The sequence below is a fragment of the Monodon monoceros genome, unplaced genomic scaffold, assembly GCF_005190385.1.
Source record: "Monodon monoceros isolate NGI ecotype Baffin Bay Population unplaced genomic scaffold, NGI_Narwhal_1 Super_Scaffold_19, whole genome shotgun sequence".
In the NCBI taxonomy this organism is placed as follows: domain Eukaryota; kingdom Metazoa; phylum Chordata; class Mammalia; order Artiodactyla; family Monodontidae; genus Monodon; species Monodon monoceros.
In genome coordinates, this window is record NW_021703775.1 from 20,454,820 (window position 1) to 20,526,908 (window position 72,089).

At 37.5% G+C, this 72,089-nt stretch overlaps 1 long non-coding RNA gene across 1 annotated transcript; it reads left to right on the forward strand.

The window, feature by feature from the left end:
- The first annotated feature begins 4,674 nt into the window (after positions 1-4,674).
- Positions 4,675-55,427, forward strand: LOC114900357. Its single transcript, XR_003794831.1, has 3 exons — positions 4,675-4,836; positions 46,171-46,338; positions 55,341-55,427. It is a non-coding gene; the product is annotated as an uncharacterized LOC114900357 (long non-coding RNA).
- The last annotated feature ends 16,662 nt before the right edge of the window (positions 55,428-72,089 follow it).

Genomic DNA, 72,089 nt, shown 5'->3' on the forward strand with positions numbered 1-72,089 from the left:
TAAAAATAGTTTCTTACTTGATTGTTTTCTCTCAATTTGTTTGGAATTTATACAGTGTATTTGGGTACTTGGTATTTATCCTTGAAATTTTACCATATATGTTTAACTTTAAAAAAGTATAAAGTTAAATAGTGATTCTCAACTGGAGGTAATTCCCCTTCACACACCCCTCCCCACCCCCCTGAGGATATTCTGCAATGTCTGGAAACATTTTCTGTGCTAAAATGGGGTGGGATATTTGCTACTTGCATTTATGGCTAGAGGACCGAGATGGTGGTAAAAATTAACACAAAGGACAGCCCTTTACAGCAAAGAATTATCCACTTTGACCCCCGTCATTTTTATCACTCTGGCCCTTGTTTATTCTTACTAGGTTTGACACTTTCTTTACCTTTTGTGAAACCAGGAATGCCACAAATACTGTATCTTTTCTAGGCTTTAGTTGTACTGTAGTGGAAGGGTTATTTGAACCCCTAGCACCAGGGTGGAAGTCTCCTTGTATCTCTGTCAGAAAACCATGCAAAAGAATGCTTAATAATTGACAGTCCATTGCTTCCATCAGACCAGAAGTTCACATGACAGTTTAAGGAAAGGGTGAGTACAGTGTGTTGTCATTTTGCAAACTGAACTTTTGCAATGAAGCCTGTATTGGCTAATGGTCAGAGCCATGATACTCTGGAGGGCTTCAAGGTAATAGATGCTGGTGTTTCATGATAGAAGTCAGGTTGGTGAAATGGACTTATTTTAGTAGGTTGCCTACATGGCTTGCCTGCCTTTGCAGTCAAATTTGAGTTCAGATTCTTTGAGGTAAAATTGCCTTCAATTCTTCTAGACACTGATGGATCAACTTTATAAAATACCAGTGTCTAATAGCAAGAACAGATGCTTGATCCTTCCCTATTAGGGGCTCCTCTTGCTGAGGGATGGGGTAGTCAGCGCTGTCACTAGGCTCTGTGCAGAGCTGTCAGGTGTACTAGCTCATCTTTGACTTCCTTTGTTTTGGGAAGCCATTGCTGTCAGAGTTGGAATAAGTAATTTGAAGACTTTAGTTATAGCCAGTGGAAATGGAATCAATACATGCCAAGATTAACTTCAGTGATTAATCCCAGAATCAATGAACCAAATGATTATCATTTCTGTCAGCTGAAGATTCTGGGATGCAGAATTGTGCTTAAAGAGGTGGGTTAACGTTCACCAGCTGGCTTCTGCAGCAGGCATATCTGAAGCCACTTTTTTTCACTTCACTTGCCTCGCAGTTGCTCCAGTGATGCCTTCATGCTGCAGCCAGTTCCTGTGTCACACGGTGAGGTGCTCAGAAGCCAGATGTGACAATGATGAGATGCAAAGTCGACTTAGTCTGGGCTGCTAAATCTCCAAGGATAATGCCAAGCTAGTGAAACTTATAACTTTTAAATCAGAGTGATTATTCTGACTCTGTGTTATGTGTGGGTGAGTGTCATTTGCTGCATTCCAAAAGAGAGCAGAGGAAACTGCAGGAAGGGCTGGAATATGAGACCTGTGTGTGTCGTCTACACAGGGGATTGGAGCCATTTCAGTAGTGGCGCTTCCTCCTGGAGACCTTGGGCATAATGCACCCACTCCTACTAGTGGGATTGAAGAATTACCGTGTGCCAGGTGTAGTGCTCAAGGTTCTATGCATCTTATTTAAAGATAGCAACAACTCTCCGTGGCAGGTGCTGTTAATTGCCTCACTTTACAGATAAAAAAAAACGTATGTAACTTTGCCAAGGACACACCTAATTTGAACGGAGGTCTATCTGATTTTCGGTTCTCAGGGCTCACTTGGTCAGCTGAGATCATCCAGGTTTGGGTAAGGCGAGATGGTTGTTGTTATGGGTTGAATTGTATCCCCCTCCAAATAGATATGTTAAAGCCCTAACCCCCAGTACCTCAGAATGTAAACTTCTTTGGAAATAGGGTCATTGCAGAGGTAATTAGCTAATTAAGATGAGGTCATACTGGAGTAGGGTGGACCACAAATCCAATACGAATGGTGTCCTTACAAGAAGATGGCCTCGTGAAGACAGACACAAGGAGAACGCTGTGTGAAGGTAGAAGATTGGAGTGATATATCATATAAGCCAAGGAAAGCCAAAAATTGCCCACAAACCACTAAGTTTCAGAGAGATCATGGCTCTGTCAACACCTGGATTTTAGACTTTGTGCCTTCAGAGCTATGAGACAATACGTTTCTGTGGTTTTAAGCTCCCCAGTTTGTGGTACTTTGTGAGAGTCAACCTAGGAAACTCTTGGGTTAAGTGCTTAGGTATGTGTGTACATGTGTGTGTATTATTGGTATATCTATTAAAGCAAGGCACACATAGCCCCTGAAGACTACTCCGCATAGAGCACAACATCAAGAGTGATGAGAAATTGAGATCTCTGAAGCTCGGGCTCTGTGCCTGGCCAGCATAAGGCTCATGATTTACTTCTCCTTTACTATTTGCCAGGCACTTCCCGGGTGAGGAGTTCACATCACAAACTGAGCTCCACCTCTGGAGTCAGATCTGATGCAGTGTGAGGCCCTCCCATATCTGTGCTTTGTGACCTTAGGGAAATGACTTAACCTGTCCTCTGACTCAGTCCCTTATCTGTAATATGGTCCTATTATGTGTAAAGAGGTCATTGTGACTGTTGGTTAAACTAACAGGTTTTTAGCTCAGTGCTTTGCACACAGAGGTCTCGTAGATGGGATGTGTTATTATTACGTTATCTTTGTGCCTTGAATAATTGTACAAGGTGGGTACTGTTATCCCCACTTTATAAAAGGGTTAAGTGACTTCCCCAGGACTGTGGAGCCAGTAGTTGGCAGAAAGGAGTACCTACCAGTGTGCAGGTCTTCAAAATCTGGGGCTATGTCCCTTCCATTTCACAGCCTCCCCTCCCAAAACTAGAGAGCATGCAGCCTAGTCTGACAAATAAGAGGAGACAGGTACAAGGCAGTGGATAGGAAATGAGTCCAGTGGGTGGTTTGACCTCCTCGGAGAGTGTTCTCATCTTCTTGGAACACACAGAGGAGGCGCTGCCATGGAGAAAGTGGGGTCTCACGCCACTGGCCTCCTCTTCATCCTTGGCAGGAGTATCTATCTCTCTGCCTTTTTTATGTTTCAATAACTTTGGAGAATACTGTGTCTTGAAAGAGAGGGCTACACCAAGCGTTCCTTGGTGTAAAAGAGGTAGAGGGCACACCAAAGGGAGGGTGAGTTAGAGGTGGCTGTGTTCATTTCTTGCCCCATTAGGCTTATGAAATGGGGAGATCTGAGACTGAACATCAATATTTTTAAAAGCCTTGCTGGCTGGAAATGCCAAGAAGTTCTTTTTTTTCCTTCTTGTTACTCTAGGGATGAAGCAAACAACAGAGCCAAACATAACACTTTAAAGGACCTTTTGGTTATGAAAATGCAAAGCCAAAATCTAGCTTCAAAATGGAGAAATTCAAGACAATGTGGAACTAAATAGTTTGCCTATATAAAAATCTAAATATTTCTATCGTGGACCAAATGTCAAGGTGAAAAGGGAAGATGGCCACTTCACTACTATTATGCATTAGGGTAGACACACATACTGAATAACTTGGGGGATGGGGGAGATAGAACCAATTAGCTGTCCCAGACTCAAAGAACACTGTCTGTGATGGAGAAACACAAAAGCCATTTCAAATAAAATGCTCCTGAACCCAGCCACAAACCACTTTCCTGATAAAATTACACAGCTTGTTCCATTTATATCTGCATAAACTTTTAACCTCCGCACCATTCCAATAGTAGAAGATTAATCACAGAGCCTAATAGTGTAAATTAATGAGGGCAAATCTGAATGACTGATAGTACTAATGCCAGAAGTATTTAAAAAGAATGTAGTTTAATTGTATCTTGTTGAATTTGTAAATATAAAAGAGAAAGTTCTTTCAACAATATCACATGGCATAAAGTATTGACAATACTCCTCCATGTTAAATAATGGTTAGTACACATAAATAAATTGAAATTGTTGAAGGAATTCTCACATATCCTTGGCTACTAATTTTTGTCACAGGTGTGTGACGAATATCCACAGAGGAATTATTTTGAACTTTTTCTCCATAAAGCTCTCAAGATTTGATCATACATTCATAGGATTAATAGGTTAGAGACTATTTGTATTTTCGGATTTGTCTGAAGAGGCTGTCTGGAAAGTCTCCTTTGCTTTGGCCTTGGAAAGCGTTCCTTGGTGTAAAAGAGGCAGAGAGCCAGTAGGTGGCAGTGTGTCCCCACCTGTGAGGGGAGCCTTCCTCTTCAAGAAAAACCCCGATGCAGGCTACAAACAAGTAACAGGAAAATGTTTCTTTGCTCTGTGAAGGGTGGAAATGCATCAACCATGTTCTTTTCTCCACACAGCTGCAGAGGACTGGCGAAGCACCTACAACCAGAGTCCTTTGTTTTGGGGCGGGGTGGGAAGGCTGGTGTCCTTGCAGTCTTACGGGGCCAATTTGGGGAAGCCCTGCCTGAGACTACTAGTCTGACGCCTGAGTCAGAGCCATTCCAGTCTGAAGTGTGTACTCTCCAGAGAAGCAGTATCTTCCAAGCTCTCTACGGGTAATGAAAAGTTTGATTGGGGAACACAAGGCTTCCCACAGTGCCGCCCATCTTTCTTCTTTCTTTAGATAAGACATCCCCTGGGTTTTGCTCAGCAATGTGAAGTCGTGAATCACTGAGCTGGAAAGGAACCGTAGAGTTCACGGCCAGTGCCCTTGTTTCACAGAGAAAGCAACTGAAACAAACCACCATTATTCACCCTGGACCACACCGCGGGTTATGCGGTCTTCCTCCCACTCAGGTACTCTTTTTCCCTTACATTTACAATGCCTTGGCAATAGGTGAAAAGGCAAAAGCAAATGACATCATGTTTTTTTGACTGTACTTGTTTCTTTTGTACACATGTAGTCCTTTGACCCCCAGAACAAACTGCTAGCTGATGTTACCCTCAATTTATAAATTCATCACCCGAAGCTCAGAGGGATTAAATGACTTGCCCAAGGTCACGAAGCTAGTAAGTGGTGGTTGATTTGTTTCTCCTACCTACAAAGAGAAGCAAGGATTTGTTTTTAGAAGCTGTTAAATGCTAAGCAGGGAGGAAAGCATGAGAAAGATTAGTAGAGGATCCATGGCCAAATTGACTCATCCTTTGTCTTTGCAAATACCACTCTGCTTTTCATGGAGTGCTTTCCCCAGTCCTCTTTTTATACTCGAGTCCTCCCACTCTCTGAACACTCCAACTCAAAGTGCTTAATCTTCTGAACAAATGTATTATTTATGGTTGGTTTCCCTCACCAAGCACATATCATTTATTGCTTTTAAGAGCTAGTTATCTCTTCATGAATAAAAAGTATTTTCTTCCAGCTTGACGATAGGTGTTTACTAAATGTTTTGACGGACTAATGAATTAAATCTTTAAGTAGTTATTGGACTTTACAAAAATAGGACACATCCCTTAAGGGAACATTAATACTACTCTCTTAGATTCTTTTTTTTTTTTTTTTTTTTTTAGTTCTGTGAGTTTGGAATTTCTTAAAACAGGGATCACTGCCGCCAGGTCTCTGGAAGCATTGAACTAGCAACTAGTGTACTGGTCTGGGTAGCCTTGACTACTGAGGGCATACAGCCCCTTAGAAATGAAGCAACGAGCAGTTTTCCAAGGCTCTAGTTGCTGTAATTTAAGCAATGTATTTTGTGCATAAGGTGAATTCTGGGATATCAAAGCCAGAGTAATTTAGATTGTGGAGGGAGCCATATGTGGTCTGAGATTAGAGAGTTCAGTCACTTGTGGTGTGCCTTACAGATAACTCCTCCCGAAAAGGAATTCCATGTTGAATAGCAGTCATCATCCTGCCCCGTTGGAGCATTGTTTTGAGGAAGTGTGTTTGCTAGGTAAACAAAGAAAAATAGGCTATTTGGGCTCAATTTATTATGCTGAGTGACACGGAAAGGTTTTTTAGTTCCCAACCTGGGTTGATAGTAGAACCAAGGTGACCTTGCTTTTGGTGAGATCACACTTGTATGCTATAACCACATTTCTGGATATCCTGTTATAAATCTGCATCACTAATGGTAATCTTTCTCTTTCTCTCTCAAAATTCTGAGACTGAGTCACATAGCTAGATATTTTATTTCCTGAAACAACAAAATCAGGAAAGGTAGAATGGAGAAGAACAGATAAAAATAAATTTGATTCTTGCCTCTGTCATACATAAGTTTTTTGCGATCATGTATCATCTCAGACCTATTTTATCTGCCTGTGAGCAAAGTGAGAACAGTAACATTTGCTTCAGAGGGGATTGAATGAGATAATGTTCGTAAAGCGTCTAGAACAATACATACCATTTAACAGCTGCTTAATATAAAACAATGCCAGTTTTATCAACCAGCGGGGCAAGGGACACTTGAAAATGCTTTTGCCATTGAGAACAGAGAAGGACAAAGACTTGTTAACTAATACAAGCTACTTGCTCACTTGATTGCTCATTCACTTACTCAATCACAGAAAATAGTATACTGGACCTGAGCTAGATACAGCTAGTGAATAGTGATATGGTGATTTTTTTCTATTCTAAAATAAACTTTACCAAGATATAATTTCATACAATAAAATAAACCTATCTGGAAATAATAAAGATTAGAGCCAAGATAAATAAAGAATAGAAAAATAATAGTGAAAATCAAAGAAATCAAGAGTTGGTTCTTTGAAAAGATCAACAAATTTGACAAGTATTTAGCTAGAATGACTAGAAAATAGAGGGAAGACTCAAGCAACTAAAATTAAAAAATGAAAGAAAGACAGTACTACCAATTTTATAGAAATAAAAGTCATTACACGAGAGTACTATGAACACCAACAAATTAGATAAGCTAGATGAAATGGACAAATTTTGAGAAAAATACAACCGACTCAGACTGAATATGAAGACACAAACAATCTGATTACAACTATGAGTAGTAAGTAGATGAAATCAGTAATCAGAAACCTCCCAACAAAGAAAAGCCCAGGGCCAAATGGCTTCACTGGTGAATTCTACCAAATATTTAAAGAAGAATTAACATCAGTCCTTCTCAAACTTTTCCCAAGAATTGAAGATGAGGGAACACTTTCTAACTTATTCTATTAGGCTATTAGTACTATGATACCAAAGCTAGACTAAGACGCTACAAGTAAAGGAAACTACACACCACTATGTCTCATGAATACTGATGCAGAAATATCCAACAAAATACTAGCAAGCTGAGTTCAATAGCATATTAAGAGGATTACACATCATGGCCAAGCTGGATCTATTCTGAAATGCAAAGATGGATCAACATACAAAAATCAGTGTAATATATTACACTAACAAAAAAAGAGGGGGGAACTATATGACTATTTCAAATGATTTAAAAAAGGCATTTGGTAAAATTCACTACCCTTTCATGAAAAAAACTCTCAATAAACTAGGAATAGAATAAAAGTATCTCAACATAATAAAATAAAACCACATAAAAAAAACCTAATAGCTAACATCATACTCAACAGTAAAAGACTGAAAGCTTTTCTTCTAATATTAGAAACAGCACAATAATGCCAGCTTTTGATACCTCCATTCAATATGGTAATAAAAGTCCTAGCTGGAGCAATCAGAAAAGAAAACTGGAAAAGAAGAAGTAAAATTATCTCTGTTCACAGATGACATGATCTTGCATGTATAAAGCCTAAATATTTCACATAAAAACTGTTAGAAATAATAAAGAAATAAATGAATTCAGCAATGTTACATGATGCAAAATCAACACAAAAAAAAACCAGTTGTTACTATACATTAACAATGAACAATCCAAAGTAAGAAAACAATTAAGGAAATTAAGAAAACAATTCTACTTATAATAGCACCAAAAAGAATAAATTTTTGAAAAGAAAAAAATACTCAGGGATAAACCTAACTAAAAAGGAAAAAAGACTTGTACACTAAAAACTAAAAGCCTTGCTGAAAGCAACTAAAGAAGACACCAATAAATGAAAAGAGATTCTGTGTTCATTGATTGGAAAAATTAATAAAACAATCTCTAGTAGAGAATTTTAGCCAAGGTAGTCATTAACAGCTTATGTAACCTCTGTCTTGCTTTGGCCCCCAGGCTTCACTTTTCTTTCCTTCAATTGCGTGGCCTCCACTCTTTACAAAGTTTACTTGGGTAGTGGTCATTCCTATATGCACCTTATGAAAACACTTATCCTTAGTATCATTCTTCTGTTCTCCATTATCTCTGTTATCTTCAACTTACTCCTCTGCCATTTATGTGAGCATCTGAGACTACCTATTTGGTCTCATTTAAAGAAAAAATGTTTAGGATGAGTATTTTTTCTGTCCAATGCTGAATAAAGAGTACCAGAAACCCCATATGATCATGTGGGTGAGACATAGGAAGTTCAGTGAGCCAAGAGATAAAAGAGCAAATAGTGAACTGATGTAGTAAAAGATATAGTCGTTTTGGCAGCAAGAGAATTGCTGTGGATGGTAGGGGGAGAGGGCCATTCAGCAGCCATGTGATATGATGGCCATGGAGAAAGAATAACACTAGCAAGTGCAGAAGGAATACTTGAGAACCCAAGAAGCAAGCACACTCATAGGCCAGATGGATCAGAGTAGTAATTTCTGTAAGTTATGGTGGAACACCAGATCATTTGATCAAGAATTCATAGTGCCCTCTCTTGCCACCTCTTTCCAACCTTTGTACTGGAAGTATTAGCTAATTTAATAATAAAAGAAGAGAAAATAAATGGTATACTGATTGGGAAGCAAGAAATGAAACTCTTTGCTCTCAGATGACATGATGGTCATCTTTAGAAAATTCAAAAGAACCAACCAAAAAACTCTTGGAACTAATGAGCAATTATAGTAAAGTATAAGATACAAGGTAAATATACAAAAAAAAAATCATTTTCCAAATAACAGCAATGAACAAATGGAATTTGAAATTGAACACATGATACCATTTACATTAGCATCCCCAAAATGAAATATTTAAGCATAAACCTAACAAGATATAAATACTATTTGAGGAAAATTATAAAACTCTGATGAATGAACTCAAATAAGAACTAAATTAATGGAGAGCTATTCCATATTCATGGGAAGGAATACTCAATATTGTTGAGATATCAGTTTTTCAAAACTTGATATGTAAATTAATTGTAATCCCAAGCAAAATCCCAGCAATTCATTTTATGGCTATTGACAAATTGATTACGAAGTTTAGATGGAGAGACAAAAGACCCAGAATAGCACACACAGTATTGAAGGAGAAGAACAAAGTTGGAGGACTGACCCATCCAACTTTAAGACTCACTATAAAGCTACAGTATTCAAGAAAGTGTGGTATTAGTCAAAGAATAGACAAAGAGATCAATGGAATAGAATAGAGAACCCAGAAATAGACCCATATATATGTCACCTGATTTTTGACAAAGGAACAAAGGCAATGCAATGAAGCAAAGACAGTCTTTTCAAAATATCATGCTCAAACAATTCAACAGCCACATGCCAAAAAAAAAAAAAAATAATCTAAACACAGACTTTACATCCTTCATAAACATTCAAAGATTAACTCAAAATGGATCACAGACCTAAATGTAAAACACAAAACTATAAAACTCCTAGAAGATAACACTGAAGAAAATTTACATAACCTTGGGTTTGTGATGACTTTTTAGATATGACACCAAAGACATGATCCATGAGAGAAATAATTGATAAGCTGGGCTTCATTAACTTACAACCATCTACTCTCTGTGAATAACAATGTCATGAGAATGAAAAGACAAGCCACAGTCTGGGAGAAATATTTGCAAAAAACACATCTGATATAGAACTGTTATCCAAAATATACAAGCAACACTTAAAATTCAACAATAAAAAGCAGAAAAACCCAATTAAAAAAATGAGCCAAAGACCTTAACATACACCTCACCAAAGGAGATATACATATGTGGCAAATAAGCATGTGAAGAGATGCTTGACATTATATGACATCAGGGAAATAAAAATTAAAACAACAATAAGATATCACTATACATCTATTAGAGTGGCCAAAATCCATAATACTGACTACTCTAAATGATGGTAAGGAAGGGGGCAACAGGAACTCTCATTCATTGCTGGTAAGAATGAGAAATAGAGCAACCGCTTTGGAGGACAATTTGATGATTACTTATAAAATGAAACAAAACCTTACCATATGATCCAGCAATTGTGCTCCTTGTTATTTACCCAAAGGACTAGAAAACTTAAGTCCACACAAAAGTCTATACATGGGTGTTTATAGAAACCTTATTTATAATTGTCAAAATTTGGAAGCAACTAATATATTCTTTAGTAGGTGAATGGATGAGTTCGCCATGGTACATCTAGACAATGGAAAATTATTCTACAGTGAAAAGAAATGATCTATCTAGTCCTAAAAAGACATGGAAGAAGCTTAAATGCATATTACTAAGTGAAAGAAGCCAATCAGAAAAGACCACACACCTCTATATGATATTCTGAAAAAGGCAAAACTATGCAAACAGTAAAAGATAAGTGGTTGCTAGAGGTTATCAGAGAGGAGATGAACTGTCAGAGGACAGAGGATTTTTCGAACAGTGAAAATACTCTGTTATGAGATCTTAACGATGGATACATGTCATGCATTTGTCCTAACTCATAGAATGCACAATCCCAAAAGTAAACTGTAATGTAAACTGTGGACTTCGGGTGTTTCTGATGTGCCAATGTAGGTTTGTTGATTGTAACAAATATACTTATCTGGTGGAGGATGTTGATAATGTGGCTGTGCATGTGTGGGGGCAGAGAGTATATGGGAGACCTCTATACTTTCCCTTCAAGTTTGCTGTAAATGTAAAAATGCTCTAAAAATAAACTCTTAATTTAATAAAAAGAACTTAGTGTTTGGTGAAAGGGACTAATTCAGAATTGGAAGGGATGTGATGAACGTGTCTGCATGGCAGTGTTGAAGTCATAGACCATGCAGAGAAATGGTGAACTGGTATAGATGATAAGGGATGGAGCATTCTCCAGTGCCTTGTTCTACATCCAGTACTAAGGATATAGGACTGTGGGTCTCAACTTAACCCAGGTCAGAACAAGGGGATGCATCAAGACAGGGAGTTTGGTACTATTTACAATCCAAATAGAGTACCAATAACATATTGCAAGAAAAGACTAATGAAAAGGATGGCAGCAGACCCTCTCTTAAAAACCACATACTCCTTGGCAGGTTAGTTTTCTATCTATACTACTGCTACTGCATGCTATTTTATCCAGATATAACCTCTACATATTCCGTCAGGAGGCATTTCTCACTCCAGATAAAAATACTAACCTTCTTAGTCTTAAAATTATCTTTCTTTCAGGGTTATTTTTGACTCTAAGCAAACAAAAGTATCTAACCAGTGGTTTTGAGAGCTTGTGCAGCCTTGGAAGGCTTTGTAGCTGTGTGTGAATTCACTGTTGAAATAAATTCCAAATGACTATCTCTGATTACCTCGACTACATCACTAGTCCTGGTGTCATTTTGGGACTCAGTGACAACATTTCTCTTTGCAAAAGAGGATCCCTGGCAGTCGGGCTAGTAATAAGTTCAAGGTCTGAAGTAGAGTTCACTCTCTGAAGTTGAAAACTGAAGAAAGAAATTCTGTGACTTGGCCAACGATCCAGGGTACATCAGTGTTTGATCTGTACAAGAACCAAATCCTTCAGACTCCCAAAGTCTTTACTTATATGGATCTGCTTCTGCAAGAGGTGGCTTGTAAGCCAAATTCATGATTTAACATATAATTTTCTTTGAGAAAGATTTAAATATGTTTGGCCAGGTGCGTGGATAAAAAACTCAGTAGTCAGTTTATTAAGATAAGCCGGGGATATTTCAGAGGCATAGCAAACCTTTCAAGGTCAAGAGTGATTTTGGTTTTGAATATAAAAGTCATTTTGGCTATCTTGCCATTGAATTAATTGTGAATCCCAAGCTTACATTTTGTGGCTGTTATTCAACAGACGTATTCCTGTTGCAGAGTCCAGCTCTTGGGCGAGCACAGCTGCAGGAGAGCCTGGATGATGCAGTGCTCTCTGATAAGGACCTTGACCCAGCTCTCCCCACAATGGCTGTGGCTCACCTTCTCCTTGCCACGGTGTCAGTTTTCATTACCTTGACATTTCTCACACTTTGATGTGTGATATGAAATGGTAGCCTTTGGCAATAGATTGGGAAATGAGGCTTCACAGGGACATTGAGCACTTGACAAAGGAAAAGTGTGGAGAATGGATGTGACAAGGTTATTCAGTTTGCTTTCTTAAAGGTGTTTCAGCTCAGCTGTACATAATGATGCTACCAGTTTCTATTTCAGCTTGTTTATTATAGAGGTAGCTATGTATCCCTTTGTGAATTTGTCATAGATGCTTTTGTCATCATGTCTAGCATGGGGAAGTACTGCCTGGTGGGGAAAGCAAAATAACCAGTCACCTAGGAAAGCTTCATGAATAACATTCATTTCCATTTCAATTGCTGAGACTTCAGAATCATAATGGTGACCTTTTATTTCCATATTGCTATTGCTGCCTCTCTTTTCACAGGTTTTATTTTGTTATTGTTCAGCGAGAGTCTTTATACCATGACTGAATTTAAAAACTCCTTTAGTCTTTCTTTTGTTTATAGTAAAATAACAACAGCAATAAAATAACCAGACCACACTGCCTTTTTTTTTTTAAGATACTGTAATAAGAACATGGGCCTGGAACACAGAGGGTTGAGCCAGAAATTCAACACAAACTTCCAAAAGGGCATATAAACCTAGGCATGACCTGGGATAAGATTGCTATCTAATGGGACCCAGTCTGCTGGCTGGGTTTTAGTGGTAAGCTGTTTTAGGCAGGTGGGCAATGTCAGCACAATTCCAAATAATGGATCTGTTTGGTATCAGGGTTCTGTTCTGCCAGTGACTGGAGGAACAGTGTGGGTATGTGGGTGTTTGCCTGAAGTCTGGCTTCTGTCCCTGTGTTAGTGTTCTATCACTGCATAACAAATTACCACAAATTTAGGGACTTTAAATGTAAATTTATTAAATCTTAGTTTCTATGGGTCAGGAGTTTTGGGCACAAGTTAGCTGGGTGTTTTGCCCAGCATTTCATCAGGCTGAAATCAAGCTGTCGTCCAGAGCTCTCATCGCATTTGAGGTTTTTAGCTATTTCAAACTCACATGTTTGTTGGCAAAATTCAGTTCCTTCTATTGTAGGACTGAGACATTCAGTTCCTAGAGGCCATGCCTCTTCAAAGGCAGTTCACAATATGGCAGTTTTGCTTCTTCCTCCAGGCCAGCAGGCATCAGCATCTCTGATGCTTTGTTCTCTTTTAAAGGCCTCACCTAACTTGGTCAGGCCATTCAGAATAACCTCCTTGATTAACTCAAATCCAACTAAGGCCTTAATTACATCTTCAAAGTCTCTCCATCTTTGCCATGTTGTATTGGTCAGAAGCAAATTACAGGTTCTAACAAGCAACCAAGATTATAACACCATGGGACAAAGATCTGGGGCCATTGTCGCCCTCCTAATTGCCAAGTCCAGCAGCCTTTTCTGAGTTCTCACACTCTCTGTGGCACAAAGCACTGCTAACCACTCTTTTGATCCTTCTTAGGGTTTTCTGATATTGCTCTCTCTCAGTTTTCCTACCAGAGAGCCAAAGTAGGATCAAAGGAAGCATACAACATTTGTAGTCAAACAGAACCACGTCTCAGTCCTAGCTCTGGCTCTTATCAAGACTAATTCATAAGTACCTTGTGTCTGCTGCTTGCGTGGTGTGGATGGAAACTGGAAAATGCAAAGGAGCTCTTCTTCCATTACTTCCCCTTTTCAGTCTCCCTTCAGTAGCTTCCATTAGCAGACCCTAAGCAGAAGCCAGTAGTTTCTAGCAAGATAATTTGAGAAATACAGATTGCAGGCTCCAGCCTCAGCGTCCCAGAGCAACATAGAAGCTGGTCTCAAAGCTGAGAGTCAATAGGTAAATAATGGGCAAGTAGGTAAATAGGTAAATAACATACTCAATGTAAATACCCATTGTGAACCACAGTAACATGGTTGAGCAAATATACCTGAGTCCTTTGTTAACTCTAATCCAGGATAATAAACATTCCCTTGGGGTACAACTCAGCTTCATGTCACAAACATTGAATGTTCTTTTGCCTGAAGTATCTTTCTCTACTCCGAAGACCTGTTTGGCTAGTTAACAGTGGCTTTCCACTTTACATCTGCATTAGTTCTTCACACAGACTAGGGTTTCCTGAATTCCCCCTTAGAGAGTTTCATCCCGTGGACTTTTTCAGAATTATTTCAATCCTTTACTGAACTCTGTTTCTGAAAGTTCTACCTTTCAGGACTCCACAGTGCTTTTGCCTTCTCTCCCACCTGAATCACAGCAGGCGTAATGGTAGGGATTTTGGTAGAAGCAGAATCAGTTCTGACACCTCTGCCATAGGAGAGACTGCTCATGACTCTGCTCCCTCCCCGCAGAGCCAAACAATAGTCTGACCCGCTTCAACCCTTCAGCTGGCAAGCCTGAAAAAGACCAGCCCCCTAAGGGTTAATCCACTCAGACATGAATCTGCTCCTTTTCATTGTGCCTTTTATTACTTTGGGTTATTGTAAAGGTGCAGAGATTAATTAGCAGATTTAAAATCTTGGAAGCTTCATTACATAATTTTAGTCATCAGGAAACATTGGGAAAACTTAAAAACTGAAGGCACTAAATCATTTTAATTGGAAATTTAACTGGGTGTCTTTATAGAATATTTTGTTGCTTGTCTTCTGAACAGACAGCTGCCTTAATGTGTCCTCAGACACTGGAGCTCATAGCTGGGATGCTCCTTGGGAGATCTTGTTTTTGTCTTGGTTTGAGAAAGTGGGATTTGCCTGTAGCAACTGGCATCATTAACTACAAGCAGGCCCTGCTTTAAGAAATCCCATCACATGAAAGCCAGAATGTTGTGTTACAACAAGAATCTACTTTTTAACGACAAAAAAAGAGATTCTAAACTAGTTCATGTCTTTCTGTTTCCACAGACTAACTTAATTGGTAAGGACTTGTTTTTCTCTCAGTTATTCCAGGGACATGCTCACTGGGCTCTGATAAATCCTGCCACACCTGGGTAATGCCATCCTCTCGGGACTATGGCTTATGAGAAGAACAAAAGATCCAGTTGGAGATTGAATTTTCTCACAGCTGCGTGGGCACACTGCCCTCTGGTCAGTACCAGGCTGACCTTCTCCCCCCCAACTCATCTTGCTCTGCACTTTATCAAAGGTACAGTAGGGAAAGGATAGCCTCTGAGGTTCCACTACTTGCTCAGAAAGAGACAATGCAGGTCTCTTTACAAGAAAGAAGTGAAAGCAGAAAGAGAAGTAAAGTATTTTATAAACAAAATTTAAAAAGTAAATAGCTATCCAAAAAGTAGCACAGACTCAATGATTGTTGTGTTTCCTTTGATGTTTATACTTTCCCGAAAGTGCATTGGACTGAGGTAACCAAATCCTCCTGAATCCCTTGAGGAGTGACAGACAGGCCTCTGAGGGTTGGGTTGGCCACTTAGAGGTATCCTGAGACATCCCCTCCCTCCCCTAATTACCATCACCCCAGACTCATGATGTTTCATGTAAGTTCCTAACAGTTAGAGGGGAGGGGCTGTCCAAGTCTCCACAGTGTCCTGTACCTATTGTTCTGAGTTGCTCTGTCTGCATATGTTTTTTTCCTGCTGTCTGTCCCCAAGATTTCTTGTGTAGACTCTGTGGAGAGGCCATGGGATCAGGGCACACACAACCAGAATGAAAGCCCAAGTGCTATCTTTAGCTTGTGTCTCTGTAGCTCCCTCCCCATTTCTCAGCAGTTCTGGGCTTGGTTTTCTTTCCATTTCAATCTCTGAGTCTGTGTGCGGGTGTATGTGCTTTTGAGCTTCTGTTTGTCTCTATTAATACATGGTTTAATCATATGGAATGATTCACTTTACTTTTTTTTTAATAATAGACACTCAGAGTCAAATATAGACCTTGGAGTTGCACTTCATTGTTTTATTTTATGTATGAACTGTTTTATTCCTAAGAAAATCATTTGAAATATATTCTTTGAGGAAAAGTCATATTAGTTTTTAAAAAAAGAACTATGGTTGTAATAACACAGATAGTAATTTCCAAGTGAGGAGCACTCCCTCTGTGTACAAGTTTTTCTATCATGTCCCTTACATTAATTATTTTCAATGCCAAAAATATTTCTTATTCCTTTTGAAAGTTTGAAAGCCACATAAAGGTATTTAAGACACCAATGTTCTGAGAAAACCACTAACCACTAATTATGAGTTCCTATATTTTTAGCCATTCTTCCTCAGTTCCTTCCTTGATATCACTCCCAACCCTTTTCTCCTTGGGATTGTGCTTGGATCCAGAAGTGAGTTTGAGTTTGTATGTAATTTAGGTGTTTGTCATTAATCTGCACCAGCATCCACTGAAATCTTCTTATTCCCATGTTGTCTTCAGATGTGTTTTCAGTGACACACAGGCCATTGCTGTCTTCCCTTGAATCCCAATCCTAAAGCAGCTTCCATTTTGCCACAATCTGTGTCACCTACAGACATGGGAAGTAACTAGCTGTCCACCATGATATTTTGGGGGCAGATGGAGGTGTTCACTCTGAGGCTTTCTCAGGCTTGTCTGCTGGTCACCCAATGTAAACATTTCTTCCAATCCAATCCCTTAGAACAGCATCTATGTCTTATTTTAACTATCACTCTTCAACATCTTTGCCTTCAAATAAGACTTATCTCTTCTTAAACATTACCTTTTTTATTTAGAGGAGTCCATGTCTTCTCATATCTCCTTAGGATGAAAGGATTTTCTCCTAATTTTACTTAATTATAAAAAATTCAAACATATGGAAAATTGAAAGTGTACAGCAAATGCACATACAACTAACACATAGATTCCACAATTGTTAGTATTTTGCTATACATGTTTTATCTCACGTCTATCAATCTATTTATTCATCTACCCATCTATCAATTTGTCTTTCTCTGAATGCATTTAACATGGGTTGCAGACATCACTACCCTTGTGGTAGCCAGCCTCTGAGATGATCCTCACATCTTGATATTTTCACCCTTGTGTAGTCCTGCCTACACTGTATCAGGGTAGTCTGTGTGACTGGTTGAATTGAATATACCAGAAGTAATGGTGTGTGACTTCTAAGGCTAGATCACAAAAGGCACCAAGTCTTCCTCTTTGCAATCTTTCTTGGACTGTTCACTCTAGGGTAAGCCAGCTATCATGTTATGAGCAGCCCTATAGAGAGACCTGCATGATGAGGATCTGAGGCCTCCTGCCAACAGCCATGTGAGTGAGCTCATAATAGAATTCTCCAATATCTGTCTAGCTTTCAGGTGACTACAGCTTCTTCTACTATTTTGATTGCAGCTTCCTAAGAGATCTGGAGCCAGAACAACCTGACTAAGTAACTCTCAAATTATTCACCTATAAAAATTGTAATATAATAAGTATTTGTTCTGTCTATGTTTTCCTCAAAGAGTTTGATATTTTCTGGACTTGCATTTAGGTCTTTAATCGATTTTGAGCTTATTTTTGTGTATGGTGTTAGGGAGTGTTCTAATCTCATACTTTTACATGTACCTGTCCAGTTTTCCCAGCACCACTTATTGAAGAGGCTGTCCTTTCTCCACTGTACATTCCTGCCTCCCTTATCAAACATAAGGTGACCATATGTGCATGGGTTTATCTTTGGGCTTTCTATCCTGTTCCATTGATCCATATTTCTGCTTTTGTGCCAGTACCATACTGTCTTGATTACTGTAGCTTTGTAGTATAGTCTGAAGTCACAGAGCCCGATTTCTCCAGCTCCGTTTTTTGTTCTCAAGATTGCTTTGGCTATTCGGGGTCTTTTATGTTTCCATACAAATTGTGATTTTTTTTTTTCTAGTTCTGTAAAAAATGCCAGTGGTAGTTTGACAGGGCTTGCATTGAATCTGTAGATTGCTTTGGGGACTAGAGTCATTTTCACAGTATTGATTCTTCCAATCCAAGAACATGGTATATCTCTCCATGAGAGCAAGATCCTTTTTGACCCACCTGCTAGAGAAATGGAAATAAAAACAGAAATAAACAAATGGCACCTAATGAAACTTAAAAGCTTTTGCACTGCAAAGGAAACCATAAACAAGACCAAAAGACAACCCTCAGAATGGGAGAAAATATTTGCAAATGAAGCAACTGACAAAGGGTTAATCTCCAAAATTTACAAGCAGCACATGCAGCTCAATATCAAAAAAACAAACAACCCAATCCAAAAATGGGCAGAAGACCTAAATAGACATTTCTCCAAAGAAGATATACATATTGCCAACAAACACATGAAAGAATGCTCAACATCTTTAATCATTAGAGAAATGCAAGTCAAAACTACAGTGAGATATCATCTCACACCAGTCAGAATGGCCATCATCAAAAAATATAGAAACAATAAATGCTGGAGAGGGTGTGGAGAAAAGGGAACACCCTTGCACTGCTGGTGGGAATGTGAACTGGTACAGCCACTATGGAGAACAGTATGGAGGTTCCTTAAAAAACTACAAATAGAACTACCCTATGACCCAGCAATCCCACTACTGGGCATATACCCTGAGAAAATCATAATTCAAAAAGAGTCATGTACCAAAATGTTCATTGCAGCTCTACTTAAAATAGCCCAGAGATGGAAGCAACCTAAGTGTCCATCACTGGATGAATGGATAAAGAAGATGTGGCACATATATACAATGGAATATTACTCAGCTATAAAAAGAAACAAAATTGAGTTATTTGTAGTGAGGTGGATGGACTTAGAGTCTGTCATACAGAGTGAAGTAAGTCAGAAAGAGAAAGACAAATACCATATGCTAACACATATATATGGAATTTAAGAAAAAAAAATGTCATGAAGAACCTAGGGGTAAGACGGGAATAAAGACACAGACCTACTAGAGAATGGACTTGAGGTTATGGGGAGGGGGAAGGGTAAGCTGTGGCAAAGTGAGAGAGTGGCATGGACATATATACAATACCAAATGTAAAATAGATAGCTAGTGGGAAGCAGCCACATAGCACAGGAAGATCAGCTCAGTGCTTTGTGACCACCTAGAGGGGTGGGATAGGGAGGGTGGGAGGGAGGGGTATGCAAGAGGGAAGAGATATGAGAACATATGTATATGTATAACTGATTCACTTTGTTATAAAGCAAAAACTAACACACCATTGTAAAGCAATTATACTCCAATAACGATGTAAAAAAAATTAAAAATAAATAAATATTTGTTGTTTTAAGGCACCACATTTTACAGTAATTTTTACAGAGCAATAGATATCTAATTCAGTACTTTATCCTTAAACACTTCAACATGCATAGAACTAATTAGAAAATTAAATAGAATTTAACATTTTTTTCCTTTTTTGTGTGAGGCTAACCTTACATCTAATGAAATGTGAAAATCTTAAGTAAGCCATTCATTGAGTTTTGTCTAATACATATATCGAGTAACCCAAATCCCTATCTATCATCATCCTAAAAAGTTTCCTCATAACACTGTTTAGTCAGTTTCTACCTCAGCCCAGAGACAACCTTTATTCTGATCCCAGATTAGTTTTATCTGTTAGAAAAATTGGTACAAATTGAACCGTACAGCATGTACTGTTTTTGTAAGGCTTCTTTCATTCAGTGTACTGTTTGTGATATTCATTCACCATTTATTTTCATTAGCAGTTTGTTCCTTTTTGTTGCTGAGTAGTTTCCCACACTATGACTGCAATTAGTCTATTAACGTATTGATAGATGTTTGGGTTGTTTCCAGTTTTTGGCCACTATGAGCAAAACTGCCACAAACAATCCAGTGCAAGTCTTTTTGAAGAAACATGTTCTCGTTTCTCTGGATTAAAGATGTAGGAGTGGAATTGCTGAGTCATATGGCACTTTTATGTTTAAAATGACAAGAACCTGCCAGATCTTTGTCAAAGTGGCTGTACCATTTCACACTCCCTTAATAATGGATGAGAGTTCTAATTGTGCCGCATTCTTATCAACAGTTGGTATTGTCAGTCTTTTTAATTTTAGTAGGTAGTGTATCTCACTGCAGTGTTTTTCTTCTCTTTCCTGTATCAAACTTATTCAGAGGTAGTATTTTCTTTTTTGGCTGTAAGATAAGGTTTCATTCCTCTGATTCACACTGTTTTAAAATTATTTACCTGTGGGTTTATTGTCACATTTTCATTTATTTTTAAACTTTTCACATGCTCATCTTGAATTTAGAAGTGACTTTTTCAGTTCTTAATTTTGCTCATTTTCAATGTGGGAGGCTTTCTTCAAATGGCTTCAGACAAAATCTCAGAAAGTGAGCATGTATTTATAAACAAGTCCCTCTAGATCACTTCCTTTTCCTTGGACAGAAAGCCAAGTTGCTGAGTTATACAGGTAAACACCTGATATCTCCAAGAATATGCATGTATGCATGTAGTATCCTCTTTAGAGATATAGCTCAGAGGTAGATGTGCACAGCCTTTAGCTCAAGTTCCGTGGTTTTGAAGAAACATATTTGGCATGCTCATGTCTGATGGAAGGATACTTTCTTTGCTTTTCTCTTTCCCTCACTTTTATTAAAATGAGTTTTGAAAATCTACAGAACCCAGTGTGTACAACCACCACAATGCTTCCTGTTTCTGTTCTTTCCTCCAGTTGACATTACTCAGATGACAATTTTCTGTACTATCTTTCCACCCTCCTTCTGGATGTTTTCTATGAGGATTTGCTCTTCCTTCTATCTTACATTTGGTATATATTCATATTTCTCCCAGTTTTTGATACTGTCTTTTTTTTCTGAGCCTTCCCTGGCACGGTGATGAGGAACTGAGAGGAGCTCCTAAATAGAGGTATCCCATTGCCCTTTACTTCCTTTTGAGCACCTCTAAATTGTATGGATCTTGGTGGTAAGGGCTATGTCTTATTCCTATTTTTATTACCCAGATTTCCTAATACATGGAAGGCTATAAAATATGTTATATTTGGTTGTATTGAAACAAATATCATTATCTAAATTTTATGGACAATGAAATATCTTTTGAAAGTCATGTATAGCTGATTCTTCACCCATCACCTTTCCCAGACTCACCAGCATTGCCATCGTGACAAGTGTGGGGCTGGAGGGAAGCCACGGCCCTCCAGACCTCAACTGACATGTTTCCTGCAGCTTGGTGGTCCAGTCTCCTGCAAGTTGTAGCATGTGATTCCAAACTCTGAACTTGGTTATTATATAGAACCTATAGTTCATAAAAACAATGTGGGCAGAGAGTGGGAATGGGATGTATGTGAGAATGGGGACAGGAGTGCAGGTGGAAGGGAAGCTCAGATATTAGACAGGGACAGTTATAAACAGGGAAAACATAGGAACCAGATTCTGCAGGGAAGAATTTGAGATCATTTCTGGCAATAGTTGATGTTGCCCTGTGGTTATCAACTGTAATGGTTTGTTCATTTTTCCTGGGGGAACTTTAAATAAAATTCTGATTCCTGGGCCCAGGGCTATAGGTATTACGCTGCATCTTTGCATGATTAGAAAAAGGTGTGACTTCTGAGAAGATGCATCCCTGGGCCCTTATAACTTGGCCATCAGTCACACGTTTGGGTGAATTAGAAAAAAAGAATTCCTTCTTCTGGGCAAACTTAGCCTATTCCAAAAGCCCAGGCTGGACTTTAGACTCCATTTGTATCCATTCCTGGGCATGCTTGTCCAGTGAACAACCTATACAACTCTCTGTGGAGGCCCTGTCCAGACCAGATACAGTTATATCTCTGGGGGTGCCTTCTGGGAAGCTGTAGTTAAAAAAACTCCCCAAGTGATGCTGAAGGAACGGAAGATAAAAAGCTTTGAAATAGACACCAGGCAAAGGAAACTGCCGTACCTCATTCATTCTCCATTTATTCATTTAGCATCTATTTATTGAGTATTTAACCTATTTATTTTTGAGAACCACATGAAGTTGGTACACTTTTCTGCAGTGGTGGGACTTCTTTTGAAGGTGTACGTACAGATGAGCATCTCTACTCATTTCATAGGCACAGAGATGGTGCTGAATCACCTCTGAGAAATAAAGTAACTTCTCCTTACACACTGAGCCCTGCAATACCGTTCTCTAGTGAACACTACCCAAATTCTGCCTCTGCAGGGTGTTTCCTTTCAAGGTCACCCTGAAGTAGTAGCTATTAAGAGACTGACAGAATGAAGAATGTAGGTCCAGAGAAAAGTATTCTATCCCCTGCCTCTGTCCAGCTTTAAGAAGTCAGTAAGGAAATTGCTTGACTATCAGCAAAAGGATTAAACTTCACAGTGACAGACTTACAGAGACAGAGAGAGAAAGAGTAATTCTTTGGGTCTTAGAGCTCCTTGGAGAGTTTGTGCCATTCTAAAATGGGTGCCAGCATTCCAGGGAGTGGATACTTTATTTCATTTTCTTACAGAAAAAGTCCCGCATTACCACTTCAGTAAATTGCTTGCATTATAGTGTGAATAAATAACAGATTAAAGAGTAACAAGTGTTGAATCATTTTATGATGATATAAGTAATATCATTTCATAAAAATCAGCTGTACTTCCATAATCTGGAGAGAGCCTCTGTCTACACTATGATAAATTTTCTTTAATAATTGGTATATTAGATAATACATGAATTTTTTATTCTTTTTTATTTAAACTATATTATGAGTGTTCTAGTTCCTTAACTGGGCTTTGAGAACATGATTTTAATCTGCTGAATGATACAACATTGTTAATATACATATTGCCAAGTTACTACCCGCAAATTTTAAATTATCCCTATCAGCAGCATAGCCTTTTTCCACTGCTTTCACTACTCGGGGAAATTTTTTTTAAGCTTTACAGATTTTGAGGTGGTAATGTACTTATTTATTTATAATTTTGATATTTTTATTACTAGTACAAGAAATATTCTTCATATGTTTATTAATTATTTTTGATCCTTCTATGCATTTTTGAAAACACACATTGCCTGCTTTTTTTATACTGAGTTTCTGGTAATTTTATTACTGATTTATAAGAGCTTTTATTATAGAAATTATTTTTTCCTTTCATATATTGTAATATTTTCCAGTCTATCTTTTAATTTTATTTATGTGTTCTTCCAAGTCGAAGAAACGTTATTTGTTTTCAAATCTATTTTTTATTTTTTTACATCTTTACTGGAGTATAATTGCTTTACAATGGTGTGTTAGTTTCTGCTTTATAACAAAGTGAATCAGTTATACATATACATATGTTCCCATATTTCTTCCCTCTTGCTTCTCCCTCCCTTCCACCCTCCCTATCCCATCCCTCCAGTCAGTCACAAAGCACCGAGCTGATCTCCCTGTGCTATGCGGCTGCTTCCCACTAGCTATCTACCTTATGTTTGGTAGTGTGTATATGTCCATGCCTCTCTCTCGCTTTGTCACAACTTACCCTTCCCCCTCCCCATAACCTCAAGTCCATTCTCTAGTAGGTCTGTGTCTTTATTCCTGTCTTACCCCTAGGTTCTTCAGGACATTTTTTTTTCTTAAATTCCATATATATGTGTTAGCATACGGTATTTGTCTTTCTCTTTCTGACTTACTTTGCTCTGTATGACAGACTCTAGGTATATCCACCTTATTACAAATAGCTCAATTTCATTTCTTTTTATGGCTGAGTAATATTCCATTGTATATATGTGCCACATCTTCTTTATCCATTCATCTGATGATGGACACTTAGGTTGTTTCCATCTCCGGGCTATTGTAAATAGAGCTGCAATGAACATTGTGGTACATGACTATTTTTGAATTATGGTTTTCTCAGGGTACATGCCCAGTAGTGGGATTGCTGGGTCATAGGGTAGTTCTATTTGTAGTTTTTTAAGGAACCTCCATACTGTTCTCCATAGTGGCTGTACCAGTTCACATTCCCACCAGCAGTGCAAGAGCCTATTAAGTTTTTCCTCTATTATTTGCATGTTTTGAGTTTATAGTTAGAGATTTATTCCCCATTATAATAACTGATATTCATCTGAATTTTTTACTGGTTTCCTTATATTTTACTTTGTATTTTTTTAAATATTTTAATTTTATTGGAGTAGCATTGATTTACAATGTTGTGTTAGTTTCAGGTGTACAGCAAAGGGACTCAGTTATACATATACATATAATCATTCTTTTTTGGATTATTTTCTCATAAAGCTTATCACAGAATATTGGGTAGATTTCCCTGTACTATACAGTAGGTCCTTGTTGGTTATCTATCTTATATATAATAGTGTGCATATTCATCCCAATTAAATTTTAACTACATAATTCATTCCGGTATTTATTTTGGTTAGTGGTATGAGGTAGGGCACTAGTAGTTTTTTTATTGTTAACTCTTCACTTAAGTGCCATTTAAGTTCACCTATTTATAACATTATCTTTGTCCTGCATTAAATTACTGCCTAACTAGGGGCTGTTTCTGGGTTTTCTGTCCTATTTGATTGATCTTTATAGTCTTATTTCAGACTTTAATGTTTAAGGGGTAAACTCTCTTATTTCTCTTTTCCTTTTCAATATTTCTTTGTATATCATTTTTTTCAAATATATTTTAGGATAATTTTGATAAATCTTCCTCCAGCACCGCCCTATAACTTAGTGGCATTTTGATCTATGGAGAAATTATGTTCCTCTAACATTGACCCTCACTGTTCTAGAATATTAAAAATGTAAAGTTTTCAAGTTGATTTCATGATATTAACATGAACATAAGTAGCAAGAAGTTACAACCCAATTATACTTCTAAATGGAGATCTAAGATTTTTTATAGAAAAAAATGAAAATTGATTATATAGAACTTCTGCTTCAGGATTTAGAATAACAAGGGCTTCATTTTCCCTCTTGTCTGATACAAGTAAAACAGTGGACAAAATGTATGAAAAACATATTCAGAAAGGTAGAGGACAGATTGAGCACATTTAGTAGAGACACAGAGGATACAAAAGAGGCCCAAACTGAACTTTTATAGATGGAAATTATAATGTCTGTGATTAACAGCAGATTATATACTTCAGCAGTATTGATAAGTGAACTTGAAGACATGGAATAAAAAACTATCCAAATGAAATACATTGAGAAAAACACTAAAAAAATGAACAGAACATTAGCTAACTGCCAGACAACTTCAGACAGACTATGTGTAATTGAAGTCCCTGAAGGAAAGAAGAGGGAACAGAAGACATGCTTGAAAAAATTTCAAATTTGACAGAAAATAACTGGAAACCTACAAACCCAAGAAACTTAATAAATCCCAAGTAAAAGAAACATGAACAAAGCTACAGCAAGTCACATGATAATCAAATTGCTTAAAACAAGGGTTAAAGAAAAAATCTTAAAAGCAGACAGAGGAAAATATTGAGTGCACATTATGTCTATGTTAGTTTCTCTCCTCCCAAGGAAACTAATGATAAACTATATTTAGAAGATTTATTAATAAAATTCATCACAACAAATGAAAATAATATCTTTTCAATAGTCACCAAAATATATATTATTAAAAAAACAACATCTGTCTTCATAAATTGCTTTGTAAATTAAGAGAGAAACAGTCCCTGAGCATGATAAAAATTACCAAATTCATGATAACTTACATAGTAAGGTGATATAGAATGTGGATTTGAAGATGTCAGTTCTCTACTTAATATATATGTTTAATGAGAATGATATAATAACCCTAAGGAGTTTTTGTTTGTTTGCTTTAACCCAGTTTACTTATTACAACTTCTTCTTGGAACTGAATCTGAAAAATGGATTCAATTTTACAGTTGAATCTATTAGGGCTTTGAGGTAGAAAATAATTTCATATATGAGTAATACATTTATCTCTTTTCTTCTAATAATGCATATTTTAGACTATACCTTGATAATTTTATTGATGGAATGTACAGAACAAAGTTAAGAGCAAAAACAAATGCGTAGTGAAGAATAAGGCTTTTCCTAAAGAGAGGTCTGGCTTATGTCTATGATTCCTGGGGGGTAACTTCCAAATCCTTGGAATTTCCTGAGTGAAAATAGTATCTGTTGTTTATGGTGAGCACCTTAGACACAACTGCTGGTTTATGCTAATGAGGTGACTCATGGTGGGCCCTTTGGTCCATACAATAACAGCCTGACCTTTGGGGTGTGGGGAGAGTAAATACTGAGCTCAATAATATGGTCAATCAATAAGTCATGCTTAGATAATGAAACCCCAATAAAGTCCCTGGACACAAAGCTTAGATGAACTTCCCAGGTTGGCAATAATCTATGTATATTATCACACATCATGAAGAGAGGGTACACATCCTAAGGATAACAGAAACTTCCCATTTAGAACCCTCCCAGATTCTGACCTATGAGTGTCCTTGGCTGATTTTAATTTTCTTACTCTCTCCGTAATTAACCATAGCTATGTGTGTAGTACTTTTTGGTGAGTTCTGTAAATCCATCTAGCAAATTATAGAAACTAAGGGTGGTTTTAGGAGCCTGCTGAACTTGGGGTAGTCAAAATTGAGGATGATCATGTGTGGACTCTTTCCACAAACTTTGGTATTGGACCCAAATTATTTGTGGTTGGTGTTATAAGTCTTGGGCAGACTTAGCAGTCTGAAGTTCTATGCCTTAAACCTTGCAGTTTGGCTAGCTCTGGATCAAAAGTGTCACTTTTGTTTTATTATTGAGTGTATCAGGAATTTATTTTTTGTTTTGTTGCTAAGTGTAATTGTAGTAGTTTGAGATAAACATAGTTTTACTCATGTTCTGATATCATTCTTTTATTCCTAGTTTCTTTAAAAAAATCAGGAATGGATGTTAAATTTTATCAAATGCCTTTTATTATTTTCTACCTGTCCAAAACTAATATCTAATTACCGAGGACTTTCCAGGCATTGTGTTAAGTACATTATACACAGTATCGTACTTAATCCTCACAACAGACCTGTGAGGCAGATGGTATTTTATCTCCATTTTGTCTGTGAGAAAACAGAGACCCAGAATGATTAGGTAATTTGCTCAAGGTCACAAAATCAGTAATTGGTGGAGCTAGTGTTGGAAGTTTCATCTTCTATCATCCAATGTGATCTGGGTCACAATGACTCTGAATTATATCAATATATATTCTCTTGCTAAAATATTCTTTTTAAAAAATAAGTTGCACTTCATAATGTATATTTTCCATTAGTATTCTTCTAGATTTGATTTACTGGTATATCAAATAAAACTTCTACATTGGGATGTGAGATTGGTATACAGTTTTCTTTTACTGTGCTTTGTAACCGGTTTACTAAGCTAGCTTGAGTAAATGAATGGAAAAGCTCTATTTCTTTTTGTGCTTTGGATAAATTTATATATGATGGGAATTTGTTGGTCTATAACTATTTAAAAGCAATTGCTCATTAAATTATGTGTGCCTTCAGCCCTTTATAGGAGTAGATTTTCTTACATATTTTTAAAATGATAACGTTTCAATATCTTTCCAGATAGCTGGTTAATTCAGAACATTTACCTCTTTTGAGTCTGTTTTAATACTTTATGTATATCTATATAAATATATATGTATATATAGCATATACACTTATTTTTTCTATATAGACATACATAGATGGAAATGTAATTTTTTCATCTTTTTCAAATTTATTTTTCTTGAATTGCAAATAGTATGTCTTTATTATGTTTTCATTTCTCATCTGTCATCTTAATACATAATACTAAGTTTGCCACTTTAGCCATTTTTAATTGTGTAGTTCAGTAGTGTTAAGTATATTCACATTATTGTACAACAGGTCGCTACAACTTTTTGATCTTTCAACGCAGAAGCTCTATACCCACTGAACACTAATTTTCCTTCCCCTTTAGCCCTTAAAAACCACCTTTCTACTTTCTGTAACTATGATTTTGACTACTTTAAATAGTTACTATGAGTGGAACCATACAGTATTTGTCCTTTTGTAACTGGCTTATTTCACTTAGCATAGTGCCCTCATGGCTCATCCATGTTGTAGTATGCATCAGAATTTTCTTCATTTTTAAAGCTATGTAATATTCCATTATATATATATATACCACCTTTTCTATATCCATTTATCTGCCAGTGGATGCTTGGATTGCTTCTGCCTCTTGGCTATTGTGGATGTGTAAATTTCTCTTTGAGAAACTGCTTTGAATTATTTAGAAAAATTTTTTGAGGAACCTCCATTTTGTTTTCCATATCATTTTACACCTCCATGCACCATTATACACCTCCAACTACAGTGCGCACAGATTCCAACTTTTCCATATCCTTGACAACTCATGTTATTTTCAGTTCTTTTGATAGTGGCCCTACTGATGGATGAGAGGCAACATCTTGTTGTGATTGTGAATTGCATTCCCTTAGTAATTAGTGAAGTTGAGTATCTTTTCATGTGGTTATTGGCCATTTTAATATCTTCTTTGGAAAAATATCTATTCAAGTCCTCTGGTAAGTTTTAATCAGATTATTTTTGTTGTCATTGTGGAGTTACTTATATATTCTGGATATTAACCCCTTATCATATATAAGATTTGCAATTATTTTCTCGCATTCTGTATGCTGCCTGTCACTCTGTTGATTAATTCCTTTGAAGTGCATAAGTTTTAAAATTTGATGTGGTCACGTTTTTCTAGTTCTTCATTTTATTGGCTTTGCTTTTGGTGTCATATGCTAGAAATCATTGCCAAATTCAATATTTTGAAGGTTTCCTGCTATGTTTTCATCTGGGAGTTTTATAGTTTTAGGTCTTACTTTATGTCTTTAATCTATTTTGAATTAATTTTTGTATATGATGTCACAAAAGGGTCTGACTTATTTCTTTTCCAGTTTTCCCAAAGCCATTTGTTGAAGAGATTGTCCTTTCCACATTGCGTATTCCTGGCACCTTTGTTGAAGATCATTTTACCATAATTATGAGAGTTTATTTCTGGGCTCTCTATTCTGTTTCATATATATATATATATATATATATATATATATATATATATATGCCTTTATGACAGTACAACACCATCTTAATTACTGTTGCATTGTAGTCTGTTTTGAAGTCGGGAAATATGATGCCTCCAACTTCTTTGTTTTTATTTTTTTAAGATCATTTTGTCTATTTTGACTCCTTTGAGAGTCCATGCAAATTTTAGAATTTTTTTTTCTATTTTTACAAAAAATGCCATTGAGATTTTCATAGGGATTACATTGTATCTACACATCACTTTGGATAATATGGACATTTAAACAATATTATGTCTTCTTATCCACAAACATGGGATTTCTTTCTATTTATTTGTATTGTCTTTGATTTCTTTTAGCAATGTTTTATAATTTTCAAGGTATAGCTCTTTCTCCTTCTTGGATAAATTTATTCCTAATTGTTTTATTTTTTTCATGTTATAATAAATGGTATTTTCTTAATTCCTTTTTCAATTTGGTCATTTTAGTGTACAGAAGCAGAACTGATTTTGGTGCATTAATTTTGCTGCTGCAAATTTGCTTTAATCGTTTATTAGTTGTAACGTGTGTGTGTGTGCATAATCTTTAGGACTTTTCACTTTTAAGATCATGTCATCTGTGAATAAAGATTATTTTTTCAGTTTGGATGCATTTTATTTATTTAATTTTCTTGTCTAGTTTTTCTGTCTGAGGCCTCTAGTACTATGTTGAATAAAAGTGATGACAGTGAACATCCTTGTACCATTTTGCCTTCCCACCAGCAATGAATGAGACTTCCTATTTGTCCACATCTTGCCAGCATTTTGAGTAGTCAGTGTTCTGGATTTTGGCCATTTAATATATGTGTAGTTGTACCTTATTGTTATTTTAATTTCCATTTTCCTAATGTCATATAATGTAGAGTCTGTCCTCATATGTCTATTTTTCATCCTTATATCATATATCTTCTCTTTGATTTTTTAATTGAAGTATAGTTGCTGTACAATAGTATATAAATTACAGGTATACAACATAATGATTCACAATTTTTAAAGTTTATACTCCATTTATAGTTATGATAAAACATTGGCTATATTCCCTGTGTTGTACAATATATTTTTGTAGCCTATTTATTTTGTGCATAATAGTTTGTACCTCTTAATCCCCTACACCTATCTTGCCTCTCCCCCCTTCCTTCTCCCCACTGGTAGCCACTAGTTTGTTTTCTATATCTGTGAGTCTGTTTCTTTTTTGTTATATTCACTAGTTCATTTTATCTTTATTTCTTCTTTACTGAAGTGTCTGTCTTTTCCTCATTTTTTAATTTGGTTGTTCATTTTCTTATTGTTGAGTTTTAAGAATTCTCATTATATTTAGGATAAGTCTTTTATGAGATATGTGTTTTGCAAATAATTTTCCTAGTATTTAATTTATCTTCTCATTCTCTTGTCATTGTATTTCACAGAGCAATTTTTAATTTTGATGAAGCCCAGCTCAGCAATTCTTTCTTTCATGGATACTGCCTTTGGTATTGTATCTGAAAAGTTACTGTCATAGCCAAGGTCATTTGGCTTTCTATCACATTATCTTTCAGGAGTGTACTTTTTATTACTGTACTTAATAGTAGGTTTTGATGGGTAGTGTCCATTCTCCAATTTTGTTCTTCCCAGTCAATGTTGTGTTAGGTATTCTGGGTCTTTTGCCACTCCAGATACACTTTAGAATCAGCTTGTCAATACCCACAAAATAACTTTCTGGGAGTTTGATTGGGCTTGTATTCAATCTATAGATCAGTTTGGAAAGAACTGACATCTTGAAAATTTTGAGAGTTTTTAATCCATGGACTTGGAATACTTCTTCATTTACTTAGTTCTCTGATTTCTTTCATGAGAGTTTTTAGTTTTCTTCCAATAGATTTTGTACATATTTTGTTAAATTTAACAGAGAAATTGGTTTATTTCATCAAATTTGTGAGCATAGAGTACTCACATTCCTTTATTATCCTTTTAATTTCCGTGGGATCTGTAATGATATCCCTTCTTTTACTTCTGATATTAGTAATTTGTGTCCTCTCTCTTTTTTTCTCTTAGGTTAGCCTGGCTAGAGGCTAGTCAATTTTACTTATCTTTTCATTTAACCAGCTTTTGGTTTCATTGACTTTCTCTGTTAATTTCCTGTTTTCAATTGCATTGATTTCTGCTTTGATTTTTATTATTTCTTTTCTTTTACCTACTTTGAATTTAATTTGCTCTTCTTAATCATGTCTCCTAAGATGGAATACTAGATGACTGATTTTAGATTCTTCTTCTTTTCTAATACAGGTATTGCTTAATCTCCATGTATTTTGGAATTTCCAGTTAATCTTTCTGTTTCTAGTTTAATTCCATTGTGGTCTGAGCATAGGCATTGTATGTTTTCTACTTTTTAAACTTGTTAAGGTGTATTTTATGGCCCAATATTTGGTCTATATTGTGAGCTTGAGAAGAATACATATTCTGCTGTCATTGCATGAAGTAGTCCATACATATCAATTATATATAATAAATATAACTATTATATTATATTAAAAATATTTCTTCTGTTCCTTTCTTCTCCTTCTGGTACTTTCATTGTATGTGTGTTATACCTTTTGTAGATGTTCTGCAAGATTTATATATTCTCTTCTTTTTTTTTTTCAGCCTTTTATTCTCTTTGATTTTCAGATTTGGAGGGTTCTATTGAGATGTACTCAAGCTCAGAGGTTCTTAACTCAGCCATACCCAGCCTACAAATAAGTCCATAAAATATATTCTTTATTTCTGTCACAATGGTTTTGAGCTCTAACATTGCTTTTTTGAAGTTTATTATAAGACAAAACTTTAAATTTTTAAATTATAGCCTGCACTTGCTCAGTCTAATTCAACTTTTCTCCTAGTCGCAAATTAGCATTTATGTTACATCATGATTATTTGCTGACCTCCTGGTACTAGATGGTAGAAGGGACCACAGGCCGTAATGTTCAGTAAAGCTCTGATCCTTGTGTACTTGTGGACAATGTGTCCCAAGATAATAAGAAGTTGAAAGGACTCTTTTCTTCAAATATCTCTGATTTTTAAAGTTTGAGAAATGGTATGTTAGAATGCAATTTCTCCCTCATAAAATTTAGTATCAGGCAGTCTGGGTTCCTCTTTCCTTTAAATCTACTTCAGTACTTCCTCAGGACCCTGGCAACAGTAAAATATGTTTTATCATTGTCACTGAAAAACACCTTTTAGATGCATTTATTATTGCTTTTGGCATCTTAATAATTCGTTTTCATTACTGTCCCTGTCTTTCTCTTCTTGTCTTTGAATTGATATTCAGTATTAAGCCTTGAGTTCTTTTTTTCTTTTGTGATGAACTTCCCTGACCTCCAGTGACACCTAACCAGATGATGGTTCTCTGACATCTTCTGTTCGAGTTGTGGCTGGAAGTGAAATAGAATACTCTGCATGGGAATCATCATCTTCTTTCTTCTTCAGCGGTGGGTGGTCTAGCAATGGGAGGCACTACCATGAGGGTTTAGGGTGAGTCCAGTAAGGTAGTCTGTAGGGATATTGAAAAATACTTCACTTCCACTTCTCCATCCCCTTAAATTTAGGTATGGCCATGTAATAACTGGCTTTGGCCAATGAAATGATCAAGATTTATAGCGATCTGTTTGTCTGTTCTAGGTGGATATTTTAAAAGTCTGTGTATGTGTTTCCACTTTTTATTATCCTTCTGAGAGAGTGTGGAAGTCCAATTCAAGATGTAGCCTCTGACTGCCTGGGTCTCTGAGTGATAATCATGAGGACAGCTCCCCTTCAGACTCATGTTGGAGATGTAGTGTTAATAATAAATGAACATTTGCTTTGTTAAATGACTGATATTTTGGAGTTGATTGTTATTGCAGCTTTTCCTAGCCTAACCTGACTGACATATCTGTAGTCATTTGAGAAATTAAATTTCAGTACCTGTAACAAATCTCTAGAGCTTCCTAGATCTGAGTAACTAGGTGCTTTGCAATTTTATTTTACACTTTACATTTTTTATTTATTATATTCTTAGCTAGATTATAAGACCTATTAGGTCTTATTTTACATGATAGTGTAGTAATTAAAAAGTATGGGTCCAAAGCCAATCTGTGTGGTTTCACATCATAGATCTGTTACTCACTAGCTGGGCAAGATATGGAGTCACCCTATTCCTCCATTTTCTCATCTGTAAAATGGACAGAACAATTTTACTTACCTCATGGGGTTGTTTGGATGATTAAATGAGTTAATACATGAACTACTCAGAATAGTGGGTCTCATAGAGGAACTCACCAAATGTTTGCATTTTTTTTTAATTTTTTAATTTTATTTTATTTATTTTTTTATACAGCAGAGTTCTTATTAGTCATCAATTTTATACACATCAGTGTATACATGTCAATCCCAATCGCCCAATTCATCAAATGTTTGCTTTTATTACATCTTTTTATCACCCACAGTCCTTAACTGAATTTCTTGTACAGTTTTGGTTCAAATTTTTGATTTAGTAAATGAGTCCTACCTCTAACTTTAGGTGAATTAAATGATGACTTAGTTTTTCAATAATGCCTTGGAAGTCTCAGACATAGTGATCAGGCAGGATCTTCTGGACATTGTAGGGAGGCAGAAGGGATAAGGAGAGAAGGTAGAACCTGTGTTGAGACTCTTGTATTCTTCTCCCATTGACCTCTTACTTGGTGTCTGAACATCAGGCTCTGCAGGTGCCACCTGGACAGTGTCCATGTCCCAGATCTCAAACATTTCCCAGTTTAACTGCTTCCACTCTTGACTTGTACCACCAAATCTTGACCTGCATATTCTTCCCCAGAATTTCTATTTAGATTTCTCTTGCATTTCTACTTGGATATCTTATGTCAAAGGCATCTTAACTCAGTGTATTCAAGCTTGTCCTGAAAATTTCCTTGACAAACCTACTCTGGCCTAGTTTTCCCCATCTTATCCACTGGCATCAGCATTCATCTAAATTCTTGTCTCCCTTTTCTCTTACAACATATCCCCAATTCACTACTTGTTCTGATCAAATTAACCTCCAAATACTTGTTGAGTCTATATTTTTTCATCTTTATTGCTAACACGTTTAGTGTTAAGTGGCCATTACCTTTCTTGGACAACACGATAACCTTCCACTTTGCCTACCTGCCTCTACTCATAGATCCATCTGTAGTACTCTTCATCTCTGGTGGCATGATCATATTGAACCATTATCTAAATGATCTTGTCACATCCCTTCTTACCATCTTCAAAATCTTCCCATTGCTCTCAAGGTGAAGAATAAAGTCTTTCATGTAGTCCTCAGGGCACTGTATGGGCTTACCCCTGCCTACTCAGTGACCTCATCTTTTGCCTGTCTCCCTAACTCCCAGCATTTTTTTAGTTTCAGAACTTGTCTTTCACTAAATCATGTCTAACTTTTGCAAAAGAGCATTTTGTCTTATTTATCTAATGAGATCTTCTCATCTTTCAGGTCTTAGCTGAAACACTCTTTCCTCAAGGGACCCTCCCTGACTTCTCTGCCTATTCCCCATTAATTTTTGTCTTGGCTATTTATTTCTGATTAGGCTTTTGATGTCTTCAATCATGTCTGCAATATTTGATCCAAAACTAGGAAAAATATTGTATTATTTCATGCCTACATCTTAGCTAGGTATCTCTGAGTTCCATTCTAAGATCTCTCTTCCTTTGCTTCCATCTTGTCAAAATATAATCTTTTATAAACCCCTGCCCTTCTCCGTGCTCCAGTCACCAGGGAGATAAGAGAGCAGCAGAATTATTTGCAAGAGAAACAATGCTTCTCTCCCTAATATTAGCCACTATTTATACCATAACTTTCTATGTTCTTTTTCTATCTTATCAAATATAGTTTCTCACAAACAGACAAAAATGACTGAGTGGGAGAGCAATGGAGATGGAAAAGTGAAAAAAAAGGAGTCAAGTGAGCAAGAAAAAATTCATCCTGTTATACATGTCACAGACTTCAATCTGTATATTTGCAACAATCTGCCTTCCCCACTGTACTAGAGGAAAAAAACCCTCTGTATGACAATAAGACTTTGTTGAGTGGTTTAGTAAATATGGAATGATTTTTCTGTGTAAGTATTGACTATGATCCAAACTGAACATCTTATAGCTTGTTTTATTTTTTAAAAACATGTTTCCTTAAAACTGGAAATTAAAACTATAGGAGTACATATCCTATATCTAAATTAGCTTCAGTTTATGTTTTGTAGCTGTCAGGAGACACTGAGAACAGTATTATTTATTTTTATTAATTTATACTTTAATGCTTATGTGTTTATAATCAGTGGAGCAAAAGTTTTATTTCCCTAATTATACGTATTTCTCTGATAAGTTTACCCATATGTTGACAAATTAGGTCATTTTACGATTACTAGACATTCATGTTTGGTGCACATTGTGTGCTGTGTTTTGGGGGAATAACAAATTAGGAAACAAAATGTACAGCTTCATCCTTTTTGATACTTGGTGTATGGTGACTGAGAGTTTAATGGGAAATTCTGGCAGGGCTTTCAGTGGATCATGGACGATTGTCACCTGCTTGGCTCAAACATCTAATATACTAGTACAAAATGTATGTATTTACTTAAACACACATCAATGGGCAAAGATCCACAATTCCTTTATTTTATTTTGGTTTAGTTTATTTCATTTTTCTCTCTTTCTACTTTAACTTGGCACCTTTTATTCTTTTTTTCTAATATCTTTATTGGTGGATAATTGCTTTACAATATTGTGTTAGTTTCTGCTGTACAACAAAGTGAATCAGCTACATGTATACATATATCCTCATATCTCCTTCCTCTTGAGATTCCCTCCCATCCTCCCTAACCTACTCCTCTAGGTCGTCACAAAGCATTGAGCTGATCTCCCTATGCTAGGCAGCAGCTTCCCACTTAACCATCCATTTTACATTTGGTAGTGTATATATGTCAATGCTACTCTCTCACTTCGTCGCAGCTTCCCCTTCCCCCTCTGTGTCTCAAGTCCATTCTCTACCGTCTGTCTGCATCTTTATTCCTGCCCTGCCACTAGGTTCATAAGCACCTTTTATTCTTATACAATTTCAAACATGTCCATGTGTAGCTGCAAGTTTTTCAGTTTATCCTTGGAACTACCTGACCTGAGAACGATGTATTTGAATGTTTGCAATTATGTTTTTTCTTTAGAATCTTTTGAGTTCTATATTTGACTTGATTAAGATCTTGCTAGAATGAAACAAAAAAATAGGAAGAATAAAGAAAAATTATAAAAAGCAATATTAATGACATAAATTGTCTTGGCTAGGCAAGACTGTTATACAGGAGATATGCTTAATTCCACTTTACCATTCTTCTTCTTTTTTTCTGTATGTTTGAAAATGGCAAAACACCTGATTATCAATGTTAACACAATCAATAAAATATTTTTTGTGCTATGAATAACTGTTCTTTTTAAATAAGAAAAAGTAGAAACAATGCTTTCATTCTAATCTCAGTGTTTTCACTGATTGTCTCTTGTCTTTTAAGTAAATAGTGAAAAATATCAGGTTTTTTATACAGCAACAGTAAAATTAGGTTTTTGTAGGCCTTTAGGTGAATATGATTGACAATTTAGAATTTTATGTTATCAGTTTTTCTTTCAACTATTTTCATCTATTTAATAAAAATGGTCAGATAGGGCTTCCCTGGTGGCGCAGTGGTTGAGAGTCCGCCTGCCGATGCAGGGGACACGGGTTCATGCCCCAGTCTGGGAAGATCCCACATGCCGTGGAGCGGCTAGGCCCGTGAGCCATGGCCGCTGAGCCTGCACGTCCAACATTAATTTTTATGTGTTTATTAAGGCCAAATATATAAATCAGATTGTATGAATTGCAGCTCGACTTGCATAGCTTTAAGAAATGTTACAGTCATAAGAGAACTTAAAAATCAAATAACTAATTATATATTTTATATAGAAAGTAAATATCACCCATAATCTCACTACCCAGAAATAACTACTGTTAATATCTTTGTGTGCATTCTTCCAAACATGCACACACTTGCATGTACACACATACACACACACACACATGGCCATACAAACAGGATTTCATACTGTATAAACTGCACTTATACTTAAAACTGTATGATTGACAACTTTTAATTTATTTAAACTCTCCTACCTAATACTGATGTGGAAAAATTCTATTATATGGATATACCATAATTAAGTTCAATAATTCCATATTCTTTGAAGTTTGGAACATTTTTGATGTTCTATTAGTGAAAATAATGGATCAGGGTATTTTGCATATATTTCAAGTTTCTATTTTTAATAAAAGACTTATTCTGTTCCAATATTTAGAAAGCTCTGGGCATTTTTGATGGAAGAAGAGAGTGTTGTCAGAGAAGAAAATGTATCCCAGGGAAAAAGGGAGTTAATCTGATAAATGTCAAGGGAATCAGTATATTCAGTTCTTTGGATTCAGATAGTTCCCCTGAGGCACCCCATGGATTCTGAGTAGAACTCTAAGGAGGGGATGTTAGCACAAAATGCAGGTGTTATTTGCACTAAAACTCACTGGGCAAAGCAACACTGTTGATATCCCAAGGGGCAGAGTATAGGTACACAGGGGACAAAGACATTCTTTGAATTTTGTTCAGGGCACACCATTGCCATGAGTGAGGAAGTCACCAGAGTCCAGAGGGCAGCTTTGGTGTTCATCCACCTCAACAGTTTCTGGGAAATGGCCATGATGCCCACAGACAGTCAGGTTATTGGAACATCTGGAATCATGTCAAGTCTTCTCTCCAGTTACATTCTCAGAGAGCTGAGCACCTAGAAACAAACATAACCCAAGAGGAAGGTCAGGGAAGGAAGAGTGCAACTTGTCCCAAAGGGTGGTGGATTCAACTTTAGAACAACTTTCTAAAATTTTAAAATATATTGAACTTATAAAAGAGGTTTAAATATGTCTTTATTATTTTAAAACTAATTCCAAATTGACTGTCTAGTATTGATTATTCAGATTAAGAGCCAGAACATTATTTGTATCTACAGCTTCCTGTGTAACTCTCTCGCCCCGTCTCCTGGAGTTTTGACCACAATTATGGATTTTGTGTTAACCATTTTCACACTCCTTTTTACAAGTTTTAACACTTATGTAGGCTCTTTAAACAATAATTGTTTGGTTTTGCTTGTTTTAAAATCTATTACTGTATGTATTATAGGCTTGTTTTGTTCAACAGTGTCTAAAATTTATGGCTAGGGCCTCCCTGGTGGCATAGTGATTGAGAGTCCGCCTGCCGATGCAGGGGACACGGGTTCGTGCCCCAGTCCGGGAGGATCCCGCATGCCACGGAGCAGCTGAGCCCGTGAGCCATGGCCGCTGAGCCTGCGCGTCTGGAGCCTGTGCTCCGCAATGGGAGAGGCCACCACAGTGAGAGGCCTGCGTACCGAAAAAAAAAAAAAAAAAAAAATTATGTCTGAACATCTTTTTAAGGTTAAGCCAAGTTGATGCATGTACTAGCAGTTGATTCACTTTTTCCATTGAATAAATATTCAAGATAATTATTGATTCTAATATTGGTGGTCATTTTAATCATTTCAAGTTTTTGTTTTTATGAACATTGCTGCTATGGACATTCTTGTGTATATCACTTGATACATGCATGCAAAATTTTCTCCTAAGATATATACTTATTAGATGCAGTATTTTTTTTTTCCTAAGGAATATATCTGAGTGGAATTACTGGCTTTTATAGTATGAACATACTCAGCTTCAGTGGGTAATGTCAAAATGTTTTCTGGAATAATTATAATTTGTACATTTATCAGTATTGTGTGTTTTCTCATTTCTCCACATCTTTGCCAACACTTGGATTGTTGATTTTGTAATTTTTTGTTAGTCTGGTGGGTGTAAAGTGTATCTCATTGTGGTGTGTTTGCTATGAATGACTATTTTTTATTGAAGAATATATAGTTGATTTACAATATTATATTAGTTTTAGGTGTGCAACATAGAGATTCAAAATTTTTATAGATTATACTCTATTTAAAGTTAATATAAAATATTGGATATATGTCGTGGGCTGTACAATATATCACTGTAGCATATTTATTTTATACACAGTAGTTTATACCTCTTAATCTTCTACTCCTATCCTGCCCCTCCCCCCATGCTAGTAACCACAGTGTTTTCTGTAACTCTATGTGCTTGCTTTTGGAAATGCTTTTCATCTGATTAAGAAAATGCTCTTCCATCCAGTTTTCAGGGATTTTTGTCATGTGTGGATTTTGAATTTTATATAGTTTATTTCACAAAATCTGAGGTTTTTACATATTTATTCTCATTTAATATATTAATATGTTGAACTAGCTTCTTCAGTTTTTTGATATTAAATCATTCCTGGATTCCTGAAATTAATCTAACTTGTTAATGATGTATTATCTTCAATGCTTCAATATTTTTCAAAGGAATTTTGCAACTTCATGAGTTAGACTGGCCTATAATTTTCTTTGTTGTGCTCTTATTTGGTTTTGGTATAAAAATTATTTTAGTCTCATAACAGTGAACAGAGAAGCATTTCCTCCATTTCTATCACCTGGAAAAATGTGAGAGTTACATATTCTTTACATGTGTAGCACTGGCAACATCTATAGTTATGTGCCCTTTCTTATTCCTAGTATTGTTCTTTTTCCTTGATCAACTTCCAGGATTTTTATCAAGCTTATTATCTCTTAAAAAGAACTTATTTTGGATTTAATGATCCTTTTAGTATATGTTTATTTTTTTAATTTCACTGAATTTGTGTTTGATCTTTCTTTCTACTTTCTTTGGGTTTATCTTGAAGTAATTTTTATAACTTCGCATACTAGATGCTAGGTTCATAAATTTTGAAACATTTTTATTCTGTAATTTAAGAGTTTAAGGCCATACATTTTTCTAAAGTTCTGCTTTAATTGCATCCCACTAATTTTTTTATAACATGATAATAGGTTAGATTGACTCACTCTATTTTCTATGTCACTAATTCCATTGTCTTCTCTTCACTGGGTTGCAATGTGCATATTTATTCAGAGTTATTTTTTAGTTCACTAATTCTCTCTTCATCTAATATGTTTAATGTGATTCATTTCTATAAAATCTATTTTCTTATTTCTCCAATAGCTTGTATACTTTTTTTGTTCTCTGTTTATATTTTCAAGTTTTTATAGTCTTTTAAAATTTATTAAACATTATTATCTAATTTCTATAACTGAAAATACTTATGCCTGCAGTTTTTGTGTTTCTATTTGCACTGATATTGTTTCTGCTGGTTCTCCCTCATTGTACTTTATTTCCTTATGTATTATTGTAAAATTTTTTATTGTGTACTGCTTATTTTCCTCAGAATTTTATCTACTGCAATTCCTTAGTGCCTAGGTTCAAGTTCAGTTTCACTTAATAGGATTAACATTCAGTTCTATCTTCTGGTTGACTAACCTATCCTGATTACCTTAAACCAAATTGAGATTTTTTGGACTACACAAGTAAGATAAATTTAGGCCCCAAACCCACGTAATACTGGCTTGAAGTTATGAATTTCCAGGAGTGATTATTTGTTTTATTTATTCCACTAAGTGTCAAATTTGAGAAAAACAGTTTTCCTTATTGTATTCTTTCTTTGTTTTTTGGCTGCTTATTTCTTATTTTTCCTTACATGCAGACATAGCTAGCTTTTGTTAAGGAAAATTATATTTCCCTATTTGACAAATCCCTAGAGTTTTTTAGTTTTTTGTTTTTTCCCTCAGTGCCCCATGCAATAGTCAAAGCAAAACTCAACATTTCGAGGGTATGAAATCCTCACAGTGAAATCTGGCTTTAAGGCTAGTTTATCTCCTAAGGTTTTTATTTTTACTTTGTTTTTCAGGTCTGTGGCTTCCTTACTTTTTAACACTCAGCAACACATTAAAAAATAATTTTTATAATAATTTATTCAATAGACTATATCAGTTATCTGTGGATTAAAACAACACACATTTATTATCTCACAGTTTCTGTAGGTCATGAGAAACTTAGCTTAGATGAATTCTCTACAAGGTTGCAATCAAGTTGTCAACAAAGTTCTCATATGAAGACTCAACTGGAGCAGGACCCATTTCTAAGCTCCTGTGGTCATTAGCAGGACTCAGGTCCTTGAGTGATACTGAACTGAGGGCTTCAGTTTCCTGCTGGTTTTCAAGCACAGGTTGCCCTAACTTCCTAGCTGGTCATTGCCTACAGACAGTCCTCAGTTCCTTACCTCATGGATCTCCTCGACATGGCTATTTACTTAATCAAAGTCAGCAAGGGAAATTGTTTCCTAGCAACATGAATGTTACAATCTTATGTAACATAATCACAGAAGTGATTTTTGGTGAGAAGCAAATCACTGATCCTGTCCACACTAAAGGTGAGGAGATTACACAAGGGTATAAGTATCAGGAAGCAGAAATCATGGGGCCACCCTAGGGTCTTTTTAGTTGTTTCAATCAGGAAAGTTGTGCAGAGTATCTGATATGGTGTATTTCTAGAGATGAAGTTGGCATAAGGCAAACTGAATGAATCTGAAGAATAACTGAGGGTGAGAGGTGGGATCTGAAGAAAGCTGAAAAAGTAGAATAAAGTCAGGGAAGTAAACACCAGTGAATCCTACTGACACTACATTTAAAACTTCCAGTTTTATTTGGCCTTGAGCAATGTAAATGTTGAGTGAAAATGTAGTTATAGATGCATTATTCAAAATGTGCTACTTTCTTTAAGGAGTTTTTGAGCCAACTTCCCTCTTTCCCTTCTTGAATCTGATCCGTTGTTACAATCATGTAAGCCATGGTTTTTACAAGATTTTCAAATGGCTGCTTTCCTACACGTGCAGAGAAAACACTGCAAAGCCTCAGCTGCTTATTTCTCCTCTGTCACTTTCACTCATGGGCAGAGTTCTTTATAATACATCAGATCCCTGCCAACAATGGAAATTGTATTTATACTGATAATTCAGGCAAAAACAGAAGCATGACCAACCCGATTTCCTTTGCCTCAAATGTGTGTGGTTTTAGCCAAGTAATTTATATTGGTCAAAATAACTAAAATCACTCTTTATCTTTACTTATATTTACACAGCTTGAAAACAAAACCACCAAACCTGATATTTCCCATGTCAGTGGTTGTACTCCTAGAGGCAAGTTTTTGATCTAGATTTTCCCAGTGAGACATCCTTGGCAAAATGAGAAAGACAGTAACATTTACTTTGTATGCTTCTATTTCCCTTTTCAACATCTCTGTACCCCATTTTACTTGCCTGTTGAGTCACTCATGCATTCTATCCCAGAAGTCTGAAGTCACTGGACCCTTGTCTTTAGTTACCATTAGCACCTTGATTTCTGCTAAGGTGTGAGCTGAAAATAGAGTGCAGCGTTATTGCTTCCAAAGACATTTTCACTTAATTAATAATCAAAAAAAAATCTTTAATGAGAAGATTTTAAGCAATATGACTTCCTAGGAGGGAAAGGGATTACTTTTCTAAGGCCCTCAAATTATATCAGTGCATTCTCTTATAAAACCAGGGCTAATAATAATAGGTAATATTTTGAGGGTGCTTACTATATGCTAGTCATTGAGCCAAACTCTGCTTGATTTATTTCAATAAACACCTCCAATAGAATGAAGTGGGTACTCTTATCCTCACTTTACAGGTTAGGAAATTTAAGCTTAGAGAGGTTAAGTAACTTGCACAAAGTCACACAGCTAGTAAGTGAAAGACCCAGATAGGTATGTCTCCAAATGCCAGACTCTTAAAATTTGTACTCTATTATTGATGATAATTAATGTTTTACTCTTGGCAGTCATATAGTGTTCATGTAACAGTACTCTGAAATCTCGATCTGGATTTGTCACTAACCATTTGAACTTAGTCAAGTCATTCATGCTTTCTTAGTCCTAGTTTCCTCTTAATAAAGGAGAGAACACAACTAAATGAGTTTCTTCTTTCACATATAATTCTGGAATATACTATTATAAATTACCTTTGGTATGGCAGGTGTCAATTCTAAAATATTGGGCTGTACTTCTAAATTCATGCAAAAAGTGGGAAAATGATACCAATCTTGTTGAATTGAGAGCAAGATTAAACTATCTCATTCCGGAGAGTTTTTCTTTGGCTTCTATGAAACATGCCAATTGCTGTTATTGCCCATACATTTTGAATTGTTTGGTTTCTTAACTGTTAATTGAAATGTAATTTCATTTGCATAATAGAAGACTAATATGGTGATTAGCACTCTTCTTACTAATTGCCACCCAATTAACCTGCTTTAGGTGTCTTGGTGTCAGTGCAGCATCTAAATATTATCTTCCTACCTTAGTTGATTCATAAGGATGTGATTACCTTTCATGGCTTATAACATTTTAAATTAATTGCATTGCAGCTAGAGATGTAGCTCAACCTTATACCTCAAAAAAGGTCCATTAGGTAATTATTTGATAACTAATTAAGTTTTAGCCATCTCACTAAATCAACTTAAAATGCTACTCTTTTAAAGTAGATTTAAAGGCTCACAAGAGACTTCTGAAGAATCAGTCTGAGAGTCAACCTTATTATTCAGATTGTCTCTTTATTGTTTTTTAGGAACATCCATCCATCATTGTTAAATTCCTGTCCTAGTGTTAGGAAACTCTTATGTCCCATTTTAGAGGCAGAGCTTTGACAAAGAAAAACTATCTTATATTGAACTGAAATTGATGGCAACTTCAATATCTTTTAACATCCCAGAGTTGCTTTATGATCTGTTCTGGGCTGCTTGTTCCTACCTCCCACCTTTGTCTCATTGCTGTGTTTCTCCAACCCGCCCACCCCCCATTCCATTGAGGCCTGAGAGAGAAGAACCAAGACATGGATCCTCACCTCCCAGGACTAGATTTGGTTTGCTGAATTGTAGGTATTTTAAGATTTCACTGAGTGAGTATAGGCACTGAGACTTTGAGCCCAGGCAGTTATCAAGTTATCTCAGGAAATGCTGATAAATGTTAACAAAAGAAGAAATAATCCTTAATCCCTTGTATAAGAAAAAAAAATCACTTTTAAAGATGAGACCATTGTGAAATCAAACAAATTGTAACAGGTTCAAATTCTAAAAGGTAAGGGTCACAGATGTACACACAGCACATCAAACTGAAGTTGTCATAAATATAACTTAATGCTCAACTATTCTTCATCCTCTGAAGGCTTTCTCAAAGTGCCTATTCATTTTTCCAACTGTTAGTAAGTGGCCATTTGTGATATTTCATTTTCTTATGTAGTTTACTACAGTTCTGAGTTCTAGAAACAAACTCTATGAGCCTTTGTGGATTCGTTGATTAACCGATTCAATACATATTTTCTTAGTACCATTATGTTTTGAATACTATGCAAACTTTGAGGATACAGTGTTGAAAAATAAATAACCTCTGAACTCAGAGGTTTAGGGGAAATATTAGGAAACACAGGCATTAAAAAATTAATGACCAGGATTTTTAAAGTAGAAACATAATATGATAATGAGCCAAGTAATGGCAGACCCTCTTAGGTCGCTTGGCTCCAAAGTGGGGGCTGCCCTGAGAAAATGATATCTAAGCTAAGTCTGGAAGTAGGAGTAACAAATTAGTGGGCCTGTTGGTGGTGCTGGTAGGTGCTCTGTGATTGGCAAGGGTGTCACAGGCATGGGGAACATTGAGTCCTGGGTCAAGGGAGACTGAGGCACAAGTGAGGAGCCTAGAGGGGCTCAATATGACTGACCACAGAGGACAGGGTAAGGGGAGAGAGTGAGATGTTGTGGAGGGGTAGCCAGGGTCACTTGATGCAGGGTCACACGAGCCACGCTAGCATTTACCCCAAAGCTGTGGGAAGTCATTGAAGACTTTTATTTCCATGTGTAATGTGGTTGTAATTGTATCTTAAATGAACAGTCTGGGCTTAAAAAAAGGGGAAAAGAGTAGAGGGCAGTAGCACCTTCTCATCCTTATTTTCTGGTTATATTCTTATCTCAAAAACTTTGAGTTAGTGACTCACATCTAAAGTTTTAAAGGAAATAAAGACCATGCCACTGCTGTAGCTATAAGGCTACAATAGGAGGAAATGGAGGAGATGTTTTCAATTTGTAGTTGAAAGGATTAAATTATAATATTATAAATGTTTTCCCTCAAAAAGTGAGGAAGTCTATAAAACTGTAGATTGCTGTTACTCTAAAAGTACAGTTGACCCTTGAACGACACGAGTTTGAACTGTGTGGGTCCACTTATACATGGATTATTTTCAATAGTAAATATTACAGTCCTATGCGACCCGCAGATGGCTGAATCTGCAGATGTAGAATCCTGTATATGGAGGAACAATGGATACAGAGGGCTGACTCTAAGTTATACGTGGATTTTCAGCTGCATGGAGGGCCTGTGCCCCTAACTCCTGCATTGTTCAAGGGTCAACTGTAGTGCCATAAACTCTGAGAAAATTTAATGGAAAAAGACATATAAGAGAGACCAATGCAGTCTAATACCAATAATAATAACTCCTATTTATGTAGTAATTCATAATCTTCAAAAATTCACCAGAATTATTGGATTTAATCATCTTAAACTTTTCAGGTAGGCAGGATATATATTGCTATTCCTGTTTTATAGATAAGTAAGTGTATCTTTTGCTTTGGGAACCACCTCACCTCTTCTAAGCTGTACGGTTTCTACAGGAATGACCCACTTTCCAGTCTTGGGACTGGGGCCTGATTAATAGAAGCCAATCAATATCTTTAATCCCCTGTCCACAGTGACTGGCTCAGGGATGGGCTCCTAAGCTAGTGAGAGCCATTCAAATGAGAAGATATATTCCTGAGGTTTCTTCCTTTTTTTTTTTTTTTTTGAAGGCAAGCCTCTTTCATTTTTTGGAGGGACTATTGTGCAGGAGACTCTTTGTTATTCCCCAATGAGGAGGAGTGAAAATGTAAGGTATTAAACTGCTTCAACCTTTCTCACCAGTTCACGAAGAGTTGCTGAAGCTGCAAAGGAAGCAACATATGGGAATTGAAAGTGAAGTTGAAATCCTGGAGAGGAGCATGGGAGAGAAACTTGATCTCCAGTGACACTGTATGAAATGTTGACTGAATTTTGCCTGAAGCCTGGGCTACCTCACAACTTTGCAGTTTTGTAAGCAGATGTTTTTTTTTTTCTTATTGTTTAAGCCAGCTTGAATTGAATTTTCGATCACTGTCACCTGAAAGAGGCATAAGCAATAGACAATAACCAGGGTTAACTGAAGCAAAAGTGTGAGTTCATTAGGATCAGTGCAAGGAACAGAGGTACTAACCCTAGTAACCAAGACAAAGGTTTCTTTCCTTCAAGTTCAAAAATTTTAGAAATAATCAATCCAGGTCTGGCATAGTGCTCTGGTCAGGGAATCAAGATCCTTCTACCATGAAAATTTTCCACATTCCCAAGATTACCTTGTGGTCCAAGATGATTGTTGGAGCTCCCGTCATTATGGTTACCTTCCAATCAGTGGGAAAAAAGAAGGAAAAAAGATAGCATGGCCTTTCCTCTTGAGGACACTTTTCAGAATTTGCACACATCACTTCTGCTTACACTCCATTAACCAAAACTGAATCATACAGCTCAACCTACCTGCCTAAAGAACCTGAGATATAAAAGTTTTATTCTTGCTGGCAATGTGCCAAACTAAAAATTGGGGTACTATTCCTATGGAAGAAGGGGAGAACACATAATCAGGGTCAATCAGCATGCTCTGATCCAGAAAGATATGAGGAGTTCATGGAATTGAGAGGAAAACTGGAGAAGCAGGCATGGAAGAAGGCAACTGCGGAAGGCAAGAAGGCAAAACCATAGGAACAGTCTCCTAGGAAGGGTGCAGTGGGATTCAAGCAAGACTTCCATCCATGTCTCCCCTGATCAGGAAACAAAGCTCTGGACAGGAGCAGCACATAGGTTGAGCCTGGGTCACATGTTGGCCCCATGACCATGCAGAGGTGATGAGAGGAAGGATCTGCCTGTTGGGTTTCTGTGATAGGGGGCAGCACCTGGGTTTACCATCCCACTGTGGCTACATCTAGTGAGGGAAAAATAATTTTCCGAAAGAAACGTGGCACTGCTGTGTGAAGAAGGAAAGTTTCAAGGCAAATTAATAATAATATCAATAATGACAATAATAATACACATTTTAACTATAGTCTCAGGAAGGTGACGTGAAGTGACCTTTCCAAGAAACACAGCTAGAGGCAGAGCAAGGAACAGAAGCCAGTTTTTCCAACATCCAGTCCAGTGCATTTCCCGTATTACAGCTCTTTCTAAACTCTATATAATTCTTGGAGCGAGCTAAAATAATACTATTCATACTGCTGCTCTTTTAACAGACATTATCTTATTTTAATTTTGTATTTTTGCTGTTACAGGAGTCCTAGGATCTAGAGAGAACACATACAATATTTTTTGGATGTGGAGACCAAGGTTCAGAAAGATAGGATTTGCAGGAGAACTTGAACCCAAATCTTTTGATTCCTGTTTCAGTGCTTGTTCTACTTGGACTGTGGTTCTCAACCTAAGGTGATTTTGCCACCCTGATCCCACCCTAGTCAGGGATATATGGCAATATCTGGAGACAATTTCGTTGTCATTACTGTCATTACTTGTGCTACTGGCTTCTAGTGTGTAGAGGCACTGGATGCTGCTAAATTTCAGTTGAGTACAGTGTGCAGGACAGTTTCCCACAACAAAATGTAAATAAAGCTAAGTTGAGAAACCCTGTACTGGAACAGTGGAAGGAGAATGGAGTATTTATTCTCTGACAATTTTTAGCCCAGAGAGGCTAATCCAAGTTCTCTTTACTGGGTAAGGGGTACAATTTATTAAGCATCTGATTCCATAAAGCAGCACTCCAGCTGGGATTCCCTTGTCCTTTGTCTTTTACCAGGTGACTTAGGAACCCAGGGAACCCCACTGCATCAGTGTAGAGTTATATCTTTTTCACCTCCCATGGGTAGATAGCATAGTCAGCCTGGGGTTTGAGTGCCAGCCCTGACATTGACTAGCCATGTGACCTTGGACTAATTATAACTTTCCAAGCCTCACTGGCTTAACCTATAAAATGGAAGTAATATCATTTACCTACCTCAGATGTGCCATGAAGTTTAAATTAAATAAAGCCTGAAACGCACTTGACACATGGTAAGTTCCTGTTAAAATTATATAGTTTTTTTTCAATAAAATTGCTTTTTCTATTTAGAAAAACATAAAATTAAACCTTTGTTCCACGTTGCATGCCCAAATACATTGATGTCCATCTGTATCAAGTCATGATTATCTCCCTGGTCTCTATATTTCACTGCCTGATCCCCATCAGGTATATAACATAGCAATATTGCAATGTCACTATATATATATATATATATATATATATATATATATATATATATATTTTTTTTTTTTTTTTTTGCGATACGTGGGCCTCTCACTGTTGTGGCCTCTCCCGTTGCGGAGCACAGGCTCCGGACGCGCAGGCTCAGCGGCCATGGCTCACGGGCCTAGCCGCTCCGCGGCATGTGGGATCTTCCCAGACCGGGGCACGAACCCGCGTCCCCTGCATCGGCAGGCGGACTCTCAACCTCTGCGCCACCAGGGAAGCCCTCACTGTATTTTTTGACGTTTAAAATATATTCCTGAGGCTAATAAGCTTTTGTTGGAAGTTTTGACGGGACCCAAGTCTCATGAATGAAATCAGACAAGACTCACCAATGTCCATTCTTTTGCCTCCTTCAAAAGTGGGTAAAGGTCTCAGTGTCACAAAACAGTTTTCCCCTTAAAACAGAGAGTAAGTCTTACTGTTTTCAAGGTTCCCTATTTAACACATCAATGCTCTTTGAAGGTCTAGCCTTAAATCATTTTCAAAGGTAAAAAGATAGGTGAATATAGAAACAATTGGAACTGGCACTCGGCTGGGTATGGGGGCTTGTTCCCAACCCTGAAGGACTCATGGTCCAGAGGGGATTTCATATGTGTGTAAACAGTTAGCTCTCTTATAGAATAGGCATCACTGAAACAGAAGTACCATATATAAAATAAAGATGAAGGAAGTCCTAGGAGAGTTTTAAAGTAGAGTCAGCATTTAACATGGATCTTGGATGAAATGACATTTTTTCATGCAGCGAACATATCATAGGTCACACAGAGGACAATCCCACCATCAGAGACAATGTAGAGTAGGTTTGGGCAGTGGCAGGGCTGAGGGTATGAAGGTAGATATACATTGGTGTGGTTGAGTTAACAATCACAGGGCAGATGAGAAAGGAATGTTAGGGAGGGAAAGGGAGAGAAAATAAAAGGCTTCTTAAGGGAAACATCATATATCATTTTGCTTCAAGTGCCCTGGAGCACCCATGGAAACTCATTTTTCATGCATGCAGTATGCTGTTCAAAACTTGAGGGCAGAACTCAGGGGCTGGTAAACAAGGAGTGGGCAGGATGAATTCCACAGATGATGGCTATGCCTCTTGACTCTGCATGTGAATGGTCTCAGTCTTGTTGTCTTGTTTAAATGAATTAAAGTAATCAATAAAACACATTAGATCACAAAAAGCGATGGAAATAATATAATTTAATGTAAATTAAAACAGCATCCCTCTCAAACTTCATGATAGAAATACTTTGATTTATTTAATTGAAAATACTGTGATTTAAAAGGATGGGTTAATGTATGCAATTATTCATTAACAAGTATTCATTGAGCATTTAGTATATTCTGGGCACTAGGCTGGGTGCTAGGGACAGAAGAGTGAATAAAAGATAGGGTCCCTGCCTTCACAGAGCTTAGATAAGTTTCTGAAAGGTAAGTACAGGACCCTATGGGAGCATATTAGTTCTGTATTGCTGCATAATTACCAAAAATTCAGTAGCTTAGAACAACAACCACTTATTAGGTCACCATTTGGTAAGTCAGAAATCCAGACGTGACAGGACTAGGTTCTCTGCCCAGGGTCTCATAAGACTAAATCAAGGCAGCAGTAGGTTGCATTCTCATCCGAGTTAGGATTCTTTTCCAGACTCATATGGTTGATTCAATGCCTTACAGCTGGAGGAAAAAGGGGATCATGGATTTTTTTGTTTTTTTTTTTTTGCTGGCTGTAAACTGGGGCCTCTCTCAGCCCACATTCTAGGCAATGCGTATGGACTCTTCCATCTTCAAAGCCAGCAGTGGATAATCTCTTATGCCAAGTATCTCACGTGATTTGAATATCTTTCTTCAGGAAGATCCTGGTCCCTTTAAGGGATCTCCTGATTAGGTCATGTCCATTCAAGAGAATCTACCTTCTCAAAGTGGATTGTGCCCTGGAACAGAACCTCGTCACAGAAGAGACTACCTCATCATGTTCAAAGGTCCCAGGGATTATTCATGACATAGATGTTAAGATGAGAATCTTAGGGGGCATCTTAGATTTCTGCCTACGACACGGAGTGTATAGACATAAGGTCTAACTTAGCTTGGAGGTCAGGTGTGGAGAGAGGTCTCATCAAAGGAGAAAGACTTTAGCCAGGTGAAGTGTAAGTGATTCAGGCAGAAGCAGTGGCCTGAGACACTGCCTTCGTATTTGTAAATGAGAGAAGCAGAATTTGCCAATCTCTGACTTATCCATTTTTCTGCCACCTTGCTCTCTGCTAAGGCTAGCTTAATACCTAAATCCTCTGGATAAAGCTATCCCCTCCCTTCACCTGTGTAATGTACCTGAACACATCAATGGGAGACACAGATGGAGGAAGTCCCAAGGAAGACTGCAGAGATTGGGGTTCTCTTCCAAATTCCACAATGGGTTTGCTTTGATTCTGTTTGGAAACATGTCCAAGTCAGTACCAGCTGAAATCCTTTCCCCTGGTCGACACTTGGCCTGTGAGGAAAGGTCTGGCTGTGTTTCCTCTGCAGAGAAAGTGTCCAAATGACACAGATGACGCAGAATTATACTCATTAACAGTCAGATCAGACAAGTCAAAGCCTCATCATACACCCGGGTCAGAATTTCTCTTCCTAGCGTTTTCTGTGTCAGTCTGGTTTGAGACACACTGGTCTTTAGAGCTATGATCAAATGTCATTTCACTTGTTGCCATATTCCATAGCTAGTAGAAGGTGCATCTTGTTCTAAATGATGTCACCATTTTAAGGAGTGTAGTGTGAGGGGGAAAACAGAGAGGGCAAGATCCTTTACATTTCTTTTCCACGAGGCACAGGCAATTAACTCACTTGCATTTGACTATATTTCATAAACTAAATTCACCCAGACAAGAAAATGAGATAAAGACATGTGACCCCTTTACTTTGGTGCCTGAAAGCTGCAGTACTTGACAAACCAACTCATATCACTGGGAGACCTTTGGAAGCACTGCCTTTTGCTTTTAACTTCATGCAAAAAAAAAAAAAGAATACCGTTTTCTTAAATATTTCCAATAAGCTATAAGCTTAGGGGCAAAAAGGCAGTACATGATTAAAAGTCATTGTTAAATGCAGAGCAGAGACTACCAAGGCCTTATGTCACAATTGGGGTGTATGTGTCCCTTCTTGGGGGAGCCCACACTTAACCTGACTCCTTAGTCATGAACTCATCCCTCATTATCTCATTTAACCCTCTTAGAAACCTGTGGCATAAATACTGAGTTACCTTATTTGAAGATGAGAAGGTAGGGGTTCAGAGTGGTTAAATAACATGTCCAAAGTCACACAGGATTAAGCAGCAGGCTCAGGATTATCACTCTGACCCTGTTCAGTCCCCTAATGTATGGCAGCTTAACATCCAAATAACAGCTTAAGTCAGTTGACTATTTATTATGTGTCAGGTGCCACCCAGGACTTTACATGTATTACCTCATTTAATCCCTACAATGACCCTTTAAGTGTTGATATTCTAATTCTTTTTTTTATTCATCAGGTAACTGAGTTACATAAAGGATAAATAACTTATCTAAAGTCAGGAGCTAATAACTGGTGGAAGTGGGTCTTGGACTCAGGTAGTCTGGATCCAGAGTCTCTATGCCCTCATTAATTGTTTTGCCCTATTTCACCTAAAATATCCTTGCTTTGGTAATTCTGATGATTTAGGTTAAGAACTCTTTTGGTTCTTAAAATCACTGTGTTTGAAGACTTCAAGGGACTTTAGAAACCCTTTGCTCCAGCCCTACCCCAAACCTTCTTTTACTCTTTGGATCCCCTTACTTCCCTTGCTGGTTTATCACTGTTGTAATTTCTACCTTCTGTTAAGAAGAAAAAGGCACACATGCAACCACTTTACTTCAAAAGTATTACTCAGATAGCCTTCCAATAAAGATAATTTCTGAGCGTATTTTCATTGTAGTTTTACTATAAAGATGATAAGATTTTTTTCTAATGTGATAAAACCAGATACTCTTCTAGCTGTTAATGTATTTCAGAGAATTACAATGATTATTAGATTATACTTATTTGAATATTGATTTAATTTTTAATTAGAATGCTCCCATGCCAAGTTGCTTAGGAAATCCACCTTTAATAATAAATGATGTTTGGGAACATTATTGATAATAAGCCAAATATCCTATCAACAGCATTTTATATTATGTAAATTTAAATGCTGTGTGTCATTAAATTAAATTTTAAAATGTATTTAAAATTAAATAAATTTACCTTTTAAAATTGAACAAAAGAGATCATATTTACTAAGTAAGCATCAGGGACATTTATGAATACTATTTTATTCCTACTGGTGTGGCATACTGCTCTGTTTTTCTTTCATATTCCTGAAGAGGCACACCAACTGCTTTCTTTCCTTTGAATAACATATGAGCTTAGCTTTTTCCCTGAAAGTCTCATTTCTTAGTTATCCTAATTTCTGTTTGTTTTTCTTTCAATTCTGTACACGCTGTTTAGATACTGCTTACTTTGCAATAATTTTTGTTCAGGAAGATAAAGCTTGCAAGCATAAATCCCTCTGGAACTCAGTTGAGAGAAAAACCTTAAAGTTGGGAAGCTTTATAAAAGTGACTTTGAATTTTTTTGAGCCTGAGTATTCTTCTGATTTGGTAACCTGGGGGAAATGTTTTAGCCAATGTATTTGTTGGTATCAAATGTCAGTTTCGGTTTCAACTCTGCTGCCAGGTATAAGTTGAGAGATTCATGACACAAAGGAAAATAATAAAATAGTGGTAGCCATAGAATATAAGAGATTAATGGGAGTTTTTGATATAGTGTACAAATTGAAGCTACTGAATTGTCCACTGGCAGACTCCAATAGGTAGAGTGGGTATTAGGCTTTGCTGGGAGGATGAAAAAAGAAAAAGACCCCTTCCCTCACAAAGCACATTCTGGTCTAAGCAGCTAATGTTTGAAATGTCTTTGCAGGCAATGCCCCCCCTTTCTCCTTGCCCCCCAGCTCTGTCTTTCAATAAGGAATGTAGGGCCTTTGCCTGCCTAAGATGGAGGAGAATCAGAGCCTGCAAATCAAAGTGATAATAATGCTTTTTTTTTTTACCGAGAGTGTATTTTCTTTTCTTTTTTATAAATTGAAGTATAGTTGACTTGACTTAACAATGTTGTGTTAATTACTGTTCAGTTATACACATACGTACATTTTTTTTTTTTTTTTTTTTTTTTTGCTGTACGTGGGCCTCTCACTGTTGTGGCCTCTCCCGTTGCGGAGCACAGGCTCCGGACGCGCAGGCTCAGCGGCCATGTCTCATGGGCCTAGCCGCTCCACGGCATGTGGTATCTTCCCGGACCGGGGCACGAACCCGCATCCCCTGAATCGGCAGGCGGACTCTCAACCACTGCGCCACCAGGGAAGCCCCATACATTCATTTTTATATTATTTTCCATTATGGCTTATCCCAGGACATTGAATATAGTTCCCTGTGCTATACAGTAGGACCTTGTTGACCATCCATTCTATATGTAACAGTTTGCATCTTCTAACCCCAAACTCCCAGTATATCCCTTCCCCCCCATACCCCCCACCCCCAAGAGTATATTTTCCATGGGAGAATAGTGAACTCTCCAAGGAACAAGGGCAGTGTCATGGAAGAGAGCACCCCTTCTCCCCAAGTCAATGCTCCAGTTTCCTCATATGTAAACCTCACACATAAACTGGGAACTACTCTAATTCTCTTATGTCTGTCTCCCATAATGGTTAATTTTATGTGTCAAATTATCTGGCTCATGGAGTGCCTAAGTGATGGTCAGACATTATTCTGGGTATTTCTATGAAGGGGTGTTTCAATGAGTTTAACATTTAAATCAATAACTCTGTAAAGCAGATTGCTCTCTCTAATCTGGGTGGGTCTCATCCAATCATTTGAAGGCTTGAAAAGAGCAAAAGACTGTCTGTCTTTCAAATAGTTGGGAACTTCTCCTGCCTGAGTACCTTTGAACTGTGACATCAATTTTTTCCTGCCTTTGGACTCTGGCTAAAATATCATCTCTTTCTGGGTCTCAAGTCTGTTAGCCTTAGGATTGAAAGTTATATTGTCAGCTCTGCTGGTTCTCAGGCCTTCACGTGTGGACTAGAACTACACCATCAGCCTTCTAACCAACTGCAGATCTTGGGACTTGCCACTTGTCAGCTGCCATAATCACATGAGCCAATTCCTTACCGTAAATCTCTCTCTTTTTCTCCCTCTCTCTCTCTATACACACAGACACATACACACACACACACACATCTTATTAATCTTGTTTCTAATACATCCCCTAAGACATCCACTAGTTAACCTATTTTTGGAGAGAAATCTCTTGCACTGAATGGTATCCTACGCAACTAGATTCAAAATTGAAAGGAGAGGAAAATGAGAAAATCATGAGGTTAAATCTAGAGACCTGTGCTGAGATTTTGAGTAGGGAGGAGATTTTATGGCAGGCATAGGGCTGTTCAGAAGCTTCCCTATAGTTGTAATTGGCTCAGTTGGTATGTGTGTGTGTGTGTGTGTGTGTGTGTGTGTGTAGTGTTCCTCAGAACTCCTCCCACAGTCATTAGGGATATTTGTAATGTTCAAGAATTTCAGGATAGAAAGTTACTCTAGTTTAATCCTTATTCTGTTATGTTCAATTTCATTTTTTTAAAACATACTCAACAAGTATTTAATTAGAATTGTAATGTCCTCATTTAATTGTTTTTTTTTTTTTTTTGCAGTACGCGGGCCTCTCACTGTCGTGGCCTCTCCCGTTGCAGAGCACAGGCTCCGGACGTGCAGGCTCCGGACGCGCAGGCTCAGCGGCCATGGCTCACGGGCCCAGCCGCTCCACGGCATGTGGGATCTTCCCAGACCGGGGCACAAACCCGTGTCCCCTGCATTGGCAGGCAGACTCTCAACCACTGCGCCACCAGGGAAGCCCTCCTCATTTAATTTTAAGATAGCTTTATAAGAATGTTTCTGTTCCTCTTCTCTTGTAGAATTAATAACTTTCATTCATTTATTTGTCAGCTATTTATTGAATACTTTTTGTTACCAATAAGGAGAGCTTTTGTTTTATATACAAGATTCCTTAGGATTTTAGAGTAATATAGAAAAAGCAGAGACATTTGTACAACTTAGAAGACTTTATTGAGCTGTTGAAGCCTATGAGCCTCATGACAGCAAACAATGTGATGTCACAAGCCTTGTTCAGAGGGAGAGTTTCAGGGATTTTATAGAGGTGCTCATACATTATTGCAATGCCTTCGCCAAGTCCTCCCAAGTTCTCCTAGGATTCCATCCTTGCCAAACAACCCTTTATCCATAATAAGAAGGTATATTTATTACAGAAAGAAATAGGAGAGCCTCCTGGTATTTTCAATTTTAAAGATCTTATATCTTTACTAGAGTTTCTTGACATTCTAATTATATACTTGGTCTTCAGCCCTTGATCAACCTGTTCTCTTATCATTAATTGTTTCAGTGGTGTCATCAGAGGTGAAACACTGATGAGGGCACACTCTTGCATGTGAGAGTGAGATGGATCCTTGGTTGTGGTCATAGACACTGTCATCCTGTTGAGGCACTGAATCGTATTGTCGACTTTATATCTCTGCTCCATGCCTGTGGAGGTCTATTGGCTTCCTGTCAACTGTGTTCTCTGAAGTGAAGCCCTTGACATGGATAATTGACTATCAGTGATTCTCACTCCAGTACTGTTGTGCTTAGTTTGTAGATCTCAGAGCAGAGATTTTATTTGTGCCTATTAACATTTTATATTATCTGGTACTCGGAAGTCATTGATTCTGTAGTCAAACCAGCGAACTAATATTCCTCACTAGATCCCATTTTATAATTTGGCAAATATTTTCTTTTCTAGGATATCAATGCAGAACAGCCACTGTAATTCAGAATAGCTGTACAGATGGCTATCAATTCATTAAAGCTTTCCCACCAAGTGTATAGTTAAATTATTTTCACTTTAAACTAAAGGTACTAGCTCATGTTACTTCAACTTATCCACAAGGCTAAAATAAAAAGTCTTGTCTAATGTCTGGCTAAAATCCAAATGATGTATGTTTACAGAATTAGTCTATCAATCCTATTATCTTAAAAAATAAACTACAACTTTGAGGTGCATAGGGATACATTTTTAAGACTTTGAAAGAAGCCCAGAATAATAAGGTCTGACTGAACTTGGGTTAATTCAAACTCAGTTTCATAAATCTCCATCTTCATATGCCATCAGGCATGGCATGGACCAATTTTTCTAAATCAAGATCCATAGAATCTTATATTAAATACATATTCTTCCTAGATTCCAGCACTATGATATTTGTGTATCTTAAATTTTAGTGGTATTGAGAGTTTGTGTCTTTTTTCCTTGTTTTCATTGATGTTGTAGTAATAATTTGGGACTGGTTGCATTGGTGACACCATTCTGACCCAGAAGTACAAGTCTCCATATGTTTCATGGTGTGGTATCTTAATATGTAAGGTTCTGCACAATGGGGTCAGATGAATAAGTAGTTCGGATACCAAATCTAACATTTATTGGTGATATTGAGGAAACTATTTGTCTAGTCTAGGTCTTGGGTTCCTCAAATGGAGCTTATATTCATTTCAAGCTTATAGGATCACTATATGCATGTCTGTGTGTGTGTATGAGTGTGTGTGTGTGTGTGTGTGTGTGTGTATGTATGCAATTTGATTAAAGGTTTCTAACACATAGAAAACCCTTCAAAACATGGAGTCCTCCATCTGCTTTTATGTTTATTATCATTTCCTAACTTGGCCATCAGGATTATCCTTTTGCTTCAGAAAAGTGACCTTCAGAGGTTACATGTAGAACCTTTCCAACATGCATGAATGCAATGCAAAATGTGTGAATTCAGCAATCACTGTCCTTCTGAATATCCTTGGGCCTTTTTGGAATTGGAAACAGCCCCAGTTGCATTGCTATGCCGTGGGCTGTGCTGCAGTGGAATGTGCTGACTGCACTGGCTGTGCTGTCAAACTTCCTTCTTGACCATACATCAACTGTGCTGAAGAAAGCATAGATCCTCCTGGTAGAATAGCCTTTGGTTATGGCTGCATTTTTTCTTCAGTTTTAGTGTCATTTCCTAAGCACACTTTACAATCATTCATGCAATAATGACATCTTATAGTTTTAGAGCATGTCTATACATTTTTTTTCCACAGTGTTTCCCCATACGTTATCTTATCTGCTTCACACAACATTATTTAATAAGTTGTTATTAATTCATTACAGGTGAAAAAAAACTGAGGCTCTGATAAGTTAAATAATATGCCGCAGCCACATCATCTAATTTTTATTGAAGATAGGATATGAAGTCTGGGCTTCTTCCAAATACCATGTTATCTTCCTTCTTATTGTCCTAGGTCAGTTTCAAACTCCTTCAAATGGGGAAGCAAGATTTTGTTGATCTGACTTGTATTCTTATCCCATCTTCCTACCCACTCCCACTCTATTCTATGTTCTAAATATTTTGACTAATTTTCAATTCCTGGAATACTTCACCATCTTTCACCCTTTTTGGATCCAAATTAGATATTTTCTCTCGGACGTCTTCCCTGAACTTACAGTCTATTAACTCTGGGTTTCATAGTCCTGCCATGTGCTCTCAGAACACTCTGCACATTCCTTTTATAAACATTATTCTAGTGTATTGCAACTGTTCTTTATTCTCTGGCTCTCAGACAGAGCCTTAGAGAAGGGGTTATGCCTTTCTCACTGGTCTATGTCCAGCACTGCTATTGTCTGAAAGTTTGTGTTCCCACCAAATTTGTATGTTGAAATGCTAACCCCCAAATGTGATGATATTAGCAGGTGAAGCCTTTGGGAGGTAATTCAGTCATCAGCGTGGAACCCCATGAATGAGAATAGTGCTTTATAAAAGAGGATTGAGAGGAATCCCTGGCCCCTTCTTCCATCATGTAAGGAAACAGCAAGAAGCCAGCAGTCTGCAATCCAGAAGAGGGCCTTCACCAGAACCTGACTATGCTGGCACTCTGATCTTGGACTTCCAGCTTCTAGAACTGTGGGAAATAAAATTCTGTTGTGTTAAGATACCCAGTCTGTGTTATTTTTGTTATAACAGCCTGAACAAACTAAGACAAGCACATGGTGGGTGGGGGTTGTGTACAACATACACTTGTTGAATGAATGAATGTTTTGCTTGTTATTACTCCACTTGCAATCTATTGTCTTTGGCACTTTCTCTATGCAGAATAGTGCCTTGAAAGTAATTAACCCTTAATGAGGAGTGTAGCCGATATACATGTAAGGCCAAATAGATAGAAGATATAAGAACTACTCTTATGCAGCTCTAATCTTCTATTATCATATAGTGAACAAAGCTGATATATGGCTCTTTAGACACCTTTTTTATCTTTATTTCCTTCAAATTCACAGACTATTTGCTCAACTGTTGACGCTATAGTTTTCTGTATTGGCTATTTACACTTCAAACATAAAATACTTCTTTTCATTCGAGCTCTGCTGATCACTTGAAGTTTATTTGCTGAAGGCCTAATACTTTGCCTGGCCCTTAGTATGTGCTCCATTAAATATCAGTTAAACAAACAAAAAATAGTTTGAAAATTACTTTTTCTTAAATTGTCTTCACATGAACTCAATTTTTAACCTGCATGTCAAGCTTGCCTGCCATAATGAGATTTATCAGTGTCCACTTAGGTATTTCATAACACACGCATATTTGTGACATTTTATCTCAGGACAGTGGGAGTGTAACTATTGCAGATTAGGAGATGGAAATCACCATGTATTCCTTTCCTTTTCACTTAATATTAGATTTTTGTATGTCTGTGTGCCTCTAGTAGGGGTGGTATTTAGGTTTGTACGTCTTTGAGGGCCCTCATTATGAAAAAGAACACAGAGAGGAGCTTCAAGATGGCGGAAGAGTAAGACGCGGAGATCACCTTCCTCCCCACAGATACATCAGAAATACATCTACATGTGGAACAACTCCCACAGAACACCCAAAGAATGCTGGAAGAAGACCTCAGATTTCCCAAAATGCAAGAAACTCCCAACGTATCTCGGTAGGGCAAAAGAGAAAAGAATAAACAGAGACAAAAGAATAGGGATGGGACCTGCACCAGTGGGAGGGAGCTGTGAAGGAGGAAAGGTTTCCTCACACTAGGAAGGCCCTTTGTGGGCGGAGACTGTGGATGGCGGAGTGGGGAGGCTTCAGAGCCACGGAGGAGAGCGCAGCCACCTGGGTGCGGAAGGCAAAGTGGAGAGATTCCCGCACAGAGGATTGGTGCCGACCAGCACTCACCAGCCCGAGAGGCTTGTCTGCTCACCCGTCAGGGTGGGCGGGGCTAGGAGCTGAGGATCAGGCTTCCGTAGGATCGCAGGGAGAGGACTGGTGTTGGCGGCGTGAACACAGCCTGAAGGAGGCTAGTGCGCCATGGCTAGCAGGGAGGGAGTCCGGGAAAAGGTCTGGACCTGCTGAAGAGGCAAGAGATTTTTTTCTTCCCTTTTTGTTTCCTGGTGCGGGAGGAGAGGGAATTAAGAGTGCTGCTTAAAGGAGCTCCAGAGACAGGTGCGAGCTGTGGCTATCAGCGCAGACCCCAGAGATGGGTGTGGGATGCTAAGGCTGCTTCTGCTGCCACCAAGAAGCCTGTGTACAAGCACAGGTCACTCTCCACACGTCTCCTCCCAGGAGCCTGTGCAGCCCGCCACTACCAGGTCCCGTGATCCAGGGACAACTTTCCTGGAAGAACACACTGCACGCCTCAAGCTGTTGCAATGTCATGCCAGTCTCTGCTGCCGGAGGCTCTCCACATATCCTTGCCCCTCCCTCCCGCTGGCCTGAGTGAGCCAGGGCCCCCAAATCAGCTGCTCCTTTAACCCCGTCCTGTCTGAGTGAAGAACAGACGCCCTCAGGTGACCTACATGCAGAGGCTGGACCAATTCCAAAGCTGAACCCCGGGAACTGTGTGAACAAAGAAGAGAAAGGGAAATTTCTCCCAGCAGCCTCAGGAGCAGCAGATTAAAGCTCCATAATCAACTTGATGTACCCTGCATCTGTGGAATACCTGAATAGACAATGAATCATCCCCATATGAGGAGGTGGACTTTGGGAGCAAAGATATATATATATATATATTTCCCCCCTTTTCTCTTACTGTGAGTGTGTATGTGTATGCTTCAGTGTGTGATTTTGTCTCTATAGCTTTGCTTTTACCATTTGGCCTAGAGCTCTGACCATCCGTTTTTCTGCTTTATTTATTTATTTTTAAAATATTTTACTTAATAATTATATTTTTATTTTTTATTTTAATAACTTTATTTTATCTTCTTTCTTTCTATTTTTTCTCCCTTTTATTCTGAGCTGTGTGGAGGACAGGCTCTTGGTACTCCAGCCAGGTGTCAGGGCTGTGCATCTGAGGTGGGAGACCCAACTTCAGGACACTGGTCCACAAGAGAACTCCCAGCTCCACATAATATCAAATGGCAAAAATCTTCCAGAGATCTCCATCTCAACACCAAGACACAGCTTCACTCAACGACCAGCAAGCCACAGTGCTAGACACCCTTTGCCAAACAACTAGCAAGACAGGAACACAACCACATCCATTAGCAGAAAGGCTGCCTAAAATCATAATAAGGCCACAGACACCCCAAAACACACCACCAAACGTGGACCTGCCCACCAGAAGGACAAGATCCAGCCTCATCCGCCAGAACACAGGCACTAGTCCCCTCCACAAGGAAACCTACACAACCAACTGAACCAACCTTAGGCACTGGGGACAGACACCAAAAACAATCGGAACTAAGAATCTGCAACCTGCAAAGAGGAGACCCCAAACACAGTAAGATAAGCAAAATGAGAAGACAGAAAAACACACAGCAGATAAAGAAGCAAGGTAAAAACTCACCAGACCTAACAAATGAAGAGGAAATAGACAGTCTACCTGAAAAATAATTCAGAATAATGACAGTAAAGATGATCCAAAATCTTGGAAATAGAATAGAGAAAATACAAGAAAGCATTTTACAAGGACCTAGAAGAACTAAAGAGCAAACAAACAATGATCAAACACACAAATGAAATTAAAGATTCTCTAGAAGGGATCTAACACAGAATAACTGAGGCAGAAGAACGGAAAAGTGACCTGGAAGATAAAATAGTGGAAATAATGAATGCAGAGCAGAATAAAGAAAAAAGAATGAAAAGAACTGAGGACAGTCTCAGAGACCCCTAGGACAACATTAAATGCACCAACATTTGAATTACAGGGGTCCCAGAAGAAGAAGAGAAAAAGAAAGGGACTGAGAAAATATTTTGAAAGATTATAGTTGAAAAATTCCATAATATGGGAAACGAAACAGTTATTCAAGTCCAGGAAGCACAGGGAGTCCCATACAGGATAAATCCAAGGAGAAACACACCAAGACACATACTAATCAAACTGTCAAAAATTAAATACAAAGAAAACATATTAAAAGCAGCAAGGGAAGAACAACAAATAACACACAAGGGAATCCCCATAAGCTTAACAGCTGATCTTACCACAGAAACTCTGCAAGCCAGAAGAGTGGCAGGACATATTTAAAGTGATGAGGAGAAAAACCTATAACCAAGATTACCCTGCAAGGATCTCATTCAGATTTGATGGAGAAATTAAAACCTTTACAGACAAGCAAAAGATAAGAGAATTCAGCACCACCAAACCAGCTTTACAACAAATGCTAAAGGAACTTCTCTAGGCAGGAAACACAAGAGAAGGAAAAGACCTACAATAACAACCCCAAAACAATTAAGTAAATGGGAATAAGAAAATACATATCAATAATTACCTTAAACGTAAATGGATTAAATGCTCCACCAAAAGACATAGACTGGCTGAATGGATACAAAAACAAAACCTGTATATATGCTTTTTACAAGAGACCCACTTCAGACCTAGAGACACATACAGACTGAAGATGAGGGGATGGAAAAAGTTATTCCATGATAATGGAAAGCAAGAGAAAGCTTGAGTAGCAATTCTCATATCAGACAAAATAGACTCTAAAATAAAGACTACTAGAAGAGACAAATAAGGACACTACATAATGATCAAGGGATCGATCCAAGAAGAAGATATAACAATTGTAAATATTTATTCACCCAACATAGGAGCACCCCAATACATAAGCAAATACTAACAGCCATGAAAGGGGAAATCGACAGTAACACAATCATAGTAGGGGACTTTAACACCCCACTTTCACCAATGGACAGATCATCCAAAATGAAAATAAATAAGGAATCACAAGCTTTAAATGATATATTAAACAAGATGGACTTAATTGATATGTATAGGATATTCCATCCAAAAACAAAAGAATACACATTCTTCTCAGGTGCTCATGGAACATTCTCCAGGATAGATCATATCTTGGGTCACAAATCAAGCCTTGGTAAATTTAAGAAAATTGAAGTCATATCAAGTATCTTTTCCGACTGCAACGCTATGAGACTAGATATCAATTACAGGAAAAAATCTGTAAAAAATACAAGGACATGAAGGCTAACAATACACTACTTAATAACAAAGAGATCATTGAAAAAATCAAAGAGGAAATCAAAAAATATCTAGAAAAAAATGACAATGAAAACACGACGATCCAAAACCTATGGGATGCAGCAAAAGCAGTTCTAAGAGGGAAGTTTATAACAATACAATCCTATGTTAAGAAACAAAAAACATCTCAAATAACCTAACCTTACACCTAAAGCAATTAGAGAAAGAAGAACAAAAAACCCCAAAGTTAGCAGAAGGAAAGAAATCATAAAGATCAGATCAAAAATAAATGACAAAGAAATGAAGGAAATGAGAGCAAAGATCAAGAAAACTAAAAGATGGTTCTTTGAGAAGATAAACAAAATTGATAAACCATTAGCCAGACTCATCAAGGAAAAAAGGGAGAAGACTCAAATCAATAGAAATAGAAATGAAAAAGGAGAAGTAACAACTGACACTGGAGAAATACAAAGGATCATGAGAGATTACTACAAGAAACTCTATGCCAATAAAGTGGACAACCTGGAAGAAATGGACAAATTCTTAGAAATGCACAGCCTTCTGAGGCTGAATCAGGAAAAAATAGAAAATATGAACAGACCAATCACAAGCACTGAAATTGAAACTGTGATTAAAAATCTTCCAACAAACAAAAGCCCAGGACCAGATAGCTTCACAGACGAATTCTATCAAACATTTAGAGAAGACCTAACACCTATCCTTCTCAAACTCCTCCAAAATATAGCAGAGGGAGGAACACTCCCAAACTCATTCTACAAGGCCACCATCGCCCTTATACCAAAATCAGGAAAAGATGTCACAAAAAAAGAAAACTATAAGCCAATATCACTGATGAACATAGATGCAAAAATCCTCAACAAAATACTAGTAAACAGAATCCAACAGCACATTAAAAGGATAATACACCATGATCTAGTGGGTTTTATCCCAGGAATGCAAGTATTCTTCAATATATGCAAATCAATCAATGGGACACACCATATTAACAAATTGAAGGAGAAAAACCATATGATCTTCTCAATCGTTGCAGAGAAAGCTTTCGACAAACTTCAACACCCATTTATGATAAAAAAACCTGCAGAAAGTAAGCATAGAGGGAACTTTCCTCAACATAATAAAGGCCATATATGACAAACTCACAGCCAACATTGTCCTCAATGGTGAAAAACTGGAACCATTTCCACTAAGATAAGGAAGAAGACGAGGTTGCCCACTCTCACCACTGTTCAACATAGTTTTGGAAGTTTTAGCCACAGCAATCAGAGAAGAAAAAGAAATAAAAGGAATCCAAATCAGAAAAGAAGAAGTAAACCTGTCAATGTTTGCAGATGATATGATACTCTACGTAGAGAATCCTAAAGATGCTATCAGAAAACTACTACAGCTAATCAATGAATTTGGTAAAGTAGCAGGATACAAAATTAATGCACAGAAATCTCTGGCATTCCTATACACTAATGATGAAAAATCTGAACGTGAAATTAAGAAAACACTCCCAATTACCACTGCAACAAAAAGACCAAAATATCTAGGAATAAACTTACCTAAGGAGACAAAATCCCTGTATGCAGAAAATTATAAGACACTGATGAAAGAAATTAAAGATGATACAAATAGATGGAGAGATACACCACGTTCTTGGATTGGAAGAATCAACATTGTGAAAATGACTCTACTACCCAAAGCAATCTACAGATTCAATGCAATACCTATCAAACTACCATGGACATTTTTCACAGAACTAGAACAAATAATTTCACAATTTGTATGGAAACACAAAAGTCCCCAAATAGCCAAAGCAATCTTGAGAAAGAAAAATAGAGCTGGAGGAATAAGGCTCCCTGACTTCAGACTATACTACAAAGCTACAGTAATCAAGACACTATGGTACTGGCATAAAAACAAATATAGATCAATGGAACGGGATAGAGAGCCCAGAGATACACCCACGCACATATGGTCACCTTATCTTTGATAAAGGAGGCAAGAATATACAGTGGAGGAAAGGCAGCCTCTTCAATAAGTGGTGCTGGGGAAACTGGACAGGTACATGTAAAAGTATGAAATTAGAACACTCCCTAACAGCATACACAAAAATAAACTCAAAATGGATTAAAGACCTAAATGTAAGACCAGAAACTATCAAACACTTAGAGGAAAACATAGGCAGAACACTCTATGACATAAATCACAGCAAGATCCTTTTTGACCCACCTCCTAGACAATTGGAAATAGAAATAAAAATAAACAAATGGGACCTAGTGAACTGAAAATCTTTTGCACTGCAAAGGAAACCATAAACAAGACCAAAAGACAACTTCCAGAATGTGAGAAAATATTTGCATATGAAGAAACTGACAAAGTATTAACCTCCAAAATTTACAAGCAGCTCATGTAGCTCGATAACAAAAAAACAAACAACCCAATCCAAAAATGGGCAGAAGACCTAATCAGACATTTCTCCAAAGAAGATATACAGATTGCCAACAAACACATGAAAGGATGCTCAACATCACTAATCATTAGAGAAATGCAAATCAAAGTTATAATGAGATATCATCTCACACTGGTCAGAATGGCCATCATCAAAAAATCTACAAACAATAAATGCTGGAGAGGGTGTGGAAAAAAGGGAAACCTCTTTCACTGTTGGTGGGAATGTAAATTGATACAGCCACTATGGATAATAGCATGGAGTTTCCTTAAAAACTTGAAATAGAACTACCATATGACCGAGCAATGCCACTACTGGGCATATACCCTGAGAAAACCATAATTCAAAAAGAGTCATGTACCAAAATGTTCATTGCAGTGCTATTTACAATAGCCAGGACATGGAAGCAACCTAAGTGTCCATCAACAGATGAATGGATAAAGAAGATGTGGCAGATATATACAATGGAATATTACTCAGCCATAAAAAGAAACGAAGTTGAGTTATCTGTAGTGAGGTGGATGGACCTAGAGTGTGTCATACAGAGTGAAGTTAGTCAGAAAGAGAAAAACAAGTGCCATATGCTAGCACATATATATGGAATCTAAAAAAATATATAATAATATGGTCATAAAGAACCTAGGGGCAAGACAGGAATAAAGACACAGATCTACCTGAGAATGGACTTGAGGATATGGGGAGGGGGAAGGGTAAACTGTGACAAAGTGAGAGAGTGGCATGGACATATATACCCTACCAAATATAAAATAGATAGCTAGTTGGAAGCAGCCGCAGAGCAAAGGGAGATCAGCTCGGTGCTTTGTGACCACCTAGAGGGGTGGGATAGGGAAGGTGGGAGGGAGGGAGATGCAAGAGGGAAGAGATATGGGAGCATATGTATATGTATAACTGATTCGCTTTGTTGTAAAGAAGAAACTCACACATCATTATAAAGCAATTATACTCCAATAAAGGTGTTAAAAAAGAAAAGAAGAGAAAAGAAAAAGAATACAAAATGTTGGAAGTAATTATAGGACCTTGGGAGGGACCGAAGGTGGTGGCGACGAGAAGACCTTCCTGGCTCATGTGCTTCTGCTTTTCATTAACCTGAGCCTATTGCCTTTGTTATTAGTTTAACCTTAAACCTTTTATTCACTTGAGCAGGGGTACTGACTGATGCACTAATTTGGCTAACGTTAAAAGACATTTATTTTTCCAAGGTGTGTTATCTAGTGCTTAGCCTCCACCTTTAATGTTGCTTTAAAGTTTGTTAATTTTTTAACATCTGTTTACACATTTAAGCTACTTCTTAAGTGTAGGTCTGCTTTTATTCTTGAAAGATGAGCCAAAATGCAGTACATTATAGCTGATCAGTGAGTGAATAGCAGGGGAAGGCTCATTTTTTGAAGGTCAATAGACTTCTAAACGCCTCAGTGGTATGTTTTAGAAAATTATTATGTCATTACAACTAATGGAGTCCATGGTGCCCGTGAGTGGACATAAAGCCATTGTTTTAAGTGCACATTGTGTCCTTGTGGACATGGAATTAATAGATTATATGGAAGAGTGTTTTCTGGAGGAATTTGGCCTTGTACAATAACATTTAATGTTTCTGTGATTGCTAAAGCTGGATGATTTTTCACAGAAAAGTGATGAGGGACTTCTGCCTACAGTTCTCTGGCATAAGTAGAAAGTCCTATTGGCTGAACAATTACTAACTGCCCCCACCCATGTTCCTGTGCCCCCTCCCCATCTCTCAGCTTTCCTATTTGAAAGTACACCTCTAATTCTTTTTTGATTTCTGAGTAAAACTTCTTTTGTGGGGGATGTTTTCAAGATAATGTAGCGCTAGTCCCCCTTCTATGGCAGGGGTCCCCAACCCTGGGCCATGGATAGGTACTGGTCCATGGCCTGTTTGGAACAGGGGACACAACAGGAGGTAAGTGGCCAGCGAGCAAGTGAAGCTTCATCTGTATTTACAGCCACTCACCATTGCTTGCATTATAGCCTGAGCTCTGCCTCCTGACAGATCTGCAGTGACATTAGATTCTCATAGGAGCTCTAACCCTACTGTGAACTGTGCGTGCAAGGGATCTAAGTTGCATGCTTCTTATGAGAATCTAATGCCTGTTAATCTAAGGTGGAGCTGAGGAGGTGTTGCTAGCACTGGGTAGTGGCTGCAAATACAGATTATCATTAGAAAAGAGGTTTGACTGCACAGGGACCATAATAAATCAATTGCTTGCAGACTCACTTCAAAACCCTATCAGTGAGTGGCAAGTGGAAACAAGCTTAGGGCTCCCACTGATTCTGCATTATGGTGAGTTGTATAATTATTTCATTATATATTACAATGTAATAATAATAGAAATAAAGTGCACAATAAATGTAATGTGCTTGGATCATCCCAAAACCATTCCCCCGCCCCTGCTCTGTGGAAAAATTGTCTTCCACGAAACTGGTCCCTTGTGCCAAAAATGTTGGGGACTGCTGTTCTATGGGATCCTCAGGTAGTCCTCAGCGATTGTACACTTTTGCACTACTCTCTTGGAAATACAGTAGCTCACTCCCCACAAAGCCCTGGTTACTTTTCCTCTCAGAAACCACTGCAAAGCAAAAAGGAGAATGAAAAACAGAAGTAAAAATTTAAATGTAAACAAACTAGGTAACATCTGCAACCATGAACATCAATATAAACGGAAAGTCAGACAAATTCAGAAGAGATCAAACAGGAGTAGGAAGAATGCCAAGCATAGTAGATGGTGTGATATGTTGCAGAGGTTCCCCTTCAGGACTGAAGGGCTTGTTTGCCCCAGCTTCTGAAAGATTGCCCTCAGCTGTCAATTTTCTGTGGTTAGCCCTTAAGCAGAGTTAGCTGCTTCACCCAAGGTCATGCCCCTCCTGGGGTAGCTGACATCCAGTGAATGATAGATGAGTGAGTATAAAGGTCTGGCTTGCATATTACAATGTGAGACCCTTTGGTGCTCCATCTGAATTTCAGAGCTCCCTGCAGGGTTGGTTAAATCCTTGTTGTACTTTCACCATAACCTAACTTCTCCTTCTTCCTTCCCTGTGTGTACTGATCCTGAGTTCAAATGCTAATCTCAGGCTCAGAGTCTTTTGCTTGGAAAACAACCCATGGCCCAAGTAAGAAATATATAAAAGAGGAAAATGACTGATCTCATTTGATGGGTGCAACAGTCCCAACACCAAATGTATCTTGGGAATTTACTCCTTTGTACACTTTATATTTTCACTTCATCTTAAAACTGTATTTCTCTACTATCTTATTTTTTATTTATTTTCTCTTAATCTCATTTCCTTTTTCTGTTTCTACTCTTTTTGCTCATTCCTTTAGAATCAGGCATCTTGAAATGATTTCTTATGTGTTCCTGCATATTTTGTACTGCAATGTTGCTTTTGCCCCTCCACTATTTTGGAACAACTATTTACAAGATAAGCAAGGTCTGGAAACCGGAGGATGTTTATCAGTCTGTATCTTCCTTTTATTTTGGCTGCATTGTACATAGTTGAACATGCCCTATTTTTAAAGTAAACTTTTATTTAGAACAGTTTTAGATTCACAGAATTCTTGTGAAGATAGTATAGACTTCACATCCAGTGTTCCCTATTATTAACGTCTTACATTAGTATGACATACTTGTTATAATTAAAGAACTAGTACTAATACATTATTACTAACTGAAGTCCATACCTTATTCAGATTTTTTTCAGTTATTCCCTAATGTCTTTTCTGTTCTATGATCTCCCCCAGGATACTACATTTTATTTAGTCATGTCTCCTTAGACCCCTCCTAGCTGTGACAGTTTCTCAAACTTTGAAAATTTTGAGAACTATAGGTCAGGTATTTTGCAGGATGTCTATCAATTGAGATTTCTCATAATTAGAGTGGGGTTATGGGTCTTTGGGAAGATCACAGAGGTAAAGTGCCATTTCATTACATCACATTATGGTACATACTATCAATATGATTTATCGTTGTTCAGGTCGACATTAATTATCTGGCTAGGGTACTGTTTGTAAGGTTTCTCTACTGTAAATTAAATCATATTTTCTCTCTTTTCGTATTGTACTCTTTGGAAGGAAGTCACTATATACAGCCCGCACCTAAAGAGTGGGGAGTTATGCTTGACCTCCATGTGGATGGAGTATCTACATAAATTATTTGGAAATCTACATAGGACATTTTTTCTAGTTTCTACCATTTATGTAATTATTAAATCATTTATTTATATCAATATGAATTTATGGATATTTGTTTTATACTTTGGGTTAAAATTCAAAATTACTTTATTTTCTTACTTAAAATATTCCAGCTTTGGCCACTGGGAGATCTTTCAGTTGTCTCTTGTATTGCTTTGACATGTGCTCATCCATGTGTGTTTTTTGAATAACTTTCCTAATTTCTGGCACTACAAAATGCTCCTGGATCATCTTGTACATTAACTGCCCCTACCCTGCAGTCAACCATTTCTCAAAGGAGCCTGACTCTTTTTATTGGAGATGGATATTAGAAGCCAAGATATAGGTTCTAGGTTGCTCAGCGTTTCTTTTTATGAAACACAGTTCTCTTAGTTTTTGTGACAATATGCTTTCCCTCTTTCATTGCCTCTCCGACTACTTTCTAAATCTCCTTTGGATCCTCATTTTCCTCTTCCAGTCTTTAATTACTGGAATTATTCTTGATGGTTCCTTGCAGGATACTCTTCTGTTGTCAATCTGTAATTTTTTTTTTTTTTTTTTTTTTTTTTTTTGCGATACGCAGACCTCTCACTGTTGTGACCTCTCCCGTTGTGGAGCACAGGCTCCGGACGCACAGGCTCAGCAGCCATGGCTCACGGGCCTAGCTGCTCCGCAGCATGTGGGATCTTCCCGGACCAGGGCACGAACCCGTGTCCCCTGCATCGGCAGGCCGACTTTCAACCACTGCGCCACCAGGGGAGCCCTGTAACGCTTTTTGAGTTATTTCTCTTAATCTTCTTTCAGTTGTCCCTTACTCTATTTAATGCATTTTCCACAACGTGACTAGAATGATGGCTTAATTTCCTTTAGGATAAAGTTCAAAATCCTTAAGAGCACATAGGTCTTTCATGACTTGGCACTAGGGCCTTGTCCAAGACTTGTCCTCCTGACTTCACTTCTTGTCCTTCATACTCCCAAAATGGTGAACTTCTTTCAGTTTCCTGCGCAGAGCTGCTGGATTTTCTATTCTATTATCACAGTATTTTGTATCTTTTGACCTCTCTTGTGAACACTTTTCTTTCTTATCTCCTTCCTGTTTGCTGGGAAAAAATCTAAAATTTCTACTACAAAATCTTCCTTGTTTCCCAGTGTTAAATTAAAAGCTCCATAAATTTGTTTCCCAATCATATTCCCCCTATTAGGATGGAGAGCCCCTCGTATGAGACTCTGAGATTCCAGTTCCCTCATTGAACTATAACCTCAGTTCTCTTGTTCCCTGACAATTTTTGGTGTCTAGGACACTGGCTCATGGTGGCCAGTTGATAATAATTGAAAGACTGAAAGAGAACAGATAAATAGGGATGGAGATATAGCTATAGCTACAGGCTATCACATAGTCAGAAACAGGCTATTAGGCAACAACGTAGGTATTCAGAGAAATATAAGGTGTGTTTGCCTTCAAGAAGCTTACCTACTTACCAATCAAGATCTACATGTAGGAACAGAGATCTCTGCATCTATATAGACTGCTATGTTCCCATGAGAGGTATATAAGGGCTTAGAGAGAGCAGAGGTCTCTTGGTTGTTTATGGTAGGGAACAGCTTCGGGAAAGAGATGAATCTTAACCTTTGTCATAAAAGATAACTAAGATTTGAGTAGATGGAGCAGGGTGAATGAGAGGAATGTAAACAAAGTTTTGGGGGCTGTGATGAGCTTCAGTAAGAGATTGTTTTGGTGGCAAGAAGAGGTCCAAGTCAGGAAAGTATTTCTGTTTGACTATTTCTCTTAACCTCATGCAACTTGTTCTTAGCCTCTTAAGAAATCTCAACTTGAGCATTATTTCCACATTTATAAATAATGCTTCTGGGCTTCCCTGATGGCGCAGTTGTTGAGAGTCTGCCTGCCGATGCAGGGGACACGGGTTCGTGCTCTGGTCTGGGAAGATCCCACATGCTGTGGAGTGGCTGGGCCCGTGAGCCGTGGCCGCTGAGCCTGTGCGTCCGGAGCCTGTGCTCCACAACGGGAGAGGCCACAGCAGTGAGAGGGCCGCACACTGCAAAAAAAAAAAAAAAAAAAAAATGCTTCTAATAACTGTTATTTTTCTTTATTTTTATTTTTTTTTATTTTCCTTTCTTCATTAGTGATAGAAATAGAGCTATTGTCCCTTTGGAATAGCAATTTATCTTTGACATTAAAACAGGCTGATACGTATATATGTACAATCCAGCTATTACTTTTAATGCTGTTTATTAAAATGCAAC